Source organism: Quercus robur, chromosome 4 (assembly GCF_932294415.1).
Source record: "Quercus robur chromosome 4, dhQueRobu3.1, whole genome shotgun sequence".
NCBI lineage: Eukaryota > Viridiplantae > Streptophyta > Magnoliopsida > Fagales > Fagaceae > Quercus > Quercus robur.
Genome location: NC_065537.1, coordinates 3,820,944 through 3,883,658, shown reverse-complemented (window position 1 = coordinate 3,883,658; position 62,715 = coordinate 3,820,944). Strand labels below are relative to the sequence as shown.

The 62,715-nt window shown below is 39.8% G+C and overlaps 2 protein-coding genes across 2 annotated transcripts; both read left to right on the top strand.

Annotated features, from left to right (window-relative positions):
* Positions 1-23,369: 23,369 nt before the first annotated feature.
* On the top strand, positions 23,370-24,498 carry LOC126720252 (uncharacterized). The gene is made up of 2 exons (XM_050422568.1): positions 23,370-23,945; positions 24,154-24,498. The coding sequence occupies exons 1-2, from the start codon at positions 23,370-23,372 to the stop codon at positions 24,496-24,498; spliced, it is 921 nt and encodes a 306-aa protein (XP_050278525.1).
* Positions 24,499-25,162: 664 nt separating this feature from the next.
* On the top strand, positions 25,163-47,541 carry LOC126720381 (metal tolerance protein 10-like). Its single transcript, XM_050422799.1, has 4 exons — positions 25,163-25,403; positions 46,235-46,315; positions 46,640-46,870; positions 47,182-47,541. The coding sequence occupies exons 1-4, from the start codon at positions 25,164-25,166 to the stop codon at positions 47,524-47,526; spliced, it is 897 nt and encodes a 298-aa protein (XP_050278756.1). The 5' UTR covers position 25,163; the 3' UTR covers positions 47,527-47,541.
* Positions 47,542-62,715: the final 15,174 nt, after the last annotated feature.

The window sequence follows — 62,715 nt, the reverse complement described above, 5'->3', positions numbered from 1 at the left end:
TTCAAAATTCAAATGGGTTGCTGATTTAGTTAACATGTGATGCAATATTTTTGTGATGACAAGTACAAAATTTACCATCTGATGGCTTAACTCCACTAATCATGAAGGATCCCTCTTATTTATTTAGTGGATGGAGATTCATTAAACAGTTGATTTTGTCCCTATTATGCAACCATTTTTCTTTCAATGCAAGATGATAAAATTTTGGATTGCATTAGTTTACTAGAAAGCACCGACGTGGCTAGGAGGGTGCTACACCAGAGTTCGACGCGGCCCAATGTGGGGTGCGGCAACCGACACCGTTGCCCACGTGTCGGTGCCGTGTCTGATTTTTTTTTTTGGGATTCACGCCGACTCAACTTCAATTCGCTCCAATTCAGGCTGATTTGCGCCGAACCGGGCTGATTCGACCAAAATCGAGTCGTATCAACCGAATCAAATTATATCGACCGGCGATCGAAACGACTGAAAAAGGCTGAAATCGGCTTTGAATGAGGCCCAAACATTCTAAATCTGTCCTTCCTCAATTTTATTCTGAATATTTGTTGCTTCTTTTGTGTTTTGCTTTTTGTTTTGTATTTCTTGCCTTCTTCTTTCTTTGTTTTGTGAACCAAGGCCATAGTGATGTGTTTTTTAAGAATATTTTAATAGTAAAAATATATAGAAAATATAAATAAAAATATTTTTAATAATTTTTTAATCGCCGCACCTGCACTCTACTTTTTCAAAAATTGCCGAGTCCCGCCCCTATACCCGCACCGAATTCGGAAATGCACCCGTGCTTCATAGTTAGTTTACCCTTCAGGACAAACTTCATTCTAGTCATGCTAATGCAGAAAGCCTTCATTTATTTTTCTTGTCAATTTAATTATGAAAGTTATGGTAGCAATAACCTCCAGCTTTACTTGAGGCATTTTCTTTACTATGGTGTCACTATTGATTCCCCACTTATGGCTGCCAACAGTGTTTGTTCTGCCATGACTTAAAATGAATAGTCTAGACTACCTATCTTTCAATTCTCTCCAATCTTCTTCCAATTTATTAGTCTAACATCCATTTAGGCTGCCAGATTCATAAGTTCAAAGATATTAACTCTTATCTTTTTCGCAATTGTTAATCCCTTGTTCTATTTCATACAAAAAATTTAGTGAAACTACAATGCAGATAACTTCACATACAATTAGTATTTGATGAAATGCAGTGATAGAGCATGTCTAGTTTATGGTATTCTCACATGCACATACCATTGAGGACTGAGCAAAGACATGAAAAATCACATGTTTTATACGCACACACAACACACATTTTAAGTGGGAGAGAGTGATTCAAACCATTGATGTCTTTGTTAAAAACACCAAAAAATGTTATTTGACATTGGCAGAAGCTAGATATTACACCTGGAAATATAGTCTTTTTTGGCATGAAGTATATGAAGCATTGTATGATTTGGTAGCAGGTATGTCCATGTTAACAGTGAAACAAAAGTCGTGCAGCAAAAACAAACAGATTATGAGATTAGGACAAAATTTTGTTTTTTTTTTTTTTAATATCTTTTCTACAAATTTCATCTTTTCTGGGGTATCAATATCAATTGTGTTAGGTTATACATGTGAGTGAAGTCCCACATTGAATAAAGATGAGAAGAATGAGTAGTTAATATTACATAATTGAGCACATACCCATTGGACTTAGGCTTTTTGGGTTAAAGTGTATCTCTATATGTTATATTAATCACTCAAGAAAGCTTCCCAAGATGTTTATCCCCCCAACAAATTGATGGTCTAAAAAGTGTGCTAGAGTTTATCCATTAATTGGAAGTGAGAGTTCATTACTCTTAATATTCACTCACAAAATATGAATGAATAGAGGGGATGTGTCCTTGCCCAACTCTCGTTCTCTATGGCTCTACATACTTGTGGATAACTTAATTGCATTTTGAATTCTACTACTGATCTAAATTGGTAAAATAACCAGCAAATTATTCACAATTATAAAAAGGAAAAATTACATTTGAAACCCTACATACGAGGGATGTAACAAATCAAATCTTATTGTTCTATAAATATTCAAGTAAATGCTATTCTTTTTTTCCTTTTCTTTTCTTTTTTTCTTTTAATGTTAAGATTTTAATAATTGAGCTGATTGGAACTCACGATTGCATAAGTCAAATTATGTCCCTTTACTACCTACATTTCTTTGTTCCTACATATGTAGGTGCATAAGTCAAATTATATATGTTTCTTTACTACCTACAGTTCTTTGTTCCTACATATGTAGGTGTTGTGTATGATGATGAGTACTAGTGGTTGAACCTTTATATCTTGAATTATTTCGTCTTAGAATTATTATAGAATTATTCTTTAGTCCCTTAACTTTCACGTCAATTGTCAAATTAATCCTTAATGTTTGATTTTTGTTAATTTAGTCCTTCACTTTGTTAAATTAAGCAAGTATGGTTCTTCTATCCAAATCATTTAGCAAATACAATTGTTTCAACTTTTTTTTTTAATAGAAATAATATTCATCGAACAACAAGATTTCCACAGAAGAACCAGATTGACTTCATTTTGATTGAGTGAGGCTAAATTGATAAAAACTAAAATTTTGAAAACAATTTGAGAATTAAAGTAAAACTCAAGGGAGTGAATCAAATTTTAACCAAAAACTAAACAAAAGACTTGTTGTAGTTGCAAATATTACATAACAGGTCGAATACAAACTCTGAAATATCAAAATCTTAAAAAGTTCTTAACTGTGTATTGGAGGAGTGCTATGAACAACAAAAGACAAGCCTTATGAGTAACCAAGTTTTGCTAGGAAATCAGTTGTTTGATTTCCTTCATGGTAGGAATGAAGTAGCTCTAGATAATATAACAATAGAAGCAAAATCATGAGTAGACAAGATTGCTTTTCCATTTCACTTGAAATGGAAATAGTCTTTTTTTCTTTTTTTTTAATGGTTAAAAACCGTACCGAATGTTACGTCATTTAAAATTTTAAATGATGTGACACTGGATACACCATCTTATTTATAATAGTTAATTTGAACCATGAAATAGATCCATTTTAAACGGAGAGGATCCTAATAGACTGGTATAGTCAAAAAGTGTATAACAATTTTAGCATAAGTTCAACTAACAAATGGGCGAGAAAGCTAATTGAAGATCATCTACAACTGCTCATAAGTCTATAATGCATCTAAAACACTGATTGCCCGAGTAATTAGGTCTGGAGAACCTACTACCAACGTCCATCGTGATCATGAATTAAGCTCCTCACTACTTGCTGACTCTGGAATCTGGATTTCTTCAGGAAGAACCATCAATAATTAAATATATAAGCATTTAACTAAGTTAACTTGGACGTGACTTTAATTCATTTTAAAAAAATTAACCTCCAAATATAAGGTTTGCAATAAATTAACCATTCTATTAGATTTAAAAAAAAAAAAAAAAAGGTTTAATAGATATAATCACATGATATATATATATATATATATATATATATATATATATTATTGATATTTTTTAAAGGACAAAGTTAAGTTACAAAATGTAGGGATCGACCCAGAATAATAGGTTGGCTGGGCCCTGGGCCCGTCCGAGGACCAGTCTGTTTAAGGAGACGTCGTGGCCCAGAATCCTTACTCAGGCCCACTGGAGCAAAGAGAACACGTCCGAGGAGTAATTCCTCCTCGGACGTTCCGAAATCCAGGTCAAAGGTGCGTCCCAACTACTGTAGTCCTCCCTCCAAGCACGTAAAAAGAAAGGAAACCCAAAATATCCCAGCAAAGGCTGCCACCATCACATTAAATGCACCACAACTACTCTCCTGGCCGCTTTAATGAAGAGAAGACCCCTGAACAGTGCTACCTTGGTCATTGTAACTCACAAAGAACTGATAAGGGTGTCTGATGAGACAGGTGCTCAAGTAGGGGTTTGGATGATCAACAAGTGTAAGGGACCATTAATCAAGTTAGAGACCATATCATCTAAGAAGGATCTCTTTTCACTGTTACCTCTTTTTGTCCTTGCTTCTATGTCTCTTGAGCCCATGCAACAAACCGTTTAAGCCAACTGGAATCAAGTTCTTTAGCCCACACTCTACAAAAATTCATTGTGTGGGACTTTTTGGGCCAAGACTTGACCACCCAGGATCAGGTCAACTAAAATCGTGTCCCTACAATTGGCGTTGTCTGTGGGAAGAACTAAAGTATCAGTAAGCACAACGGTTGAGCATGGCAGAACTAGGTCCACACCAGGAGAATCCTCACCAGGCTAACCCTCAACAGACAGAACCCATTGAGTCCCAGTGGCAAAATAGTCCTGCCAACCTAGGCGGCAGAAGGAATTGTGAGGGAAGCGTACATACTACCCAGACGAGCCAAAGTCATACCCAGATAGATAGTCACGTATCCCAGAAGCGAAATAGTCATCAGGCCATGCAGCGAGAGATAGATGACCTGAAGAGAAAGTTGCGACGTGCACAGCGAAAGCGATCTCCCTCCAGCTCAGGTGCGTCCTCTAACGAGGAAGGCATGAGTTATCGACGGAGGTCGAGAACGCCCCCAAGTGAAACCTTAGGAAACGACACTATGAATAGGGCATTAGACCAGATTTCAAGGTCACCCTTTATGTACATAATTGAAGGGGCTAAGTTGCCTCGACGCTTTAATCAACCAACATTCACCATCTACAACGGCTGGGCAGACCCGGTGGAGCACGTGAGTCAGTTTAACCAAAAAATGGCTATTTACTCGCAAAATGAAGCTCTAATGTGCAAAGTCTTCCCATCCAACTTGGGACCAATGGCGATGAGATGGTTCAACAGCCTAAAGAAGAACTACATAAGCTCATATAAGCAGCTCACTCAGGCTTTCTGCTCTCGCTTTATTACAAACAGCAGAGTCCCTCGACTCCTAAGTTCGTTGTTGTCCTTATCCATGCACGAGGGAGAGACCCTGAAGGCGTATTCGGATAGATATTGGGAGATGTATAACGATTTGGATGAGAACCATGATGATGTCGCTATCAGCACATTCAAAAGCGGTCTTCCCACCGAGCATGGCTTAAGGAAATCTCTCACTGGTAAGCCAGTTGCCAACGTTCATCAGTTGATGGATAGGATTGACAAGTATAAAAGGGTGAAAGAAGATCAGCTGCAGGGAAAGGGAAAGGAGAAGATCATTCCCCCCAAAGCGAATGATTTCAGGTCGGAACGATATAACCACAACCAGCCGATGAGAGATTTTTCGAGGCAGGTTAGACAAAGTAACGTGCAAACGGTGAATGCCGTGTTTAGAGAGCCAGTGCAACAAGTGCTAGAGAAAGTGAGGAACGAACCCTTCTTCAGATGGCCGGGAAAGATGGTGGGAGACCCTTCAAAACGTAACCAGAACCTGTATTGCCACTATCATCAGAACCATGGACATAATACTGAGGATTGCAGGAATCTATGGAATCACCTAGATCAGTTGGTCCGAGAAGGAAAGTTACGTCACCTTTTACACCCCTCGAGCGGTCATCTGGGCTAGGCAATGCAAGAGCCTTGAAAAGATGTATCCTTAAGACCCCCCCACAGGCACGATCCATGTCATCCTCGCCGCTCCAGGAAGAACCGGGTCATTTCCTTCCAGGGTGCTGTCTGTGGCTCGGCTCTCTGCCGAGGACGGGGGAAGAGAATTTAAAAGGCCTAAAAAGGGAAGCTCATTAATATTAGGATTCTCGGATGAGGATAAATGGGGAACTATCCAACCTCACGACGATGCCTTAGTGGTTACGCTGAGAATCGGAGGTTTCGATGTGAAAAGGGTGCTGGTAGACCCGGGTAGCGCAGTGGAGGTAATGTACCCCGATCTATATAAGGGGCTGAACTTGAGGCCAGAGGATTTGACGACTTATGACTCTCCCCTTATCAGCTTCGAAGGGAAGACTGTTTCGCCAAAAGGGCAGATCAGACTACCCGTACAGACTGGGTCAGAGGTGGTGGAGGTGAACTTTATCGTGGTCGATGCCTACTCGCCCTATACAGCGATAGTAGCCAGGCCATGGATCCATGCTCTAGAAGTTGTATCCTCCACACTCCACCAAAAAGTAAAATACCCGTCAAGAGGCCAAGTAGAAGAGATTCGTGGAGATTAGGCCATGGCCAGGCAATGTATGGTGGCCACCATCTCACGTCGGTCCCATGCCAAGTCCTCGGTCTCTGAGAACTTATAGCAACTAGCCACCTCGGCGGGGCAAGCCAATGAGCCAGCTGAGGAGATAAGGTGTGAAAGTTTAGAGAAGTTTGTCGTTGACAATGACTTGGAGAGATTTTTCCAGGTCAGCTCCGAGTTGCCTTCTCAAGAAAAAGAAGAACTGGTCGGATTTCTGAGAAGAAATGTCGATGTATTTGCATGGGATGCTTACGATGCCCCGGGGGTTAATCCTAGCCTCATTTGTCACCACTTGAATGTTAACCCATCTTCCATTCCAAAGAAGTAACCACCCCGACGTCCCTCAAAGGAACATGCCAGTGCCGTTAGAGACAAAGTGGCAAAACTGAAAAGGGCAGGGGCTATTAAAGAGGTCTTTTACCCCGAATGGCTGGCAAATACGGTGGTGGTAAGAAAGAAAACGAGGAAGTGGCGAGTCTGCGTAGACTTCACAGACTTGAACAAGGCATGCCCGAAAGACCCGTTCCCCTTACCTCGAATAGACCGACTGGTAGACGCGACTGTGGGCCACCCTCGAATGAGCTTCTTGGATGCCTTTCAAGGCTATCATCAGATACCTCTGGCATTAGAGGATCAGGAGAAAACGGCGTTCATGACACCCATCGGAAACTACCACTATAAGGTGATGCCCTTCGGACTAAAAAACGCAGGGTCAACGTACCAAAGGATGATGACCAGAATGTTTGAACCGCAACTAGGCAAAGTTATTGAAGTCTACATAGATGATATGGTGGTAAAAAGTAAGATGGTGTCCGAGCACGTGAAAGACCTAGAGATCATTTTTGGCATCTTAAGGGAGCACAAGTTGTGGCTCAATGCTTCCAAGTGCTCATTCGGGGTTGGGTCTGGGAAATTCCTGGGCTATATGGTCACCCACAGAGGGATAGAGGTGAGCCCAGATCAAATCAAAGCGATTAATAGCCTACAGGCTCCTCGGAATCCGAAAGAAGTGCAGAAACTCACTAGCATGATCGCAGCATTAAACCGGTTCATATCCCGATCTGCAGACCGATGTCGACCTTTCTACCTCTTGATAAATAAGTGGAAAGGGTTTGAGTGGTCAGAAGATTGTGTCTGGGCCTTCCAGCAACTTAAGGAATACTTGTCGTGATCACCCATCATGTCTAGCCCTGAGGCAGACGAGGTACTATTTGCCTACATAGCCGTAGCTTCCCATGCTGTAAGCCTGGTACTAATACGGGATACAGGATGACAATGGGGTACAGCGACCAGTTTACTATGTAAGTAAATCATTACATGAGGCCGAAGTGCGATACTTACCATTGGAAAAAGCAATTCTAGCGATAGTGCACGCCATACGATAGCTCCCTAACTACTTTCAGGCACATACGGTCATCGTTCTAACCCAACTTCCCCTTCGAGCGGTGCTTTGAAGCGCCGACTACACAGGAAGGATCACCATGTGGAGTGCACTTTTGGGAGCCTTTGATATTAAATATATGCCTAGATCCTCTGTTAAGGGTCAAGTCCTCGCGGACTTAGTCGCGGAATTCGCTGAACCCTCTGTAGAAACAATAACCGAGAAGAAAGACATGGATGGAAAATCGGTTGGCACAATTTCAGCAGGGGAGACCTTGTGCTGGAGGGTCAACGTGGATGGCGCGGCCAACCAAAGAGGATCTGGAGTTGGGCTAGTTTTAATATCGCCCAACGGTATTGCCATTGAGAAATCACTGAGACTCGGGTTCTCAGTTACGAACAACGAGGCCGAGTACGAAGCCTTACTTTAAGGGATGACGATGGTTCAAAAATTGGACGGAAGGGTAATGGAAGCATTCTTGGACTCCAAATTGGTGGTTGGCCAAGTGATGGGTGAGTTAGAAGCTAGAGATGCTAGAATGCAAGAGTATCTCGGACGAGTCAAACGCTTGCAATCGGGTTTTGAATCCTTCAATCTGACACATGTTTCAAGAAGTGCGAACACCCATGCAGATTCGCTGGCCACTCTTGCCACGTCCTCGACGCATAATCTACCACAAATAATCCTTGTTGAGGATCTAGTCCAAGCGAGTTCCATTAGAAGAGACCCAGCTCAGATCCATCAGGTTAGAAAGAGTTCCAGCTGGATGGATCCTATAAAGAACTTCCTCAAAGACGACACACTACCAGAGGGAAAACTGGAGGCCGAGAAGATACGGAGGAATGCTCCTCGGTTCTGGTTATCCAAGGACCACAAACTATATTGACGCTCCTATTCTGGGCCGTACCTACTATGTATACACCAAGAAGAATCTGAGTCCTTGCTTGAAGAATTATATGAGGGGATTTGTGGAAGTCACACCGGAGGGAGGTCGCTGGCGCACAGGGCGCTCACCCAAGGATACTGGTGGCCGAACATGCAAAGAGAGGCTCAAGAATATGCAAAGAAGTGTGATCAGTGCCAGAGATTCGCCCCAAATATCCACCAACCCGGAGGAGTCCTTAACCCCCTCTTCAACCCCTGGCCGTTTACTTAGTGGGGTCTTGATATTGTCGGTCATTTCCCCAAAGCTACAGGGAATAAGCGATACATAATAGTTGGAACTGATTACTTCACTAAATGGGTGGAAGCTGAACCTTTGGCCAACATCAGGGACATGGATGCCCAGAAATTCATTTGGAAAAACATCATTACCCGCTTCGGAACTCCACACACACTCATCTCAGACAACGGTCTTCAATTTGATAGCAAGAACTTCAGGGAGTATTGCTGCGAGTTTGGGATCACTAACCGATATTCCACTCCCGCCTACCCCCAAGGAAATGGACAAGCCGAGGCCGTGAACAAGGTCATAGTGAGTGGACTGAAAAAGAGGTTGGATGAGGCAAAGGGGAGATGGGTGGAAGAGCTCCCACACGTCTTATGGACCTATCGGACGACGCCGCGACGGTCAACGGGTGAAACCCCCTTTTCAATGACTTATGGAGCTAAGGCCATGCTCCCAATCGAGAACAGCTTCCCCACACTGAAGTCTAATGCCTTTACCCCAAACAGCAATGACGAGTTATTGGGGAGAAGTCTAGACTTAGCCGAGGAAAGAAGGGAAAAAGCAATGATCCATATGGTCTATTATCATCAGAAGCTAAGACAAGGATATGATGCTAATGTAAAACTGCGACCTTTAGGTCCAGGAGATCTAGTGATGAGAAAGATTCTCGGCAGCGCCAAAAACCCCTCTTGTGGCAAGCTGGGGCCCAATTGGGAAGGACCGTATAGCATCACATCTGTGGCCGGAATAGGTGCTTATTATCTAGAAGACTTGGATGAAAAAACTGTATCTCGCCCGTGGAATGTAAATAACCTAAGAAGGTATTATTATTAATGAAAACGGCTCCGCCTGTGTTTTATTCCATGATCATCGTGTACCCACTGATCCATTTCCATCTATCCAAGTTTTAAACAGAATCTAAGTCCTGCATGGCTCCTCGGACCACAGACTTAGGGGAAATTAATAACTTGAGGCATCTATCCAAGTTTTAAGCAGAACCTAAGTCCTGCATGGCTCCTCGGACCACAGACTTAGGGGAAATTAATAACTTGAGGCATCTATCCAAGTTTTAAACAGAACCTAAGTCTTGCATGGCTCCTCGGACCACAGACTTAGGGGAAATTATTACTTATGACATCTATACAAGTTTTAAACAGAACCTAAGTCCTGCATGGTTCTTCGGACCACAGACTTAGGGGAAATTATTACTTATGACATCTATACAAGTTTTAAACAGAACATAAGTTCAAGGCCGGAACGTTCACGTGGCTCAGCTTGGGAGCAACCAGAGCTCTATCTGCAATACAGCCGAGAAGGAGATTAGAGTCAAACTATAAAATTTATGACTTAAGCAAAAAAGAGAGTAAATCTGAAGAGCTAAGCCCCCTCCCTAAAGGATTGGCCCTAAAGGTGCCACACCTGGAATTCCTGCCCGAGTTGGACAATGAAAACCATCTCTCCATTCTCCTGAGGCAATGAGGAAGTCATCCTTCATAGTCTTATTGGATATGGGGAGACAGGAGATTAGCCTAACCACCTCGGATCGGGATTTAAGGTAATACCCTCCCTTCTCGACGTAGTGGCACTCATACATGTAAACCACATCGTGCCAGGTTAGGCCCAGACCCATTCGCTCGTTCAAGACATCTATGCAGCCTAATACCCTGAACATGTTTGGAGCGCATTGGTGTGGTGTCAACCTATGGTGAAACAAGTAGTCCCGGGTAATCCTACGCATGGGAAGTGTCATTCCTCCTTGTATAAAGGCAATCATAGGAATGACCACTTCACCCACGTCTCTATCTAACAGTACTCCTTCTGAGGGACAGTACCGTAGAACCACCCCCTGCGGGATGTGGTATTTTGCCCTAAAGGCCTCCATGGCCACCGGAGTGTCTACTAGGTCTTTGAATCTACCCATCTAAGCTGAACTGGAGGGATGGAAATAAAAACCGAGGAGAAAAGTGAAATCCGAGGAGAAATTCGAAGCGACGAAACGAACGGAACTTACGGGTATCTTCACAAACGACCGGTGAGATGCTTAAAAATCTCTTCTAGGAAGGACGCTTCACGGAAACGATTATGGAAATTTGAAGAACGGAAGTGCTCGTAGATTTCTGGGCGCTGGAGTTCTCTAGACTTCTGATATGCAGGTAAAAAAAAAAAAAGAAACGATGAGCCTCTAGCGCTTTATATAGCAAGAGAGAGAGAGAGAGAGAGAACCACTCCCGCTCAAGAATTCGAGGAAAAATGTTGGTCGTCAGATCCACGCCTTGCTGTTGGATGGAGGGGACATAAAGCTACCTGGAGTAAATGGCCACGCCTCGTAAATTGTAGCGCGTTAAAAGTAACTGCCCGCACGCACGAACCAAGATCTCATTAGTTCCATCCTTTGTAAATATCAAAACCCCGCTTTTCTCCTCAGAATGAGATCAAAAACCGGAGTTTTGAGGGGCTATTGTGGGGACCAGCCCAGAATAATAGGTTGGCTGGGCCCTGGGCCCGTCCGAGGACCAGTCTGTCCAAGGAGACGTCGTGGCCCAAAATCCTTACTCAGGCCCACTGGAGCAAAGAGAACACGTCCGAGGAGTAATTCCTCCTCGGACGTTCCGAAATCCAGGTCAAAGGTGCATCCCAACTACTGTAGTCCTCCCTCCAAGCATGTAAAAAGAAAGGAAACCCAAAATATCCCAGCAAAGGCTGCCACCACCACATTAAATGCACCACAGCTACTCTCCTGGCCGCATTAATGAAGAGAAGACCCCTGAACAGTGCTACCTTGGTCACTGCAACTTACAAAGAACTGATAAGGGTGTCTGATGGGACAAGTGTTCAAGTAGGAGTTTGGATGATCAACAAGTGTAAGGCCCAGATGATAGAAGGGGGTCTATATAATATGTAAAAGTCCCCCAAGAGAGGAGGACGAAAAAACAAAGAAAAAGGGAGAAGAGAACATTGTAGAGATTTGATTTGCATAAGTCTATGCCCATTAATCAAGTTAGAAACCATATCATCTGAGAAGGATCTCTTTTCACTGTTACCTCTTTTTGTCTTTGCTTCTATATCTCTTGAGCCCATGCAACAAACCATTTAAGCCAACTGGAACCAAGTTCTTTAGCCACACTCTACAAAAATTCATTGTGTGGGACTTTTTGGGCCAAGACTTGACCACCCAGGATCGGGTCAACTAAAATCGTGTCCCTACACAAAATTAGTTACAATTATCATTTGTGGCTAATTGTGAGCAGTGGAGAAAAAATGGTGAGTAAATGTAAAAGTGACAGACAGCTAGTCATAATTTACTACAAAATCATTGTGGAAAAGAGTCCAATAAAAATTGTAATTATAGAATAACTCTATCAAATTCTTACAAGGCCAGAAATTGTCGTATGAATTAGAAATCATTAGGGAAATGCTTGCCTTCTTTTAAAAACAGTGAGTTATAGGAAAGTGTTTAGTAAACCACAAAATCAAGCTAGCTAACAATAAAATACATATTGTCGCAACAAACTACATCCCTTCCAAGATTTTTTTTTTTTTTTTTTAATATTAGTATTCTCATATGCATGTTATCACAACAAACTAGTTTTAATTTGACATTTGCATAAATTACATGTTAACTAAAAATAAGTTCTGAAGTTAGATAAACCACATAAAATTTTACTACATAACCTCTATAAACTTATACACACACATATATATATACATATCAAATTTACTTATTTAGTTATTGACATGATATTCACTCCAACAATTAGAGCTGTAAAAGTTGTTCAATATGTTGTTTTTACCGAGCTCGATCTAGCGAGTGGGTTAGGCCAATTTGGGCATAGAGTCAGTTACTTTTTGAGTGAAAAGGCCTAGTTAACTTTTCACTCATTTTTTTAGAAAAAAATTTATATTGTAAATATATAAAATAAATCGTAAAATAATCGACCTCTTTGTTTGGTATATATTGGCATTTAAAAAAGGATTTTATTAATGTATGCCATGGAAAATATGTTAGTAAAAAATTTTAAGAAATCTATTATGAAAAAAGAAAAAATAACTTTTTTAATAACTTTTTCAGTTTTTCATTAACAATTTATTAAAATAGACTATTAATGTATGCCTACGTTAACTGAACTCTTAAAAAAAATGCATTGATGCCTTTTGAGGGTTATTTATTTATTTGTTTATGTTTTAAGGAGGGAATTGATGCCTTTTGAGTTCGTCTTTAACAAACGACATCAACGGTGAACCACGTTATGAGTTAGTATCTACTGTCGGTCAGTTAGGCTTGACGAGGTCGGTTGCGGTTGGTTCCCCTGCAAAGCCCAACAATTGTCTTATATATATATATACACAATTGTCATATAAAACTTAAAATTAAATTAACTTTTACTAATAAAATAAAATTGATTGTACATTTAGGATTCTCTCGTCCCCACATCATATCAATTTGTAAACTTAGAATTAAAAAAATAAAAATAAAAATCTTGTGCCAACATCAACATGTAAAGACAAAGCCACTATGAGACACCCCCACCAATTGTTTTTCTTAATAATACATATACTAGCAAAGTTTTTTTTTTTTTTTAATTAATTAATTATTTTTATTATTTTAAAATAGAAACTGAAATAATTATTTCATCGGATTTGACGAGATTTCACAAGATTAAGGGAAACATCTACTGGATCTAAAGGTATTTTTAGTTGTTTCTTCGTTATTGATGGTTTCGACCAGTCCGATTTGATTCTCTCACCGGCTGATGGCGGATTTGAAGTTTCTTCACCCCTATTTGGTCAGGTTGGTTGCGGGTTGGGCACAAACCTAACCTGTGGACACCCTTAGTGTAAAGCATCACAAGAAGTATAGTCAACTCATTCTTAAACCACTATACCTCAAGATCCTTAATGTTATCGATAATATTGATTCCTCCTCCCCTCTCTCTTTTTGAAATTAATTTCTTAAAAGAATGAAGAATATTTTTTGGATCAACCTTAATAATATTTTTGTTTTCATGATTTTATTGAAAACTTAAACTAAAGGATTTAAAAAATAGACTAATCATGTTTATACATTATGGGTGTTGATAGAACATATTATGTTTTGTAAATCATCTTCTTCTTTTTTTTTTGTTTTTTTCGTATGCCTTTCTTTCTCAAAACTATTTCCTTTTTTATTTCTAAAAAAAAAAAAAAAATTGGTATATCATACGTATGAAATTATCGAAGTACATTAAAAAGTATGTGAGAAAATTTGTTGAAAAATAAAATACACGTTTTGGTTGATTCAGCTCTCCCGCTATGCTTCGTACAAACTTCCCTCACCTCTAAGGATCCGGTTTTCTTCGCCCCAAGGAAGCTATGATAGCAGTATCAATATGTATACGAGTCAAGATATGAACTCTTGACCTACCGAAAGAAAAAACTTTATTATGTACCCAAACCTTTATACGTGGAAGTTGCTTTCAGCTTTGCATTAATTGTTCTAGGTGTTAACGTGTATTATGTTATGGGCTTTAGGCCCAATTAGGTTACTTGTATAGCACACTTGTACTTGTACTACACTCTACTTGTACTGCACACATATGCCTCCTATATAAAGGCAGTGATGTATATTCTTTCATTGATGAAATACAATATAATTATTCTGTATTTCTAACATGGTATCAGAGCCACTGCTCTGACCTTTTCTTAGCAGTCTTGTCTTCATTAGTGTGACTTCCTTTCTTTTACTAACGCTTCCGCCATCACAACTGCCGCCGCAGCCTCTCACCGTTGAACCTCCGACGTCATCCAGCTGTCGTACTTGGGTTCCGGACCTGCAGCCGCCATTGTTAAGGAGTTTCACACTGCACAGACCACTGCCCTTTGCATCACCGCTGCGAATATTGCTCCGATTTCCTTTTTGAAGGTACCACTGAGATCGTCCTGCGCCGATCTACACATTCGTGGAAGCCTCGCCGCCATCGGAGACCGTACGTGCCCCCACACGCCGCTCAAAGCTGTTGCGACGCTGATCACGCGCCACCATGCGCCGCAGTTTCCTTGCACGCACCGCCACGCGCCGTCCACACGCCTCCACGAGCTGCCACGCGCTCTCACGCGCCGGAACCTGGTCTGCTGACATCATCCCCTCTGCCACGTCAGCCCTAGCTGCGTCAGCATCCACTGTTCTGCTGACGTCATCGACACGTCATCCTGTGACATCATCTGCTGGACGTTGACCGTTGACTGACCGTTGACCGTTGACCATTGACTTTGATTGTTGACTTTTCCAGGGTTGACTTTTTTCTGTCCAGGTTCTCCTTACCCAGTTTTTCGCGTAGATTTCATTTGTGCAGTCTATTTTTGCATATTTTGCTTCAAAATGAAGAATAAGGACAAGTCTTCTTCCTCTTGCAACAATCGTCGCCGACAATCCAACAAACGTTTTTGCAATTTTTGCAAACGTTTTGGGCATAATATTGAGACTTGCTATCAACGCAACAAATCAGCTGTTTCCATTTCTGTTGCTACTGTTGCTAACACTGAGAGTGTCCAACCTATGGCTCCCGTCTCTGCAAAGTCTCAGTCTTCTGGATCCACTTTCACCATTTCAAGAGATGACCTTATAAATATCATCGCCAATGTCATTCGTACGGTTGGTAATGCATCTTATTCCTCTTCTCTCTCAGTTTTATCTGGTATGTCTCCTACCTCTTGGCTTATGGATTCTGCTTGTTGCAATCACATGACACCTCACTCGTCCTTATTTTCTGACCTTAAACCTGCACCGCACCCTCTTAATATTCGCACAGCAAATGGTTCCACAATGTCTGGTCATAATATAGGTTCCGTTGCGACCTCCAATCTCTCGGTTCCTGGAGTCTTTAATGTTCCTGACCTTTCTTATAATTTATTTTCTGTTGGACAATTAGCTGAGTTGGGTTATCGCATTATCTTTGATTATTCTGGGTGTATTGTGCAGGATCCGAGGACGGGACAGGAGCTTGGGACTGGTCCCAGAGTTGGGCGTATGTTTCCCGTGGACAACCTTCGTCTTCCACTTGTTGCTCCTGTTTCTGTTGCTGCAGCTGCTACAGCTTCTTCAATTCCTTCCCTTGCACTTTGGCATGCTCGACTTGGTCATGCATCTTCCTCTCGGGTACAACAATTAGCTTCTAGAGGTTTGTTAGGTTTAGTGTCTACAAAAAATTTTGATTGTGTTTCATGCCAATTAGGAAAACAACCAGCTTTGCCTTTCAATACTAGTGAATCAATATCCACTGATATCTTTGACCTTATTCATTCTGATGTTTGGGGCCCTTCTTCTGTCTCTAGTATTGGTGGGTCTCGATATTTTGTTGTCTTTGTTGATGATTACTCTCGCTATAGCTAGATTTTTAATATGAAACATCGTTCTGAATTATTGCAAGTATATTCTAATTTTGCAAAAATGGTTGAAACTCAGTTTTCCAAACGCATCAAAATTTTTCGATCTGATAATGCTCTTGAATATACTCAATATGCTTTCCAAGCTGTTTTGCATTCCTATGGCACTGTTCATCAACTAACTTGTCCAGGTACCTCTCAGCAAAATGGTAGAGCCGAACGGAAACTTCGTCATATTCTTGACACTGTTCGTGCTCTTCTTCTCTCTGCCAAAGTTCCTGCTCCTTTTTGGGGCGAAGTTGCTCTTCATGCTGTTCATACTATTAATCGCATTCCGAGTCCGGTTATCCAAAATCAAACTCCATATAAGCGCCTTTTTGGGTCATGTCTAGACTATCACCACCTTCGCTCCTTTGGTTCTGCTTGTTTCGTTCTTCTTCAGCCACATGAGCAAAACAAACTTGAGCCTCGGTCAAGGCTTTGTTGTTTTCTTGGCTATGGCGAAACTCAAAAGGGGTATCGGTGTTATGACCCTGTCTCTCATCGTCTTCGTGTTTCCCGCAATGTTGTATTTTGGGAACATCGCCTCTTTGTCAAGCTCTCTCACTTTCGTGCCTCCCTATCTTCCTCCTCTGTTTTAGATCCTTTTCGAGATGAGGCACATATTCCTTCTGTAGCTGCTCCTGATCCTCCTGTAGTTGCTCCTGATTCTCTTGTAGACTTCTCTGTCCAACCACCAGATATCACTGATCCCTTTCCTAGTTCACCCTTTAATGAACAGGTGGAAGATGAACAGGTTGAAGACGAGCTACCCAACCCCAACCCTAAGCTTGGGTCCCCTGCTCCTGCTCCGCCTGAAGATCTTGCACAAGACATTCCACCTCGTCACTCAACTCGAGTAAGATCTATTCCTACACATTTACTTGACTATCATTGTTACACTGCTCTTGCTACATTACATGAGCCTCACACCTATCGTGAGGCTTCCACTAACCCTTTATGGCAGATTGCAATGAAAGAGGAACTTGATGCATTATCTAAAAACCATACTTGGGATTTGGTGACACTCCCTCCCGGGAAATCTGTGGTTGGTTGTAAGTGGATCTACAAGATTAAGACTCGCTCTGATGGGTCCATTGAGCGCTACAAAGCTCGTCTTGTTGCAAAAGGTTTTACACAGGAGTATGGGATTGATTATGAAGAGACCTTTGCTCCGGTTGCTCGTATCTCATTTGTCCGTGCCCTCTTAGCTGTTGCTGCTGCCCGTAAATGGGATCTTTTTCAGATGGATGTCAAAAATGCATTCCTTAATGGGGATTTACATGAAGAAGTTTATATGCAACCTCCTCCTGGTCTCTCTGTTGACTCAAACAAGGTTTGTTACCTTCGACGTGCACTTTATGGCCTTAAACAAGCTCCACGAGCTTGGTTTGCCAAATTCAGCTCTACCATCTCTCATTTGGGTTACATGGCCAGTCATTATGATTCTGCCTTATTTCTTCGTCGCATTGACAAAGGCACTATTTTATTTCTCCTGTATGTGGATGATATGATCATAACTGGTGATGACCTCAGTGGCATTCAAGAACTCAAGGATTTTCTCAGTCAGCAATTTGAGATGAAAGATCTTGGACATCTCAGCTACTTCTTGGGTCTTGAAATCACTCATTCTACTGATGGATTTTATCTTACTCAAGCTAAGTATGCTTCTGAACTCTTGTCTCGAGCTGGACTCACTGATAGCAAGACTGTTGACACTCCAGTTGAGCTTAATGCGCATCTGACTCCCTCAGGGGGGAAACCATTGTCTAATCCCTCTCTTTACAGACGATTGGTTGGCAGCCTAGTTTATCTCATAGTTACTCGTCCAGACATCTCCTATGCTGTTCATCAGGTGAGCCAGTATCTGTTTGCTCCACGATTAACTCACTATGTTGCTGTTCTGCGCATTCTTCGATACTTGAAGGGCACCCTCTTTCATGGCCTTTTCTACTCAGCTCAGTCTCCTCTTGTACTCCGTGCATTCTCTGATGCTGATTGGGCAGGAGATCCTACTGATCGCAGGTCTACTACAGGTTACTGTTTTCTCCTTGGTTCTTCTTTGATTTCTTGGCGAAGCAAGAAACAAACTTTTATGGCCCGCTCCAGTACTGAAGCAGAATATCGTGCTCTTGCTGATACCACATATGAGCTCCTTTGGCTACGATGGCTCCTTAAGGATTTGGGTGTGTCCACCTCCTCTGCTACTCCCCTTTATTGTGACAACCAGAGTGCCATTCATATTGCTCATAATGATGTCTTTCATGAACGGACTAAACACATCGAGATTAATTGTCATTTTATCCGTTATCATCTTGTCCATGGTGCTCTTAAGCTTTTCTCCGTCTCCTCCAAAGATCAACTTGCAGATATCTTCACCAAGTCACTTCCTAAGGGACGCACTTGTGATTTGGTTGACAACCTCAAGTTGGTCTCACATCCACCTTGAGTTTGAGGGGGGCTGTTAACGTTATGGGCTTTAGGCCCAATTAGGTTACTTGTATAGCACACTTGTACTTGTACTACACTCTACTTGTACTGCACACATATGCCTCCTATATAAAGGCAGTGATGTATATTCTTTCATTGATGAAATACAATATAATTATTCTGTATTTCTAACACTAGGAAATTTCTTTGCAAGTTCGAAGATGTCAACAAACAACTGTGATAACTTTAACTTATTCCTTTCTCTTTTAAGCTATTCTATTCTTTTATTATGATCCATCCAGTCCATTTCTTTAGAAATTCTCAGTCTTTGCAGTGAAGACTTATTAGTGGTACAGAAAAGTACTAGACTTGTTATACATAATATATTATTTATCTAAGATTTAGCCATGTTTATGTTTTCAACTTTTCATTAGCAAAAGCTCAAGCTCAACATAGAAGGCCACACAGTCTTGTTTGAGAGAGAGAGAGAGAGAGAGAGAGAGAGAGCTCATCATGGAAGTGACCCATGAGAGCAGAAGAGAGAATTTGGTGCCACAAGATGTTGAATCAGCATCGAGAAGTGAAATGTCATCTGGGTCTTGGAGGCTGAGTGTGCAAGAGTTTCCAGCACTTGGTGAAAGTAGTGGTGGTGATCATCAGCATGGTTTCTTCACTCTCAGCAGCTTTCTTCATGCCCCAAGAAGTATTCTTTCATGAACATACATATATTGCATATACACAATTCTTTACTCATATAATTTACCTCAATCTTGTGGTTGTTTTGAGCCATTAGCCATATAATTGAATTTAATTGCACTTGAAAAAAGGAAAAAAGATAAAGATAAAACCTTATCTATCAATATATATGTATGTACGGATGTTAGCATGAATTATATTATATAATATGATATTATGTTAAAGTTATGATGCACCAACAGTGTAATAATGACCAGGACATGCCAATACTAGAATGACAGTTTTTTTTTTTTTTCAAATTTCATAAATCTTTCTTTTCTTAGCAAGATTCAAGAACTATTTACCATAAATAAATAAAAAGGACACAGATGTTCATTGTTAATGTAAAATATGTAATCTGATTTTGCGCTTCATATCTGAGTTGACTCAGTCAGCCGAGTCACTACTCACTGGTTTCTTTGTTCAGTGTAAATTTGATTGTTGGCTTGATAACTGAGTTGACTCAGACGAGTTACTAATTTCTTTGTACAAAGTACAAACTTCAAAGGTGTGCTTTTATATTTTCGGTGTATAATTTGATTTTTAGCTTGGTAACTGAGTTGACTCGCCAAGTTACTGATTTCTTTCTACAAATTTCTAAGCTTTTTTTTATTATTTTTATTTTTTCAAGCTTATAATCTGATTTTGGGCTTAACAACTAAATTGACTCAACCGAGTTATTGATCCAATTGTTTGTTACTTTGTTTTGTGAAAAAAAAAAAGGGGGCAATTGGGTTTATTGATCCGATGGTAAGTTTTGCATCCCTTCTAGAGAGTGATCAGGATTCAATGATCATATTGGGAGGGGATCTTTTAGGTGAACAATCTATGGACTTTTACAATAGGCGAAGTGGGGCATGATTGCCATCAAATCCAAAACTTTCACTAGGAAAATTTTCAGAAATTATTGATGCATACGAATTGATTGTTGAATTTTGACATCCCAATTTTGTTACCACGACAACCACACAAGAAAATAAATAGATGGAGAAAAAATAGAACCTATTGATCTTTTGGCCTTGAATTTTGAAGAGAATTTATTCTAGTTAGATGCTTTTTGGGAACTTTCATTTACCAGCAGGGGACATTCTATAATTCTTGCACTTAAAATTTGTGAATGATGGGAGTCATAAGGCTTTAGGGAATAACTCCTTTCACATTCTTTGGAGATAATACATAAAGAGAGTAACTATAGACTTCACATATGGCCTTTCATGTTATGCTTGGAGTTCTAATAGCATAATTATCCAATGGATTGTTACTCTTTAACATACTTGAATGATGTTAGGTTCTTTTGGAAAATGAAACATCAATTATTTGATGACTTTGAATGCTTTCAATTGCCACCTTATTTATTAGTAGTGATGAACATAATGCGAAACTTGGTACTTTTGACTGTAGAGAAACGAAGCAAGGTTTCTGATTATTATAAGAAACTAGAAAGACTCCTTGAAGGGTTTACTGAGATGGAGACCATGGTTGAAAATGGTGGTATGCCGGGAAGTCTAACAGAGGTTGGTTGTGTTCAATGGACGGACCCACGTTGAGGCCAAAGGGGGCCTGGGCCCCCCCTGGGCCCAAAAAAAAATTTTTTGAGCAGGTAAAATTTTCAGAAAACAAAAAAAAAGGGCTTGGGCCCCCCTCCCAAAAATCATGAACCCCCCCCCCCAACCCATCATCCGGCCAGTCCAGCAGCACCCAGGTAAATCTATTTAAAAAAAAAAAAAAAAAAAAAAAAAAACAAAACAAAACTCAGCTCTAAAAAAAAAAGGGCTTGGGCCCCCTCCCAAAAATCATGAACCCCCCAGCCCATCATCCGGCCAGTCCAGCAACCCATGACCCAGGTAAATCTATTTAAAAAAAAAACAAAAACAAAAACAAAAAAAACAAAAAAACAAACAAACAAAACTCAGCTCTCAGTTGTCCAACACCGAACGGAGAAAGCAAAAAAAAACCAAGGAAAAAAAAGAAAAGAAAGGAAAGTAAGAGTGAGAGGTGAGATAGAGGATAGAGAGGCGAGACAGAGAGTGAGAGAGACCTACTCACCCACGCCGACGACGCCGCCGCCCACGCCCACATCGTGTCACCGTGAGTCCGTGACGCCGTGACGCTTGCGAGCCCATCTTGTGATCTTGATCTTGCTAGTTGCTACCTAGTACCCACGCTGGCAAGAGTGCAAGACCCACTTGCCGCCACCGCCGCCATCGGTTGCTCGATCTGCCCAGCCCAGCTTCATTGCTCAATCTATCGCCACCGTCGGTATTTACTCTTATCTTTTCCTTCAAAACCTAATAAAATGTTTGTGACTTTGTGATCTGAGAATCTGAGATTCATAGAAAGTAGAAATTGTGCTTGTGTTGTGCCTTGTGGCTGTGGACTTGTGTTGTGCCTTGTGAATTGACTGAGAATTTGACTCTGTGCTGTTGCCTGTGGTTTTTTTTTTTTTTTTTGGTTTGGCTTTTTGGCTTTGTGACTCTGTCACTCTGTGTTTGTTTATATAGATAAGAGAGATAGAGAGAGACAGAGAGTAGAGTTTGTAGAGATTAGTTTTTTCTTTGTTGACTGGTAGTTGGGCATAATAGGGACAAGTGGAGTTGGGCAACGGGCAAGTGACAGAAAAAACAAAGGGTAAAGTTAAAAGAAAAGTTTTTGTTAGTAGTGCAGGGAATAAATTTATAGTGTCGGTAGTGGGATTCATTAGATTAGTGGGTTAGTGTCAAAAAGATGAGACAATCCAAAGACATAAATAAAGGCAAACCAAACGCAAAGACATAAATAAAGGCAGAGCAAACACAAAAAGAAAAAAAACAAATCATATATTATAGAAAATTGTCACACAAATTTAAGAAAATAACAGTGATTCTTATTTTATTTGTAGATCATGAAAAAATCAACTACAATGCTTGATTTTTTCAAAAGAAAATGTTCAAATTCTTCCGAAGTCAATGTAGGATTGCCAACAACTAATGTTGCTATTCCAATTCCAGAAAATGTGGATGCTGCAATTCTAGAAAATGTGGATGCTCCAATTCTAGAAAATGTGGAGGATGCTCCAATTCTAGAAAATGTGCATCTCCCAATTTCAGAAAATGTTGATGTTCCAATTTCTCAAACACAATTTCAAAGAGTCGATCTTGATTCTTTGGATTATGATCCCGGAACATGCAAACAAATATGGGAATATCATGTTAATCAACGTGATGAAATTCAACGGGCTTACATTAAAAAAGGTTTGCACCAACTTCCTCTAAAGACATACAAAAAAAGTGGAAAGCGCAATCGTAGCTTTCAAGCTTCTTGGTATGGATATCATTCAACATGGCTTGAATATTCTCCTACGACAGATGCAGCTTATTGTCTACCCTGCTTTGTCTTTAATAATCCTGGGGTTGTGGGACAAAATACATTCACTGTTGGTGGATTTAGAAATTGGAAAAAGGTTGGGGGCAAAGATTGTTGTTTTCAAAGTCATATAGGAAAAGATCCTAACTCAGCTCATAGAGTTGTCGAGCAAAAGTGTAAGGATTTGATGAACCAATAGCAGCATTTACAAAGGGTAGTTAATCATTTCACTATTGAACAAATTGCAAATAATCGGTTGCAATTGAAGGCCATAGTTTTTATTGTTCGATATCTTGCCTTTCAAGCTATAGCTTTTAGAGGTCGAGATGAAAGTTGTAGTTCATTAAATCGTGGAAACTTTTTTGAATCATTGGGTATTGTGACTTTTTTGGAATGAGAAGGTTGCTGAAATAATAGAAAAAGCTCCCAAAAATGCAACCTACACATCACCAAGGATTCAAAAGAAAATTCTACATGTTTTCTCAGCCAAAGTGAAGAAGGCCATTCGGGAAGAAATTGGTGATGCAAAGTTTTGCATAATGGTTGATGAAACTTGTGATGAGTCCATGAAAGAGCAAATGGCTGTGGTTTTTAGATATGTTGATGGAGAAGGCTTTGTCAAAGAAAGTTTTTTTGGGCTTATTCATGTTGCTGACACTGAGGCTTTGACTCTAAAGAAGGAGATATATTCTTTGTTATCTCAACATTGCTTAGATATATAAAATATTCGAGGGTAAGGATATGATGGAGCAAGCAACATGCGAGGTATGTGGAATGGATTACAAGCTTTGATTTTGAATGATTGCCCATATGCTTACTACATCCACTGTTTTGCACATCGCTTACAATTGGCATTAGTAAAAGCATCAAAACAAGTTAATGCCATTAGTCATTTTTTTCTTGCATTGCTTTTTCTGATCAAAACTGTTAATGCTTCATGCAAGCGCAATAATCAATTGAAAGTTGTCAATGCTAATGAAATAACACGTTTGATTGATCTTGAAGAGCTTGAGACTGGAAGTGGACTTAATCAAATTGGCACTTTACAACGACCTGTAGAAACATGTTGGAGTTCATATTTTAGATCAGTTTCTAGCTTATTAAGGATGTTTACTTCAACTGTTGAAGTTTTACAAAATATAATTGATGATGTAGTTGATGGAGAACATCGGGTAGAAGCAGAGTCAGCTTATGAGGGTTTAACTTCATTTGAATTTGTCTTCATCTTGCATCTTGAGAAGGAAACTATGGAGATCACTGATAAACTTTGTCAAGCTTTGCAAAGCCAATCTCAAGACATTTTAAATACCATGCATTTAATTTCATCTATTAAAGTACTTACCCAAAAATTTAGAGATGATGGATGGGATGGCTTACTCACCATTGTGATCATTTTGTGAGAAGCATTGCATTGATGTCCTGGATATGAATGCTCGTTATGTTCTGAGGCGAGGCTGAGCTCATAATCAGCAAGATAATGTTACAATTGAGCATCATTATTGAGTAAATATTTTTTATGCTACAATAGATTCTCAACTACAGGAACTAAATTATCGGTTTAATGAAGATGCAATGGAGTTACTTAGGCTTAGCTCCGCTTTAGAACCTCGAGAGGCATTAAAATCTTTCAGAAGTAGTGATCTTTGTTTGTTGGTAGAGAATTTCTATCTACAAAATTTCACAGATTATGACAAACAAGTGTTGAAGAAGGAGTTTTATCATTTTGAGCATAATGTAGTCCAGGATCCAGAGTTCAAAGAATTGAAAAGTTTATCTGAGTTGTCTCAATGGTTAGTGAGAACTAGAAATTCAGAACACTACAAACCTTTTTATAGAATGGTGAGACTTGTGCTTATTCTTCCAGTTTCTACTGCTACTACAGAGTGAGCATTTTCAGTTATGAAAGTTGTCAAAACTAACCTTCGAAACAAAATGGAAAATGATTTTTTGACGGACTCTTTGATGTTATACATTGAAAAGGATATAGTTTCGACATTTAATTTGGATTCAATCGTAGATGATTTTGAAGACTTGAAAGAGCGTCGAGTTCCCTTTTCATAGATGATTGTATAAAGAAACAATAGTGTTTCGTGTCTTTTGTTTTTGTTAGTAGATGATTGTATCTTAATATATTAAGAAACAATGATTTTTGGGTATTTGTCTTGGTTGATAGTTTATCAATACTATATGGATACGTATTTGAAATTTTTTTTTCGCTTATCTCCGCCCTCCCCCCCCCCCCCCAACTTAAAATCCTGGGTTCGTCCCTGGTTCAACTTGATGATTTTGAATGACAACTTGTGGAACAAAGTAGGAGAATAATTTCTCATTTTTGACCATATGAAACAGTTAATGAAAAGTTCAATCTTCCATTATATACCACCTAGTGAACAACCCCCCCCCCCCCTCTCCCCAACATACACACAAACCAAAAAGAAAAAGAAAACCCATACTATCTCATCTCAGTTTAAAATCTTTCTTGTTTCCTAGAAACCAAAAACCAATATTTTTTCATTGTTAATCGTTTTGAAAATTATTATTCTCAGGATAAGATGCAGCAGCTTGCGAAGAGTGAGAGGATGGCTATCTATCTGTCAAACATAGCTAACATTGTGCTCTTTGCAGCAAAACTCTATGTTTCTATTCAGGGCAGATCATTGGTGGTTATTGCCTCAACATTGGATTCACTCTTAGATCTCTTGTCAGGGTTTATATTGTGGTTCATGGCCCATGCCATGAGAAACCCAAACCAGTATCGTTATCCAATTGGAAAAAATCGGATGCAGCCAGTGGTAAGTCATTCAATCAAATAATTCTTTGAAAACTCAGATTCTGATGGATTGAAGTTGTTGAAGTTGATAATCAGCATTCATGTGTACTTGGTTTGTATTGCATCTGTGGATCATTTGGTTGCTCAGAAGTTGGTGGAGTGAAAATTATTCATCTTATACTAATTAAAAAAGTCAACCCTGAATGTTCAAATAGTGTATAAAACACCTATGAACGTTTAAACCTCCAATTTAAAAATTACCAACACAAGCTTAGAATCAAACAATGTATATGCAGAATATAATAATAAGCTAAAACGGAATTGGTAAAACAATCTAAACCATAATTAATCACAACCACAATAGTAATTAAAAGGCAAAGATTAAGGGAAGAGAGATGTAAACACAAAGACAACACAGCGATGTGTTATCGAAGAGGAAATCGAAGTCCTCGGCGTAAAACCTCTCTGCCGCCCTCCAACCGGTTAATAATCCACTAGAGAATAAAGTTGGGATACATGAATAGCAAAAAACCCTCCAAGCCTAATCTACCCAGTGCACCTAAGCCCTCCAAGCTTCTTGCTCTAACAAGATTACGTCGAACCTTGTCTTCTCTAGCTTACCGGATCTTGCAATAGCCCATTGCGCATTAACCAAAATGAATTGGTCCCTTCTGAACTGCTTCTCGAGCACCAAAATACTTTCTCACAGATATGGGTACGGTGAGATAAGGATTTGGCTAATGTACCTCTCAAGGATGTATCAATGGAGAGGGTGAGAGTAGAGAAATTTGGATAATCAAAGGATGAAGATTGTGGATGAGTTAATCTTGTTTTTCTGTAGGGTTTCTCTTTCAAAATTCTCTCTAGAAGCTCTCTAAATTTCGTAGGTATAAGGGTATTTATAGTAGAGTGTGTATGGAATGCGAAGAGTCAATTACAACTAAACAGGGTATTCTGACGACTCGAGCTCACGACTGGAACAGGTTGCAAGTTTGAGTCGCAAGCTAACTGCCTTGCCAAAATGGAGGTTTTGCCCTATAGTGCAACAATTGGTGTGGCCCTTCATCTCCCCCCGCATGCTTCACACGTGTGCCATTCTAGCGACTTGCCAGTCGCAAAATCCAATTGCGAAACTCTTCTTAATTGCACACTCTTGAGCTTTTCTTCACACACTACTCTTACATGATTCACACCTAAATATAGGTGTCTAAATGCTGAATTACAAGCAAATTTGGCACAGAATAAAGTGAACAAAATGATTGAATAAATTCAACCTTACAATCTTTCTCTTTGGCTATTCCGTGACAAAATCCTAATACAAACTCTAGACTTAACATATGAGTTTAGAACAGTTGAACAAAACTCACTCACATCTAACTCTAAAATCTATGAAGCTCTTGAACCATATGAATAAGTATTTCCTGAAAACAACAACATAATACAATCATTGTAAGTAGAAAACTCAAAATGCATATGGAGCAAACACAATGCAATCGAGCAAAAGAGTTTAAAGTAATAAAGCATGGCTTAACCAAAAACGAACAATCACTATAAATAGTGACCACAATGATCATTCACACAAGGATTGAACATCCGGACATGCAAGTTAATAAGCTCAATGCAAAGTATCATTTGCATTTCCAATACTCAATTGATACAACAACACAAGAAAATTGCATCGATGATATAAAATCCAACAAGGGCACAAGAGTGATGTACTAAAAGAAATGCATAACATTAACAACAAGTATTAAGCTACAAAGCATGGGTACAAAACAAAATATTTTAAATAGCTAAGCATAATCATGAACTATGAGTAGAGCAAAAACATAGTTAATATAACACAAAGCTCTTTCTTTCTTTCTCCCCCTATTATTTCACTCCCCCTATCATGAATCATAGGAGCTGTGATGAACTTAGAACATATATACCTGTAACCTGAAACACTTGCACAAAACATATTAGACCCTCAAGGTAAAGTAAGTAATAAAATGACAAGTATAATGTAATAAGTAAATTGCGATCAAATAAACATGATGTGAAATATATGAGCAACTTGATCATACACCAAAATAGTCATATAAAAATGGCTACAATGATCATATAGCAAAGCAAATGATCATCCGAACATGCATTCAATGAAGCACAATAGCATAAGGATGAATGCATGTCCAACACACAAACATGATGTAATGAGAATAACAAAGCATAGATGCTAAACATAACTCAAAGCACCGTAAAGTCAACAAGAAAACAAACATAAAGAAACACAAATAAAACAAAGTTTTCTTATTGTTGAGGTCTAAAAAAATCACAGTAAAATAAGCCCAAGAAAGAATAAGCTAAGCCCAAGAACGGGTAAGTTAAGCCCAAAAAAAAAGAGACCAAGTCCAAAGGGATTATACAAAAGACCCTGAGGATCCCGAAGCCCAGAAAGGAAAAGCAACCAAAGAAGAAAAAAGGGAGAACATCACAGCAAAAATACAAGGCGCAAGGATCCTCGGGCACCATCAATAAGCGCGAAAAAAAAAAGAAGACCAGGACAGATCGATAGAAAGAAAAACAAGAAAAAAACAAAAGGACGCAAGCGACCCTTCATGGCACAGACAGAAAAGGCGTCGGGGAACTAAAACAAGGAAGAAGAATGTTAACAAAAGCGATTTCAAAAGAGCAGAACAGGATTCCGCCCAAACAGGAAAGAAACGGAAAAAGTAAAAGACACCAGAAGTGAGGATGCCGAGAAGGGCATACCTCAGCACGCCCCAAAGAGGATGGCCAACCAGGAAGCTTTCAAAGGAACCAGAATCAAGAGAAGGAAAGAATGAGTAAAAACGGAAAAGGGGATTTACCGAGATGATGAAGACAGAACGAACTCTGTTTGCAAAAGACCGAAACAGGGGAACCAACGGTTCCCCAAGACGCCCAGAAAACTCCACTATAAAAGGGGAGGATGGGTTGTGAAGAAGGTAGCAAGAAAAAAGGAAAAAGAAACACAATAGAAAGAAGAGATTCTCTAGGAAATTATCAGAAAGTTTAAGCAGAAAGAAAATATCAAGGGAAAACAAATACTGCTTCCCGATATCCTGTAAAAAGCAGCTATGGCACATACTCGGATCCAACGAGAGTCAAACTTCGCAAGCTTTGAAGGCTGAAATAGCCATTCAAGGCTGCAATTTTTGAGCTTGATTGGACCTTGTATCACGTCCTAGTAAGCTTGTTGTGATCGAATAGATAATGCTTTAATTAAATATTGTTCCCGGGATCCCCACAGTACTTCTCTTTTATTGTCTTGCTAACCCTGCTTTTTCTTTCTTCTGAGCTTACGTTGTTAATTTCTGGCACTCCTCGATATCCCTGTTTGTCATCTTTTTTGTCAGGAGCATTTCTCTGTATTCACTTGATTCTTAAACAGCCATTTAGCTGCGGTGAGTCAAGGCCCAGTCCACCAAATCCCCTCTTTCTTTTTCATTCAGGCTTGGGATCCTTGGGCCTGAGTATCCCGAAAAAGACAACTCTCACATTTTGGCGACTCCGCTGGGGACTGGGCAAAGAAGAAGGAAGAAACAATCCCTTCACAGAGAATGCCTCCAAGACAAAGAAACAGCAAAGGAACCAATGTGCCACCTACGGCCTCTGAACCTGTAGGAGAAAACGAGGAAGTCTCCAGGCAAGGAGGTGGGATACCCTTGGTGGAACAGGAGGTTGTGTCGGAACAAAGACACGCAAGACAGGAACCAGACCTAATGGCCAGGATGACAGCAATGTTAAAGGATTTGGAGCAAGAAGTTCGTCTTCTCAAAGAAGGCAGGACACAGGAAGTCAGAGATAACATTCCCCCTACTGGCCACCAAGATGGGACCCAGCCAGAAGGAGGGTCAGCAGTAGGAGGAATAGCCAACCCTCAGTATTTGACACTGGCAGACGTCAATGCCCTCTTGGAGCAAGAAAGGGAAAAACTCTCAGGGATCCCCAAGCAATTCTCTCGGGATCCCCCGTTCCCTCCGGAACTCCTTGGCAAACCATATCCTAAGGGATACGAACCCCCAAAGTTCCATCCTTTTGATGGGAGGAATGGAAGTGCCGTGGAACATGTGAGCAGGTTTGTCCACACTATGGGCCCTTATGCAGGAGATAAAGAATTATGTCTAAGGGAATTTGTCAAATCTTTGGTAGACAGGGCATACACCTGGTACACCACGCTGAGACCCGGGTCCATCAAGACCTGGGATGAGATGATGGAAAAATTCTGCGCCAAATATTACCCTAGTGAAGACAAAATCACTTTCCAGAACCTGCAGATGGTGAGGCAGAGACCTGGAGAAGATCCTGTTCAGTTTATTAAAAGATTCGAAGATGTGTCTCTAGACTGCTACGGAGACCATGAAGAAAAGGAGCTCGTGGAAACCTGCGTAGCCAACATGCTTTTTGACTACAGGCTCAACCTTGAAAATTTATGTATCACACAGTTTGCTGATCTGCTGCAAAGAACCAGAAGGACGGCGCAAACCATGAGAACCAAAAGGCTGCCCGCATCCCAAGCTATGACAGCATCAGCAGGAGAAAAAAGGAAAAGACCAGACGGAAAGGTGTTTGAAGAACCACCAGTGATCCCATGCACAGCTGAGGAATTAAGCCATGTCCTAGACAAATGGATTGGAGATGGGGTTGTTAGGCCATTCACTGTGTCCAGGCCGCCAACCGAAGAAGAAAGGAAGAATCCTTTATTTTGCAGAATCCATAACTATGTGAAGCACTCCACTAAGGACTGCTGGACCCTTCGCAGATTATTCCACAAAAAGTTGAGAGAAGGAACCCTGGAACTCACCCAGAAGGAACCGGAAGTGCAGAGGAACCCCTTACCTAACCACAAAGGAAAAGGGGTGGTAGCAGTAGTAATACATGGGAACCCAGCAGAGGCAGGAGAATCTGAAGGATCCTTCCACCCGAGTACAGTCAAGACCCTCCAAAAGAATCCTAAGTTCAGGTCACTATTCAATCAATTAGGATTCGGACCAGAAGCAAGAAGAGTGGCCACAGAGTCTCTCATGAGTATAGCAGCAGATTCAGGGATGGAATGTTTTACAGCTGAGTCACATGCTAGTCGAGCTTTCCTGGAGACAACCAATGCAATAACTTTCACTGATGAGGACATGGAGATTGAGCACCCAGACCACCGTAGACCCCTTTATTTAATGGCGACCATAAACGGCGTTCAAGTCAGGAGAGCACTGGTGGATACAGGGGCATCACTCAACCTCATAGCCTTGAGTACCTTGGAAGCCGTTGGCTTAGCTGACAGAAGGATCCTGGGGACCCCCATGGAGATAACAGGATTTGGAGGATCGGTGGAAGCAACAGAAGGATACGTACAGCTAGCCTTAAGGGTAGGGCCAATAGTAGCTTTGACAAGGTTTCATGTGATTAATGCAGAAGTTTCTTATCACGTACTGCTGGGACGCCCGTGGCTTCACAAACATCGTCTTATTCCATCCACGTTCCATCAATGCATTAAAGGGAGACTGAATGGGAGGCCCATAAGGATCCCTGCCAATCATAATCCTTTCAGCCAGGGAGAAGTGAACTTTGCAGAAACAATGTTTTATGATGAGTTGGAGCCAGATGATGAGAACCCCACCCCAGGGACCCCGGGGGCACCTATCCTAGAAGAAGAAGAAGGAGGAAGGAGCACCCGTGACCTGAGAAACCTTTTAGAAAGAAAAAGACAAAAGAGGGAGCCCAGCTCTTCAGGATCCCGAGAATGTGTGGTGGTGCGGGAACCTGGGGGAAGGCTAATTTATCGTTTGTGAAGGTGCGCGGGGCCCGAATGCATTGTGCAGGAAGGTCCCGGACCACCAAGTTGCATGATGGCCCAAAAAGAAATCCCAGAAGAACCAGTTAAGGAGACCCAGATTTAGCCCGAGGAAGAACTGAAGGAAGTAGACCTGGGAACAGAACCAGGATCCCGGAAACCCGTTTTCATTAGCAGTCAATTGGTGGCTCAAGAAAGAGAACAACTGGTAGCCTTACTTCAAAAATACAGAGATGTGTTTGCATGGACTTATGATGAGATGCCTGGTCTAGACCCGGAGTTAGTAGTCCATTCTCTTAATGTGGAACCAGGGGTGAGGCCAGTAGTCCAACCAGCCAGGGTCTTCCACACTGAGGTAGAAGCTCAAATAGTCCAAGAAGTCAAGAAATTACTAACAGCTGGTTTTATCAAACCCATCCAACACCCAAAATGGCTTTCCAACATTGTACCTGTGAAGAAGAAGAATGGTCAAATCCGCTGCTGTGTAGACTTCCGCAACTTGAACAAGGCATGTCCTAAAGATGAGTTCCCCTTGCCCAATATCGATCTCCTTGTAGATTCAGCTGCAGGAAACTCAATGTTTTCGTTTATGGACGGGTACAGTGGATACAATCAAATTCGCATGGCAGCCAAAGATGCAGAGAAGACGGCATTCAGAACTCCGATTGGGAACTTTTACTACACTGTAATGCCCTTTGGCCTCAAGAATGCGGGGGCTACGTATCAACGGACCATGACAGCCATTTTCCATGACATGATGCATGAGGAGATGGAGGATTATGTAGATGATATTGTGGTCAAGTCAAAAACCAGAACAGGACATTTCCAAGTACTTGAGCAAGTTTTCGAAAGATGCAGGAAATACAAGTTACGTATGAACCCCATGAAGTGCGCCTTTGGAGTGTCTGCTGGAAAGTTCCTTGGGTTCCTGGTACATCACAAAGGCATAAGCGTGGATCCAGCCAAGGCCACAGCTATTGCCACGATGAGAAGCCCAATTATTGTTAGAGAACTTAAAAGCTTCCTGGGAAGGGTCTCCTATATCAGGAGGTTTGTGCCTGGTTTAGCCTCAGCTACGGCAGGCTTGTCAAAATTACTGAAAAAGGGAAATGAATTCACCTGGGGAACAGAACAGCAGGAAGCTTTTCAAAGAATTCAGAGCATTATGAACCATCTGCCCACCCTCCAGGCACCAGTACGTGGGCGACCTCTGTTACTATACTTAGCATCGAACTCTCAGGCAATAGGAGCCTTGCTGGCACAAGAAGATGACCAAGGAAATGAGCAGCCCATATACTATGTAAGTAGAACACTCAAGGATACCGAAACCAGGTACCCCAGAATAGAGAAAGCCTGCCTAGTAATCGTTTATGCATCCCAAAGATTGAAGAGGTACTTCTCAGCTCACCAAATCCTCTTGGTAACCAAGTCACACCCCATAAAAGCACTACTGCACCAGCCCCTCCTCACGGGAAGGATGGCACAATGGCTAGTATTGCTCTCACAATATGATATAGGCACAAGAACTCCCAAGGCTGTAAAAAGCCAGGCCATAGCAGATTTGCTAGCTCAATTCCCAGGGAAGGAAGAAGGCCCACTGAGCGAAGAAATCCCTGGTGAGGTAGCAGTGATGGAGATCCCAGGAAAGAAATGGACCATGAGGTTCGACGGATCGGCTACAGCAACTTCAAATGGGGTAGGAGTTGTGCTAAGCTGTGAAAATGGGGATGTCATGCCCCTGTCTTTCAAGCTTGGTTTCTCATGCTCTAATAATGCAGCTGAGTATGAGGCATACTTGACTGGGTTGGCTATAGCACTCAGCATAGGAGTAAAACACATGAGAGTGCTGGGGGATTCTAATCTTGTAGTCTCCCAAGTGAAAGGTGACTTTGCATTACGGGAACAAAGCTTAGCAGCCTACAGAACTTGGGCACAAAGACTGGAAATGGAGTTTCAAACCTTCAGCATAGAATACACTCAAAGAAGCGAAAACAAGTTCGCAGATGCTCTCGCCACCCTGGGATCCCAAATACCATTTGATGGGAGAGATACACTGATAAAAATAGGAAGGCAGGAACATTCTATTGTGAGGATCCTCCAAGGAATGTACCCAGGGGAATCCAAACAGCGGGACTGGAGGGACGAAGTCAAAGAAAGGATGAAAGAAGTAAATCCTAGAGGGAACATCAAAGAGCTAATGGATTACACTCAGATAGAAGGAGAATTGTACAGAAGACTGCCAGGAGGGATACTGTCCAGATGTATCACCGAGAAGGAAGGAAAGTTGAAATTAGAAGAATTACACGCCCAAACATGTGGAGTTGCAGAAAAAATCAGCCTATACAGGAGGATGCAACGCATGGGGTACCACTGGCCAGACATGGACAAGGAAGCAGCAGTCATACAGGGGAAATGTAAAGAATGTCGCTTGGCAATCGATAAAGAAGAAAGCTACGCTGTGTTTGTCATAGAAGATTGGCGGGTTCCTTTCATAGGATACCTGGCTCAGGGGATCCTGCCAACCGACAAGGAGCTGGCCCATAAGCTCAAGAAACTGGCGTGCAGGTATTTCTTGCAGAATGATATTTTGTTCAAAAAAGGATACCACGGGGATCCCCTCAGGTGCCTGGGACCAAAGGAAGCCAGAGAAGTGGTCAGAGAAGTGCACTCTGGAGATTGCGGAAGTCACCCAGGAAAGAGAAGGCTGCACAAGCAGTTACTGTTGTTGGGGTATTACTGGCCAACGATGAAAAGAGACTCTGAGGAGCTGGTCAGAACATGTCATGCTTGCCAAGTCCTAGGAGATGCGATTCACACTCACCCAAATGTCCTACAGGATATGACGACACCATGGCCTTTCCATACTTGGGGGCTCGATCTCATAGGGCCCATAAATCCTCCATCCAATGGTTACATATGGATCTTGGCAGCCACGGAGTACTTTACAAAATGGGTAGAGGCCATCCCTTTGAAAAAAGCTACTGGAGCAGCTGTAGCAAATTTCATTCGAGACCACATCATTACAAGATTCGGGATCCCCAGAAGATTGATCAGCGACAATGGAACCCCATTCATAAACAAAGATGTGAAGGGATTAACTGAAGCATACCACATCAAGCAGGGAAGATCTACCCCATACTACCCACAAGGAAACGGCCAAGCTGAAGCTACTAACAGGGTAATATTAAAAATCCTTAAGAAAATGAAGCATGAGTATGGAGGAAAATGGAGTGACCATTTGGCAGATGTGCTTTGGGCATGTAGGAGCTCTGTAAAGACAGCCACAGGATTCTCCCCATTCTCCCTGGTTTATGGAACAGAGGCCATCAGCCCTGTGGAGTTAATCATTCCTACACCAAGGGTAGTTCTTGAGGAAAATCAGGGAGAAAGTGAAGACGCAAGCAATGAAAAGAGATTAGTAGATCTGGAAGGAGTAGAAGAAGAAAGGGAACTGGCCAAGAAAAGGAGCCAAAGATACCAGCAAAGAATGACCAGAGCATATGCACAAGCAGTACGCCCAAGAGTGTTCACCAAAGGGCAACTAGTGCTAAGGATGGCGGAGCACGTGAGGAGGAACCTGCCAGGGCCTTCCAAGTTCACCCCAAAATGGGAAGGACCCTACATCATCAATACAGATCATGAAAGTGGATATTATTACCTCACCAAAGAAGATGGGACAGTCCTGACAGAACCCATAAACGGGAAGTGGCTGAAGCAATATTATGCATGAGGACAACGGGATCCCCAGTACCTCAGGGTCCTTTCACCAACTTCACTATCTGCTAAGTTCCTTTTATTTTGTCTTTTTATTTTTTTAGCCTTTATCAAAAATTCTAGCTTAAGATAATTTTGTTCAGGAACATGTGATAGATTGACACTTTGTGGTCAATGCTGCACCAAAAGACTTTTGCTTTGTTCCAAAAAAAAAATGATCATGTTTTAATGGAATTCCTTTTTCTGCAACATTTAAGTTTTTTTACTGCAAAGACCAAATATGGATAAATTCAAGGAAGGATACCTGAGTCAAAAAAAAAGGGGGGAGAATATGCAGTACCCCTTTTACATATGGCCCAGGATCCACCTCACAAATAATTTCGGATATCCCACAAACAGTCCCAAGTGCATAGGTCTAGGATCACAGAATAAAAGAAAATATCTAGGATACCTAGCCTAGCACTTGGCAAAAGGGGAACCTGTCAAAAGCTCATGAACTGGGACCGTATCTCAAAAAAAAATACACAGAGAAGGATACTAGTGTACCCAGTTCAGTACTTACACAATAAGTCACCAAGTACCTGGACCAGAACTTACAGTGAAACCTGTGAAAACCATGGTCCAGGACTCAGGAAAGAAAAGAATCACAAGAAAGTAAAGACAATATATATACATCCAAGGAAAAGGGCAGATTCACATACCAAGAAATAAGAAGCAGTTTTGATGCACAAAAGAGAAAGAGCAGAGCAATGTTTTAAAAAAAAAAATTATACAACCCCAAATTGTTCATATGAAAAAAAAAAAAGAGCTAAGGAATGAGGCCGGCCAACAGAGAAGCATCTGGAGAAATAGCAGGAACAGCCAAAGAAGAAAGGATCCTCTGCCGCTTGACTTTCAAATCTTGTAGAACTTTGTGAGCATGAGCCAAAGCTTCCTCAGCAACAGCTATCTCAGTGTCTATACTCTTGAATGATTGCCTTTGAAACAGCATATGAGCCAGCAGACGCAAGTGATCCAGCAGGAAAGACAAATTAAACTTGGCCTCTAGAAGGTCCTGCACCACACCTCTCCATTCCAGAAGCTTTTCTTCAGACAACGAATCAACAGAGGAATTCTTTAGAGAAATCAACACGGCACACAGCAACTCCATCAGAATATTGCCTAGAAAAATGCCTCCCCTGAAGCCACTGGTAAAATCCCCGTGACTCTTGAGCAGGCTCTCTAGCAGTGGTAAGCCCTCCACAGGAACAGAGAAGCGCAGGAAGCTGCCATAAGAAGACCCAAAGACATGAAAGTGGCTGGCAGGAAGACTATTGAATTCCAAAAGATCGAAGCGAGCCAGGAAAGAGGAAAGCTTCGAATCAAGATCTGATGCAGCCACCTTCGAGGCATCCCCCATCACCGTGTCACCACTTGCAGAAACCTGGGGACTTGCAGCCTTCTGCTCTGGATGAAGGTCAGCAACTCCAACAGGTCTCACGATTCCTTCAGGGATAACAGGCTCAGAACCTGCAAAGCCTGTATCAGTATTCAAAAAAGGGGGAGAAAGAAGAAAAAGAAAAAAAAAAAAAAGAACAAATCTAGAAGAACAAACCGGCTCCAGTTTCTTGGGGCAGAACCTCTTCTTCCTGATCTCCTGACTTCCCCGAAGATTCTGGGAAGGAACATAAGGCAAGTTGAAGAAAAGGTGAGGGACCAATGGCAAATTGGCTAAAGGAAGGGATAGATGCAGAGGGCTTCGCCATATATATAAAAAAAAAAAAAGAGGGGGAAAACACGATGGAATAGCCTGCACTCACCTTCTGAGCTCTCTGATTCTAAAGAAGAGGCAACACTATGAGCGGGTTTCTCACTGGTTTGACCTAAAAGGAAAAGAAGAAACTCAAGAGAAACTGGGAAAGAGAGTGAAACATAACGTTATTTCAAAAGAAACAAGCTTTACCTGTTTGTTTGGATAAAGGAGTGTCTCCCAAAGCATCTTTATCTGACGAGGACAGAGGAAACATAGTCTTGATAGGACTGGGAGTGCGCTCGAGATGGGGACTTTGAGATGATGGGATCCTAGAAGCTTTGGGATCCTGAGAATCCTGGGAACCTTGCATCGGCTGCCCAGTTTCCTCAGCAGGGTCATCAGTAGGGGGCTCCTCCCCCGTAACAGGAAAAATGATAGAAAGAGCTGTGATGGTTTCCTCCCCCAGAGCCTTGCCAGTCACAGGAGGGGATACCTCCGCCTAAAAGAAGAAGAAGCAGAGAAGGCAATACCATATAAATAAAAAAGGGAGAAGACAACAGGAATGCCAACAACACAATGGAAAGAATAGAAAAAAGGGGAACACACATACCACGTCGTCTCCAGAAGATTGGCCCTTACCCTTCTTATAATCAGACTTGCGCTTGGACTGCAAAGGAAATCACCACTCGTTAGCAAATAGAAAAAGAGTGCAAAAAAAAAAAAAGAGAGAAGAAGGAAAGAAGTCTTGCCCTTCTCTCTCTCTCTACAGATTCTCTGGAAGTCTTTTGCTTACTACGAGTACGCCCAGAGGGTCCTAAAGGAGGCTGGGATACCAAGCCAGGGGATCCTAAAGAACCATGGACCGAAGCAGTCACAGGAACCTGGGGAAAAGAAGACTCTACCTTGGTCTTCTTCCGGGTCCTTGAAACTAAAGGTTCCTTGACACCCTTGCCTTCGTGAGGTGCCAAGTGTGCTTGAGATTTCCCCGTTTTCCTTCTTTTTGCTTCAGAGCCTATCTCCACACCCCCTGCACTTTCGCCAACATCAGCAGCTTTCATTTTCTTCAACTTAACATCCTTACCTTTAGCAGTAGCAGCACTAATTGTCTCTGTTGCACCCTTTTTGATGGGCACCCCAGAGGAGGTACCAATGATAAGACTATCACCCAGCCAGGCCTCAGGAAGATCCTGTCCATAAGTCACCCAACCTCCCCTGGAGGAATGCCACTCTGCGAACCCAGTCTTGCTGCTTGCAGCAGCAGAAACGATCCCAGCAGTAGGAAGAGATAAACGTCTATTAGCTGTCGGAGCAGAAACAATGCTAGAATTCGGGACTTCCCGAATTGTACCAGTGCCAACATAGTCAACAAAAGATTTCTGTACTCTTCTCCAATAACCAGTATAGCCACTGGAAGCAAAGACTCCTCTCTGGGAGTTAGGCACCACGAACTGGGGGCTCCTCCGAAACCAATAAGAAAAGGCCTGCAGCCTCAAGAAAGGATCCAAGGAAGGAAGGGATGGCACCACATCCTTGAAAACTGGCGGGATATCTTGATCAAAACCAAACTGTCGAAGCACCCGGTGTGCTGAATAATGAGTGTACTTTGGGCCACTTGAAGAAGGCACGGGAAGCCAGGAAGGGCTAATGCAGGCAAGATAAGCCAGACTGCCCTCATCACCACGGCGCAAGTCGAAGGTATTACCTGTTGAAGATAAAAAAGAAGACAACGCAGAATCACACGCGAAGCCAGGACCAAACTCACGAGGGGATCTCCAACATAAGCTCCCTGCTTGGTCAAACAACTCCACAAGGTTGAGGCCACCACCTTTTAAGCTAATCCAACGGAAAATAATGGGAAAGGCATCAGTAGAATTGCCACAAAGACCCTTCACTATGTCAGGGGATCCTTGGAACTTGTCCTTCACAAACTTCAAATTTCTACACTTAGCCAAGGTAGCTGCAGAACGATCCCACATAAAAATCTGAAGAATGGCACAGTGAAGGGATGAAGTAATCACATAGCAAGAGTCACCCTCAGCCTCATCTCCGTGAAGATGGTCCAGTTGAGAATAAACGTGACCCAAAAACAGAGGGGCCAAAGGATATTGGGTACCTCGAGCCAATTTGATTGCCAACGGAAAAAGTGAAGACTTGACTCCGTACCCAGGGAATTCACTAAACAAAAATTTACTAAGCCAGAAGGCCAGGAAACCGGCCCATCTCACTTCTTTATCCTTTTCACGAGAGAGGGTCATCACCCATCTCCCCATCCTAGCCGGCTTACCACCAGGAGAGGCGGAGCGACCACCAAAATGACCAAATAATTTCTCTTCTACCACAAGATCCTCACTAGAAAGATCAATATCAAAGGGATTCTCTTCACCAAACACCGGGAGGAGGAAGTTATTAACCACGTCCTCCAAGGTGATTGTCAATTCACCAGTAGAAAAGAAAAAAGTATGAAGGGAAGGACACCAACGACGTACCAGATGCCTGAGCCCTTTGGCGTCTCTGAAACCCTCAAGGTTTCTGGAAATAGCCACTGCCTTTAGGATACCGGCGCGCTCCAAACGACCCACAAACTCAGCATCAGACAGTTCCTTGTCTACCCATATGGGCCAACCCTGAATCTTCCCCGCCACAAAATCGAAGAAAATAGGAACCGCCTCTCGGATCCCTTGTCTGATCTGGAGATCAAAAATCTCTCTAGGGTCAGGAACCTGGGCGGAACCGGCGAAACCCGCTTAGCCAGAAAATAGCCAAACGTGAGGGGATGGAGGAGCCTCACCATGAGAAATATGAGGAAAAAATAAACTGGGAGCATACCAAGGATCCCGTAGAGGAAAGGCTGGACGCTCAACAACCTCATGAGAATCGCTCGGAGCAGAACCAGAAGAACCTTCACCCTCAGAAGGACTGGGAGTACGCTCTCTCCTTTTCCGAGAAGAAGAAGAAGCCATGGAAACACACACCGTGAGAAGGAAAGAAATTGAAGGTGCAAAAAGGGAAGACCAGAGTAACGGAGAAGAAGAGAAAAGAAAGAGAAACACAAAGAGCGAAATAACCCAAAGAAGCAAAGTGATAAGATGAAACGGCTACAATAAAGGCGCGAATAGCAGTTAGGGAAAACAGTTTATGAAAAGACGCGCCAGTTGCCAAAGAATTTAATTTGAAGTAGGAATTACAGCAGTTATTAATGAGAAGTAACGGGAAACGAGGAAAGTGGGTAGAGGAGTTTCACCTCAAATACCCAACTGCCACGTCCCGTGTAAAGAGGAAGCTGCGAAAGAATAAGGGAATACAACACGCGAAAAAAAAAGAAAAAGAAAGAGAGGTGACTAGAAGCAGCAGAAAAGAGCCGGGATCCCAAGTAAATAGGAAGGGAACCCAGTAGAAGTTGAAAAGGGGGATACCACGAAAACCTAAGGAAACCTAAATCACTCACGCGTGGGCTTCAGGCAACCCACGAGCTCGGGGGGCTAAATGTTGAGGTCTAAAAAAATCACAGTAAAATAAGCCCAAGAAAGAATAAGCTAAGCCCAAGAACGGGTAAGTTAAGCCCAAAAAAAAAGAGACCAAGTCCAAAGGGATTATACAAAAGACCCTGAGGATCCCGAAGCCCAGAAAGGAAAAGCAACCAAAGAAGAAAAAAGGGAGAACATCACAGCAAAAATACAAGGCGCAAGGATCCTCGGGCACCATCAATAAGCGCGAAAAAAAAAGAAGACCAGGACAGATCGATAGAAAGAAAAACAAGAAAAAAACAAAAGGACGCAAGCGACCCTTCATGGCACAGACAGAAAAGGCGTCGGGGAACTAAAACAAGGAAGAAGAATGTTAACAAAAGCGATTTCAAAAGAGCAGAACAGGATTCCGCCCAAACAGGAAAGAAACGGAAAAAGTAAAAGACACCAGAAGTGAGGATGCCGAGAAGGGCATACCTCAGCACGCCCCAAAGAGGATGGCCAACCAGGAAGCTTTCAAAGGAACCAGAATCAAGAGAAGGAAAGAATGAGTAAAAACGGAAAAGGGGATTTACCGAGATGATGAAGACAGAACGAACTCTGTTTGCAAAAGACCGAAACAGGGGAACCAACGGTTCCCCAAGACGCCCAGAAAACTCCACTATAAAAGGGGAGGATGGGTTGTGAAGAAGGTAGCAAGAAAAAAGGAAAAAGAAACACAATAGAAAGAAGAGATTCTCTAGGAAATTATCAGAAAGTTTAAGCAGAAAGAAAATATCAAGGGAAAACAAATACTGCTTCCCGATATCCTGTAAAAAGTAGCTATGGCACATACTCGGATCCAACGAGAGTCAAACTTCGCAAGCTTTGAAGGCTGAAATAGCCATTCAAGGCTGCAATTTTTGAGCTTGATTGGACCTTGTATCACGTCCTAGTAAGCTTGTTGTGATCGAATAGATAATGCTTTAATTAAATATTGTTCCCGGGATCCCCACAGTACTTCTCTTTTATTGTCTTGCTAACCCTGCTTTTTCTTTCTTCTGAGCTTACGTTGTTAATTTCTGGCACTCCTCGATATCCCTGTTTGTCATCTTTTTTGTCAGGAGCATTTCTCTGTATTCACTTGATTCTTAAACAGCCATTTAGCTGCGATGAGTCAAGGCCCAGTCCACCAAATCCCCTCTTTCTTTTTCATTCAGGCTTGGGATCCTTGGGCCTGAGTATCCCGAAAAAGACAACTCTCACACTTATTAACACAATGTCTTCTCCTCCTTGGTATATGCATCTCCCTTATGGAATATCTCTCTCCTACAAATGTGCACAAGAGTCATATAGAAATGACAAAACTCTCCGGCATACTACTCTAGAGTATAGTCTCCCCCTTTTTGACACGAATAGACAAAGGGATCAAGGAGAAAAGAGGGCAAGAGATGAAGGTATGAACAAGGAGAATGATGCATGAAGGGTGCAAAACGAATGAGAAATGAAGCTCAAACAAAAGATAAAACAAAATGCTACAAAGTATAAGTTAAATATGACATGCTAGGATGAAGAAACAAGGTATAGACCAAAGCATGACAAGGGTAACAAAAGTGTGTGCAAAATGTGGCTATGTGCAATGCATGACCAAAGCATTGAAAGTGCACGTGTGGGATAAGGTGTGTTAAATACACAACCAATAAACCAAATATTATCCTAGTGAGGAAACATGAGAAACCCCAAAGTTTGATACTCATCGGAGTCCAAACAAGTGAGAAAATGCATAAGAGGCATTTTATTAAACACCTAACGTGCATACTATGAATAATAATGTGAAATAATGCATGAACATCATGAAATCCACCCTTAATACATGTTCTTTTTGCCACAAGGGGCCAACATCCAAAGCAAATCATCAAAAGAAATCAACCCCATACAAAAATTTGACACAAAAATAAGTTTTTCCAACCCCTATAATGAAAATCTCAACCAATAGCACAAAACTCTCCAAAAAATAATCAAAGGATCCAAATCAATGAAAAGAGTTTAAAAATTACCTTAGAGATGTTAATGGAATGAAAAAACATTCAAATTGATTGGGTTTTGATGTAAAAATATTGAAAGAAGGGTTTTAGAGAGGATGGAAGAGGTTTAAAACAGGCTTCCCACGAAAAGCTTTTTAAAAAGCTATTTATGGGCGTTTCGCGACTGGTCAAGTCGCAAGTGAGTCGCAAAAGCTTCTAGATGAACTCGCGACTAGTGAGTTGCGAAAATTTCGCGAGTCACGTGAGTCGCAAAAAACTCTGACACCTGTTTTTCAAAACAGAACATGTTTAAACAATGAAAAACAAAGTAATCACTAAACATGAACATAAAGAGTGATAAAAATCACTTCCAAATACATATAAAATGATTAAAATTTTTTTTCAATTGATCCATAAATAATTGACCACACACACATCACATTTAAACAAGTAGAATCAATTAAATGAATAAGGCATTCATTGAACATTAGGCATGTGTGTTATGTGTGTATCAAATGTGGAATAGTCTTTACTCTAGAGTGAAGTTTCAATGATCAATTCAATCAAGTCATACACAACTAGTACTAAGTCAAGTAGTTTATCTCAATTATAGAAGTGAACATATATGACCCCCCACAAGAAAATGATTACATATCTTTGAAACTTTTCATTTGGCTTCTTTACAATTCATAACATTTGATCATTTTGAATAAATACATCTCATTTTAAGATCGATGCGTGAAATTTTGATATTTCAATTTGATGAACAAGCCTTTGGTTTTTGGGCATCATACATTTTCAATACAAGTCGCTTTCCCTTTTTCCTACTTGAATACTAATATGTGCACGACTTTTGCAGCTCATTATCTCTTTTCGAGATTTAACATTGGTTGAGCTCTTTTAAGCAAAAAAAGATAAAAGAGTGAGAAGATATATAACCACAAGTCTACGCATGTATCAAAACCAATATGACTATTTACTAATAATTCATGACAAGCTTAAAGATCAATTTACAACAATCACACATAGATGTCAAGATTTTTCCCACAAAGATAGATGTGCATACGAAACAAGCTAAACTCATAAATACACTAAGCCATTTGTACGAAGGTACTAGACTAAACTCACATGTGATATGTGCTCAAACATATACAATCAAACTTTTTGAATTTTTCACCTTTTATGTGGTTTTGGATTTTTACTTATAAAAAACTAAAATATAAAAGTAAGATCAAAACAGAAACAATGCATAAAAAGAAATGCAAGATGCACAAAATGCATGAAGATATGACATTCAATGCATGAAAGGTCCTACAAAAATCGAAAGAATTAGATCAAGGACCAAAAGAGCAAAAACTCAACCATAGGAACCCTTCCTTATCCAAACGGAATGATTGTTTGGAATGAGTGTCTCATGAAAAGTGAGACAAGGGTTGGAAGAATGAGAATCGGAGATGCACATAAACAAGGAGTTAAAAGTATTAAACACTTTCTTTAACAACATGCTATTTTCACTCAAATCTGGTTTATCCTTTTTAGTACAACTTCCATGAAGCTCAAGTTTTTCTTTTCTTTTGATTTTTTTAAGCGCATGAAACTTAGAGCAATGAGATCTTAGATAACCAAAAGCACCACAATGGTGACACATAATGTGTTTAGGTCCACTAGGCTTTTTGGGAAAGGATCTAGCAACATGGTTTTGTTCCCTCTTCAACTTATGACATTGAGATCTTATATGACCAATCACACCACAGTAGTAGCAAGTTAGAATAAATTTAGATCCATCCAAAGCCTTAGGTTGAGACCTAAATGGAGGCCTTGACTTAAGAGCATTTCTCTCCATCTTTTGATTTCTTTTGTATGAAGGAATGTATACCTATTTGCCCTTAGAAGTAGAACATACATTAGGCACAAAATCGAGTACCACAACATGATTGCAACATATATTATCATCCTTTTTAGCAATAGATTTAGCAATCAAACACTTGGCATGCATTTTCAGAGATTCATTCTCACATTTTAGCTCATCAACAAGTTTGTGAGATAAAACAAGTTTAGCATCCAAGTCCACATTCAAACACTCAAGCTCCTTCAGCTTTTCAAGAGAGTTTTCAGGAAGTTTTTTATATTTCTCAACCAATTTGTTAGATTCATTGAATTTAGCAATCAAATCATCATTTTCACAAAATAACTTACTCAAATTCTTTTGAAATTTTTTAGCATTTTTCTTGAAGAGTTTAATGTTAGGAATATTAACAACATCCAAGGATTCATGTAACATAGTATCACAATCATGAGAATTATCACTCGTAGAGGCATTTTCACAAACATGTGGCATATTACATTTATCAACATTCCAAAGATGCATAAAGGCAAACAAAGCACTATCCATGGCAAATAAACACAAGGGGTCAAGGATCACACATAGGTATTTAAACCACAACAAGTGTACCTGCTCTGATACCAATTGAATGTTCAAATAATGTATAAAACACCTATGAAAGTTTAGACTCCCAATTTACAAATTACCAACACAAGCTTATAATCAAATAATGTATGTGCAGAATATGATAATAAGATAAAACAGAATTGGTAAAACAATATAAATCATAATTAATCACAACCACGCAATAATTAGAAGGCAAAGATTAAGGGAAGAGAGATGCAAACACAAAAACAATACATTAATGTGTTATCGAAAAGGAAATCGAAGTCCCCGGCATAAAACCTCTTTGCCACCCTCCAAGCAGTCAATAATCTACTAGAGAATAAAGTTGGGATACATGAATAGCAGAAGACCCTCCAAGCCTAATCTACCCAGTGCATCTAAGCCCTCCAAGCTTATTTCTCCAACAAGGTTATGTCGAGTTTTGTCTTCTTTAGCTTACCAGATCCCACAATAGCCCATTACATCAACCAAAATGAATTGGTCCCTTTTGAATTGTTTCCCAAGCACTAAAATATTTTCTCACAAATATAGGTATAATGAGATAAGGATTTGGCTAATGTACCTCTAAAGGATGTATCAATGGAGAGGGTGAAAGTAGAGGAATTTGGAGAATCAAAGGATGAAAATTGTGGATGAGTCAATCTTGTTTTCCTCTAGAGTTTCTCTCTCAAATTCTCTATGGAAACTCTCTACATTTCACGGGTATAAGGGTATTTATAGTAGGGTGTGTATAGAATGTGAAGAGTCAATTACAACAAAACAGGGTGTTCTGGCGACTTGAGCTTACAACTGGAACGAGTCGCAAGTTTGAGTCGCGAGCTAACTGCCTTGCCAGACTGGAGGTTTTGTCCTGTAGTGCAACAGCTGGTATGACCCTTTAGCTCCCCCTACATGCTTCACACGTGTACCATTCTGGCAACTTGCCAGTTGCGAGATCCAGTCACGAGGCTCTTCTTGATTGCACACTTTTGAGCTTTTCTTCACACTTCTCACACACTACCCTTATATGATTCCCACCTAAATACAGGGTTTCTAAATGCTGAATTACAAGCAAATTTGGCATGGAATAAAGCCAACAAAATGATTGAATAAATTCAACCTTACAAACCCCAAAGAAGTCAAGATTTTATGTTTTTATTTCTCCATTTCAGGATTTCATCATCCTTTCTGCAATCAATGATAGAAATAAGTTGAAATGCTATTCATCATTGCTACTATTGGCTCAGCTATGTCTTATTCCATAAATGCTAGAGGCAAATGCAATAGATAGACATTTCATGATGTCATGCCACAGTCTATTCTATTACAAAGTTTGAGATTAATGCAATACAAGACTAAATATTTCATCAGGTCCATGCTTTAGGCTCTCATTTTGTTATTGAAATGTTGAGCTTAGGGTCTACTGAGTTTATAAACAAATAGCATTGGTTTTGGGAAAATTTGTTTAATTAGAAACTGCATTGAATAGACACAATCTAGTCTTAGGAATAAAAAACTCCAGGGATCAAATGGAAAAATAGTCAAACAATCTACTCTTGGGGATAAATAGTATTGGTTTTGACTCTTGAACATAGAATTTTGAGTGTAGTTTCAAGAGTGATTATGACTTACATGGATGTGGACCCAACTTTTGCTTTAATGGATTTTTCTTTTTTTTTTACTAATTTAGCTTGAGATTGCAGGGAATCATTGTTTTTGCTTCAGTTATGGCAACTCCTGGATTACAAATTCTGCTTGAGTCTGGTCGACAATTCATGGCAAAGGTATGAAACTTTTATTTCACATGCTCCAATCTAAGTTAAGGATGTAGATGGCAGTGAGCATGGCTAGACACAAACATGTTTTAATCAAAGTTGGCTTTGAGAAGGATTTGAAATTAGCTCCTTTCGTTAATGTTTGAGGTTCAGTGTGATCTTGGTACTTCATGAAAAGCTACTACCTAAATGTATGAGATCCTTGTTTGATCACATTCTGAGTTGGTGGATACAAAATTTGAATATGATTGTTCTAAATTTTCATTTTCTGTAGTCATTTACTGTATCAATGAGTCCTTTAATATTGTTTTTCATTTTTTGTGCCGATTACAGACCCAGCCTGAAAAGGATCCTGAGAAGGAGAAATGGATGATTGGGATAATGGTCTCTATAACCATAGTGAAGTTTATGCTTGTGGTCTATTGTCAAAGGTTTAAAAATGATATCATTAGAGCCTATGCTCAAGATCATTTTTTTGACGTTATTACTAATTCAATAGGTTTGGCAGTAGCCATCTTGGCCATTCGATATTATTGGTGGATTGATCCTACTGGAGCTGTTATGGTGAGTTCATATGCAGCTCTTTTTTCTTCTTCTTCTTGTTTACTATACTTTTGATAATTGGGTTCATTTGTTGTTTTTATTCATCCAAAAGTAATAATGATAATTGAATTCAATTTTTTTTGCAAGTCATTAGTTTCCTTTCTTTTCCTAAAATTATCAAAATAACTAGCAGCCATGTTTTGCGTGTCCAAATTTTGGCATTCACTCTATTTCTCTCATGTTTTAAGTGAAATGCCCACTATTTGTGATTGGCTTCTTGAAGTTGATCTTAATCTATCTTTTCATAATGATTTGTTGAACCTGTGATGTAGATAGCACTATATACAATGAATACATGGACGAAGATAGTCATTGAGATTGTCTGGGCACTGATTGGAAGGACAGCACCGCCTGAATTTTTGGCAAAGCTAACATATCTGATATGGAACCACCATGAAGATATCAAGCACATTGACACAGTAAGAGCATACACTTTTGGTTCAAATTATTTTGTGGAGGTTGACATAGTTTTGCCACGAGACATGCTTTTGAACAAAGCTCATGATATTGGTGAGTTGCTGCAAGAAAAACTTGAGCAACTCCCTGAAGTTGAGCGAGCTTTTGTGCATACAGATTTTGAGTATTCTCATAGGCCTGAACACAATATTGGGGTTTGATGACAATGATGATGATGACAGTGGTAATGATCAGAGCTAAGCCTTTCCAGACTAAAAGGGTGACTTGTTGATTTAGTTAATATGTGATGTGATTCTATTGTAACCAGTTGCAAACCTGCGCAATGTGCAAGCAACTTATATAATAGATTTTAACAAATTTTACCGGTTGTGTTAGTGAAACTCTCCTGTATTAAAACAAAAACAAAAAGTAATCTTATTACTCTCAAGTTTTACAAATGAGACACTTCATCAAATACATGTTCAATAGTGATGTCACAAGCACATTCAACAAATAAGTGAATATTTCCCAAAATTCACTTCCAAAAACACTCCTTGTTGTTTTTAGATGAAACATGCCTACAAGTATCATTATTGGCTTCTTCTCTCTAAAAGAAATTTCAAGAATCGGTAGATACATAACTTCCAATAGTAGCACGCAACTAATTATTCTATCCTATTCTTGTTAAGTATCATTTGAGTGGATGCTCTTCTTACTATATGCAATCGGTTTAAATCCAATATCTAATGGGTATTTGTGACCTGAAAAAGCATCAAAGTATGTTCAAGGTCACAATGCTGACATTATATTCAGCATATCAACAGACTAAAACTTGATGATGCAATAGATAAAGAAACTTCAAGTTTCGAAACATTTTTTTATTTTTTATTTATAGGTAACTTCAAGTTCGAAACATTGAGATTCAAATCATTATTATCTTCTTTTTCCAGAGAATCCAGAACATATCCTTGAGCATCAAGAACAAATCCTCAAGGTTGAGAATTCAATATATATATATATATATATATATATATATATCAATTCAATTCAAGGTTGATGGAAGTAGCGGGAAAGCATGAGGCTTCTGAAGCAGATGTAAGAATTGATCTCCTCAAACTGTGCCGAGGATGATTTTATTTAGAATAAACCGGTCTATCTTCATTTTTTTGTCATCTGAATCCACTTTGCTAGTTATCTAATTCATTAAAGTCCAGTTTTCCAACCCACTCTCTACAAATTCATTGTATTGGGCTTTTTGGGCCTGAGTTCATTTATCTTTTGGGCCAGGGACCCAAATTGTGTCCTTACAATTATTGATAACTAAATTATACCATATAATAAAATGTAAAAAGTTAATAATATTGATTTTATTGTTTGTTTAAATTGAATGATATGTAAAATTATATACCACTAAACTTTGTCAATATTTTTCTGTATTAAATTATAGTTCAACAATTTTTTAAATATATAATTAAATAATATTTCTATATTTGATGACCTTCATATGACAGATTTTGTCAATACTTCTAAAATTCTTGAGTCTGCAAAAAGAGCCCATAAAAATTAGAGAGCAACTCTAAAATACTTTGTGAGAGTGCTTTTTTCTTTAGCACACAGGCCCAAGGATCCTGGGCCAAATAGTTGTATTTTGATGGACTGGGCTTGGTTCACCGCAGCTAAATGGGGGCTGATTACGAACCAAGTTGTGCGCAAGTCACATAAATCTCCTCAAGGCAAAAATGCGATTCCTCCTAAGTAATAAAATACCATTATAAGTGTTTTAGTATCATAAAATGACCCTTTACTCTTACAAAATAAGTAAAATAGATGTTCATAATATTCACAATGAGAAATAGATTGAAATAGAATATTTAAGGCTTATCTTTTATCGTATAAACATTTTAAAGAATTCCTTCACTTGGTACCCCGGGCATACTATCGTGGGATCCCGGGACGTACTGTCGTGGGATTCCGGGACGTATTAGGCCTGTAAGAACCCAGAATCTCTGGTTCTCTGCACTATACAATCTTTCTCCATGCTTGTTATGCAATGGAGTTTTGTCCTTTCCTTTTACTTCTATAGGTCCTACACAAGAACAACTATACAATGCACATATCTTCAAATAATTGTTAGTTTCTTAGATTAGGATATATATATATATATATATATATATTAATACACATACATATATGTAAATGAATTTCATGAAAATGATTCAGCCACGAGGATCCTGGCCCCAATTCTCACAGACTTAGTGCTTTTGCACAAGACTTGTGGGATTTGGAACTCAAGTCTGAGTGGCTTTGCTTGGGCAAGGACTCAGCTTTACAAGCAAGAATATATGTATTGAGCAGCAAGAAGCAGTAAAGGAAGATAATATAATAAAGAAATATGCAAAGTAATTGTTAGAAATCCTCAAATCAATATGAGATATTTCATTATTTTTCTTGATTGTGAATTACAAATGTGCTCACTAAGACGTGATACAAGGTTCAAATAAGCTCAAAAATTACAGACTTCGATGGCTATCCAAGCCTCTAAGACTTGCAAAGTTTGAATCCTTTTGAATCCAAGTATGTGCTATAGTGGTTGTTTCTGGGATACCGGGAGACATTCCTCTGTTTTTCTTAAATTTTACAGAGTTCTAATAGCTCTGTTATGATATTCTTCCTACTGAAAAATCCTCCCCCTTCAACATGGGTTTTCTCTTCCTTTTATAGTGTGTTTTCTAGGGCTCCATGGTACTAGTGATTTATCTCTTTTGCCCCTCAGAGCTCGTGCTGTGACAGTTGCCCAAGGGCTGGTCTCTTCCCTTTTTTCTCATAGTTTTCATCTTTTATTACCGTTTCTCTAAAAGTCACTTGCTGACTTTCCATTCCGGGGCGTCCTTGGCAATTAGCCTTCAATCTCTCTTCTTTCAAGGTTTCTCATTTTTCAGACTTAGCTGTCGGTGTTATTTCCTTGCTGTCATTATTCCCAAATAGCTGGAATCTTTTATTGCTGGGTTGAAAGTTCCCCTCCAGTCACTTCTACTTATGATTTTCTCATTCTTGGTTCCTTGTGGTACAGCTCCTTTGTTCATGAATGTTTGCTTTATACTTTCTGATTCTTTGCTACACCACTGGGTACTTGAGAAGGACATCTCTGTTCTTCATTTCTTGTATTTCGTGGTACCTTTCTTGAGTTGTCTCAATCCCACAGTAGCTGTGCTGCATTACCTGAGGATCCCGGGCCTCTGGCAGCCTCTAGGTATCCCGGCCCAGTTCTTTCACTGGATTTTGCTGGACTTTTTAATGACCTTTTTGCTGGAAATCTAAACGTAAATAGGGCCTTAATGTTGATTCTTCTTGCTGCTTGAATTGGGCCTTCTTTACTTTTCATGGAATGGACTTTCTTGTGAAATTTTAGCCTTCAACATTAGCCCCCCGAGCTCGTGGGTCACCTGTAACCCACGCGCAAGAAAATAAATTGTTTTTGGACACTTTTCTGGTTTGTAGAACCAATGTGTAGATCAAATAATTCTTGAGGGAAACTCCAAAGGAATTGCTACACTTCCTTCGTGGGATGAACTAACATGTTGCAAAAGATTAAAATTCACCTTCATATTAGTATTAGGCTGTAGATTGGTATTCAATAAATCAACTTTGTCAAACTAACAATAATATATGCAGATATATATGTATAACCAAATTATATTGGTATCGCATTTGATGCTAAGAGTATTTTTCTAGCACTAACGTTTTTTTTTTTTTGCTAGCAATTCTAGGATATGCTTTTTTGAAAGTAGCATACAAAAACCGTGTTGAATGCATATTAAATCTTTATATAAGATAGCATAGCTTTGTCAACAAGATTTTGTTTGTTTTACAAAATAGGTTGAATGAGGGGAGCCTCCATGAACTTTACCAAAGATATTCTATGAATTGTAGTACATGCTTGCTATGGCTAAGGTGAATAACACCAAGATGTTTGCCCCATGGGATTTTTAGTCCATGAATAGTGACTTACCAATGGGACCATGATATCATAAATCATTGAATCATAAAAACATACTGATTTAGAGTCTAATCAAGGTTAGCTATTCTTCTCAAAATGTATTAAGAGATAGAAACTTCCCTGAGGACATGACTTAGAAGGTTTAGGAACATCTCCACGCCTTGCTTTAGCTAAAGACCTTGCTCTTCTGGTGGATGCTCTTGATCTTTGCCTCATTCTTTTTCCAAATTGTGAGAGATTATATAATATTTCAGATTGCAGCAGATTATTCACATACCATACCACCAATTATATTGTTGTTTGAATTGCTATATTCTGTATAGTTCATAAGCCAAAGAAAATAACAGTGGCTGAACTTATGTATAGTAAAGTTTGCACTAGACTTCTTAATTTTCATCAAGTGAAAGATATATCTAAGGAAAATTTTTAATCTTGTCTTAGCCCCCAGTGCATGCACTGGAAAAGCCAATTGCCAAATAAGATATGGCAATAAAATTACTTCATGTATATGAAACCATGTGAGGATCTCAACCACACAAGAATTCCAAATTTGATTTTTGATAATTGGTCAAGTAAGAAGACCAAAATTTTTAGAATTTTCGTTTTAATCTATATGAATAAAATATTAGTGCATGGGTGATACCTCTTGCACAACATTTTGCAGTGTTTTGATATATTCAAACATGGTATTAATGAGTGGGCTTACCGAAAGGGTACCTTTCTTTTGTTGAGTCGAAATACCTCCAAGCCTTTGGTGAGTTTGCACCTTGTTGGAGGGGGAAATGTCGCTAGCTGGTTTGCAATGTCATTGACTAATCTCTTTGTATAGAGACTTGCAAAAGTATCCATGCTTGTGCGGCTTCGAGTGATGTACTCTTAGAATTTTTTTTTTTTTTTTTTTTTTTAAGTTACGCCTTCCTTGCTTCTTTAGGCTCCTTTGAACCAATTCCTTTCAAGGAGGTCAATCTTGTGCACTTTACACACCCACTTTTGGGTTTTCATACCCATTCAAGGCTCTTTCTCTTTGTACCCCTCGTTGGGCTTTGCTTACAATTTGCATCCTTTGCTAGGACATGCTACGGCTTGTACCTATTGCTGGTACGTACTATAGTCTGTACTCAGTGCTAGTACGTGCTACAAGTTGTAGCCATGACTGGGATATGCTTACAATCTGCACTTTTACCTATTACTGGTATGTGCTACAGCTTGTACCCATAAACTTTTGCTTTTGACCATTTTCTTGGTCGTACTTGGAAACTTTTGCTCTTGGCCAATTTCTGGGCCATGTATTTAGAAAAATTGTTCTAGGCCAAGTCTTGGACTAGGTACATGGAAAGTTTGCTCTTACCAAGTCCTAGGCCATGTCACTTGGGAAAATCTATTTTGGTCAAGTCCTGGGCTAGGTACATGGAAAGTTTGCTCTTACCAAGTCCTAGGCCATGCCACTCGAAAAAAATTCTATTCTGATTAAGTCCTGGGCTAGGTACATGGAAAATTTGCCCTTTCCCAAGTCCTAGGCCATGTCACTTGGGAAAATCTATTTTGGTCAAGTCTTGGGCTAGGTACATGGAAAGTTTGCTCTTACCAAGTCCTAGGCCATGTCACTTGGGAAAATCTATTTTGGTCAAGTCCTAGGCTAGGTACATGGAAATTCTGCTCTTTCCCAAGTCCTAGGCCATGCCACTTGGAAAAAATTCTGTTCTGCTCAAGTTCTGGGCTAGGTACATGGAAAATTTGCCTTTTCCCAAGTCCTAGGCCATGCCACTTGGAAAATCTATTTTGGTCAAGTCCTGGGCTAGGTACATGGAAAGTTTGCTCTTACCAAGTCCTAGGCCATGTCACTTGGAAAATTTCTTTTTTTGATCAAGTCCTGGGCTAGGTACATGGAAAATTTGCCCTTTCCCAAGTCCTAGGCCATGTCACTTGGAAAATTTCTGTTTTGCTCAAGTCCTGGGCTAGGTACATGGAAAATTTGCCCTTTCCCAAGTCCTAGGCCATGCCACTTGGAAAATTTGTTCATGACCATTGAATTTTTCAATCTTCAGAAAAAGTTCCTTCGTAGCCCCTCATTTTCAAGTGGGCTTACTGAACTGATTTCTTTTCTTTTCTTTAAAGGGTTAAGGATTTGTTTTCTTCTCCGAGGATCTTCTAAAATATCCTCTCTTAGCTATGAACAAATCCTTTATGGAAATAATCTTCTTTTATGAGTCATCTAAGGTTGCTCTCACTGATGGACTTATGGCCAGGAGCTCCACCAAGATGATTATGTCATAGTGTTTTCTTCAAGTGGGGGATCTTCTTACGGGGATCCTGGAAGAGGATGGCTTCCTCTAGGCATGCTCGTTGAAGGCTGTATTCACAAACCTCATAGTCTGTTTCTTTACAAGGATCTCTACCGCTACTACTTTTTTAGAGATCTTCTCACTTAATAGGAATTTCTCTTCTTCGGGGAACTGGGTCAGTGAGTTTGTTACAGCTTAGCTCTTGATAGCTCTGGGGATCCTTCAGACCTATGTTGTATTGGGAAATTAATATTAACCACCGGGCTACTCTTCAAGATTGCAAGGGCTGATTGAGGAGAGCTTTTATTGGATGAAAGCTTGTCACCAATAGGATTTGGTGGGATGAAAAGTAATGATTCAGTTGTTGAGATGCATAACTGCCATACAAGCCCTTTCTATGTTGGGATACCTCATTTCAGTGTCCTTCAATGCTTTGTATGCTTGAGATCAAGATCCCAGGTACAACAATATTGATTTTTCCATGGACTAGTACCCATATGGTAGGTAAATGACTCATGATCTGTTGAAATTTTATGAAAGACATTTGGTTGCTCAACTCCCCATATGAAAACATTCCCCTTTTTCAACAATTTGGATAGTCCACTAATGACCAAGGTTGGTCTTGGTGTGAACTTCCTAATGTAAGAAACTCTTTCTAAGAAGCTCTTGAGTACCCTGATCGTGGTATGCCTCTTCATGGTTGATATTGTTGTTACCTTAGTTGGATCTATGAGGAGATCGATGTTAGGCGAAGGAAATTTATCCTTTGGATGCGCCTTCTTTAGTTTGAAGGAGTTCACGCCAATAAATCTTCATATTTTTTTTTTAATAGCTCCACCAGTTGCTCTTCTTTTTTTTCTTTTTTTTTTCTTTTTTTTTTTTTTTGTACTAATAACTGACTGCTAATTAGGATGGGCCCCGGATTCCTTGGGTCAGCCCCCAAGTTCACCTCTTCTAGTTTTTCCTTTGGTAGGATTTATGCCTTCCTTTCCATATCCGTAAGGTTCTCCAAGACCTTCATAAGCAGTATATTAACCTTCCTCCTTCTGTCTTTTTCTGTCCAAGGGATCCCTCAAACCATGAGTATTGCTTCTTTCTTCTGGGATGGGAGCCCCCCGGGATCCTAGAGATGGGAGCCTCTCGAGATCCTAACAATGGGATATTCTCCAGTTGGAGCTGATTCACCATAAAGTATATTTTCCACAAAGTTTACTTTGTACTGGATGAAAGGACTAAGATTGGCAGCGACTTTTGTGGGCTTCCCATTCAATCCATCTTTCACGTACTAGTGGTACATTGAGAGGATTAGGCAGTAGTTGTGATGTCATGGTTGGCCTTTAGAGCTAGTTGTAGGTGTCCTCCAGTGGTCTCTGTATCTCCTCCAAATCTTGTTATTTCCATAGGTGAGCCCAATTATTGAGCTGTAAGAAATAATAGATGCACTATATAGTTGTTGAGCTTTCAATAATGTTAATTTTGCTGCTGACTTGCAATATAATGTTTCTATTGATTTTCTTCAAAATATATTTAAGGTCCACTGCATAATAGGCTTTAGCCCCCAAGACATAAGGCGGTTGTTGAATCATGCTTGATCCACCTTCTCTTTATGATATTATGGAACTTCTATCCATTTTCCGGATGCCTCCATTTTTTCTTACAACCATTTTACTTTGCTGGATTAGTGGAAATACTTCACCTTTGCTAGAGCCAACGATCTTTTAGGCTTTGCTAAAATTGAGGGTGTACTTAGCCTTGCTGAAATTAAGGATCTCCTCAGCTTTGTTGGAATCAAGGGTCTCCCAGGCTTTACTTTCCTGGAGTCAAGGATCTCTTAGACTTTGTTGGAATTAAGGATGTACTCAGCCTTGCTGGAATAAAGGATCTCCTCAGCTTTGTTGGGATCAAGGATCTTCTCAGCTTTGTTGGGATCAAGGATCTCCCAGGCTTTGTTTTCCTGGAGTCAAGGATCTCCTAGACTTTGCTGGAATTAAGGATGTACTCAGCCTTGCTGGAATAAAGGATCTCCTCAGCTTTGTTGGGATTAAGGATCTCTTCAGGTTTGTTGGGATCAAGGATCTCCCAGGCTTTGCTTTTCCTGGAGTCAAGGATCTCCTAGACTTTGCTGGAATTAAGGATGTACTAAGCCTTGCTGGAATAAAGGATCTCCTCAGCTTTGTTGGGATCAAGGATCTCCCAGGCTTTGCTTTCTTGGAGTCAAGGATCTCCTAGACTTTGCTGGAATTAAGGATGTACTTAGCCTTGCTGGAATAAAGGATCTCCTCAGATTTGTTGGGACCAAGGATTTCTTAGGCTTTGCTGGGATCAAGGGTCTCCAAGGCTTTGCTGGGATCATGGAACTACTCCATTTTGCTAAACCCGTGGGTGGAGCCAAGGAACTTGTCCATTTTGTTAACCTGTGCCATATGATATTATTATCAAGTTGCTACAAAATTATTTAGCCCCACAACGTGAGGAAATTGCTTTGCTATGTAATTTACATTTCATCAAATCTCTTTGATTCACTTACTTCTCTTTCTTCTTTTTCTTTTTAAACAAATGAAACAATATCATGAATTTTTTTTTTAAAAGAAAAAAATACATTAGCCCCCAAATGTGGGGCCATTTCTCTATTATGTAGCTCATACAATCTTCATTTCATCAATCTCTATATTTTTTTTTTTTTGGCACACTTCTCCATTTTTTTTTAAATAATGAGACAATGTTTTGATTGTTAAAATATTATTACATGACCCCTCTTACCCCCTTTTTGGAAAGAGTAGAATCCTCATGAGGAAAAGATTTTACTTCTTCTAGCTGAGTTCAATATTTATTTTTCAACATTTTGGTTGTACTCTATAGGTTGGCTGTACACTCAAAACACCTTTAGTATTAGTTAAGTTTTTATGAAACCAGTGAGTTGCCTTTGGAGACCAATGGTAAAAGGTAGTTTCACACCACCAATACCTCATTTAACAAGCATCTTCAATTTTTGGACTTCAAAGTTTAGGACTAAACTAACTGCATAAATGCTAATCAAACTGACCAGCTTTCTTCTCATCACTCCCTCCTACCCTTTCTATTGCTCAGGGTGTGGAGTCATCAACAGCCAATCCCATGCCATGTTCAAAACATTGTGATCTTTTGATCAAAGTCAAAATCATTTAGCAACATGGTCTCAACCACCAATAAGCTGAAATAAAACAATATTGCAGTACCCCACCTCCAACATCAGGTTGAAGAAGAAGTTGAGCTGAGTTAAGGGCTTGGCTACTAGAGATTCCAAGTCCTTGTGGAGCAAAGGAATTATCCAAGCCAAAATAATTTTTAAAACATGAAAAATTATTTATTTATTATTTTTCAAAACCAATTAATACAGCTGGGCAGTTATCTTCTATGAATATCTTTAAATGAGGCCCATTTAGTTGGAGGATGAGTATGACAAACAAACTTATCTATGATTCTATATTGTGTAGAACAAGTGTCTACTAAACAATACAATGCTTTTGCTTTCATGCAACATAGTGAAAGCTATCCATTTGAAAACCATAGATTTCAGTCCATTATGTTCAAAATATAAAATGGAGAAAATAATGATACGTAAAACTTATCTTGTGTTGGGAAATTCCCCAAAATTCCATATAGAGTCCCTCGGTAGAACGTTCGTTGGAGGAACCCGCACTTTTGGGATCTTGATGTTGAATGCACTAAGAGGAACTTTCCTTTCTCTAGGTGTTTCCTAACTTTGGAGCCATGCTTGCGAAGGGACTGCTTTTTCCCTCTCCTTTTTCCCAGTCCCCAGCGGAGTCGCCAAAATGTGAGAGTGCTTTTTTCTTTAGCACACAGGCCCAAGGATCCTGGGCCAAATAGTTGTATTTTGGTGGACTGGGCTTGGTTCACCGCAGCTAAATGGGGGCTAATTACGAACCAAGTTGTGCGCAAGTCACATAAATCTCCTCAAGGCAAAAATGCGATTCCTCCTAAGCAATAAAATACCATTATAAGTGTTTTAGTATCATAAAATGACCCTTTACTCTTACAAAATAAGTAAAATAGATGTTCATAATATTCACAATGAGAAAGAGATTGAAATAGAATATTTAAGGCTTATCTTTTATCGTATAAACATTTTAAAGAATTCCTTCACTTGGTACCCCGGGCATACTGTCGTGGGATCCCGAGACGTACTGTCGTGGGATCCCGGATCCCAGGGCGTATTAGGCCTGTAAGAACCCAGAATCTCTCGTTCTCTGCACTATACAATCTTTCTCCATGCTTGTTATGCAATGGAGTTTTGTCCTTTCCTTTTACCTCTATAGGTCCTACACAAGAACAACTATACAATGCACATATCTTCAAATAATTGTTAGTTTCTTAGATTAGGATATATATATATATATATATATATATATATATTAATACATATACATATATGTAAATGAATTTCATGAGAATGATTCAGCCACGAGGATCCTGGCCCCAATTCTCACAGACTTAGTGCTTTTGCACAAGACTTGTGGGATTTGGAACTCAAGTCTGAGTGGCTTTGCTTGGGCAAGGACTCAACTTTACAAGCAAGAATATATGTATTGAGCAGCAAGAAGTAGTAAAGGAAGATAATATAATAAAGAAATATGCAAAGTAATTGTTAGAAATCCTCAAATCAATATGAGATATTTCATTATTTTTCTTGATTGTGGATTACAAATGTGCTCACTAAGACGTGATACAAGGTTCAAATAAGCTCAAAAATTACAGACTTCGATGGCTATCCAAGCCTCTAAGACTTGCAAAGTTTGAATCCTTTTGAATCCAAGTATGTGCTATAGTGGCTGTTTCTGGGATACCGGGAGACATTCCTCTGTTTTTCTTAAATTTTACAGAGTTCTAATAGCTCTGTTATGATATTCTTCCTACTGAAAAATCCTCCCCCTTCAACATGGGTTTTCTCTTCCTTTTATAGTGTGTTTTCTAGGGCTCCATGGTACTAGTGATTTATCTCTTTTGCCCCTCAGAGCTCGTGCTGTGACAGTTGCCCAAGGGCTGGTCTCTTCCCTTTTTTCTCATAGTTTTCATCTTTTATTACCGTTGCTCTAAAAGTCACTTGCTGACTTTCCATTCCGGGGCGTCCTTGGCAATTAGCCTTCAATCTCTCTTCTTTCAAGGTTTCTCATTTTTCAGACTTAGCTGTCGGTGTTATTTCCTTGCTGTCATTATTCCCAAATAGCTGGAATCTTTTATTGCTGGGTTGAAAGTTCCCCTCCAGTCACTTCTACTTATGATTTTCTCATTCTTGGTTCCTTGTGGTACAGCTCCTTTGTTCATGAATGTTTGCTTTGTACTTTCTGATTCTTTGCTGCACCACTGGGTACTTGAGAAGGACATCTCTGTTCTTCATTTCTTGTATTCTGTGGTACCTTTCTTGAGTTGTCTCAATCCCACAGTAGCTGTGCTGCATTACCTGAGGATCCCGGGCCTCTAGCAGCCTCTGGGTATCCCAGCCCAGTTCTTTCACTGGATTTTGCTGGACTTTTTAATGACCTTTTTGCTGGAAATCTAAACGTAAATAGGGCCTTAATGTTGATTCTTCTTGCTGCTTGAATTAGGCCTTCTTTACTTTTCATGAAATGGACTTTCTTGTGAAATTTTAGCCTTCAACATACTTCTAATTTTCTTTCGCATAATATCTAAAATTGAACAATAGGAAATTACATTCCAATTCAATATCTTAATCTATCAAATGTACATTAGAAAATATTAGACCATTCATTTACATATACCTTCAACAAATTACCAATCCATGAAAAGGGAAGAACCATCTTATATTAAGTGACCTCCCATATTACTATGAATAAAAATATTAATGTTGGCAGATTTTACCTGATCTCGTTGTGTATAAAAGATTAGTTGGCAGATTATTGTACCTCACAATCACTAGACCTGATATAGCTTATTTAGTCCATAAGCTCAGCCAATATATGGATAAGCCAATGAAACCTCATCTAGGTGCAGCTCACAAAGTTCTGCAGTACATAAAAGGCAGTCCAGGTCAAGGTGTTTTCCTATCTTTTAAGTCAGATCTTCATCTAAATGCTTACACAAACTCAGATTGGGCAGCTTGTGTGGACACTAGAAGGTCCACTACATGTTCCTGCATTTTCTTGGGAGATTCATTGATCTCATGGAAGTCTAAGAAGCAATCCATTGTATCAAGGTCATCTGTAGAGGCAGAATATAGAGCTATGGTAACGACTGTGTGTGATGTGGTTTGGTTCCTAGCTATGCTCAAAGATTTAGAGGTTTCTCATTCTAGACCAGTGTTGTTTTCTTTAGTAATCAAGCAGCAATGCACATAGGTGAAAATCTTATGTTTCATGAGAGAACTAAGCATATATATGTAGATTGTCATGTGGTTCAAGATAGAGTACAAGACAATACCATCAAACTATTCTACACATCAACACATTCACAACTAGCAGACTTGTTCACTAAGGCTCTTAGCTTTCACCAATTTTCTTCTTTACTTTCTGTTGAGGTCTAAAAAGGATCATAGTGAAATAAGCCCAAAAAGAATAAGTCAAGCCCAAAAGAAAAAATCAAGCTAAGCCCAAAGTAGTAGATACAGGAGACCCATGAAGGAATAAAAGAAATGCCCAGAGGATCCTGAAGCCCAGACAAAGAAGTATCCAAAAAAAAAAGAACCACGGCAAGGGATAAGAAGCAAGGATCCTCAGGAACCACCAAGAGGCGCAGATCCCTTCAAGCACAAAGACAAAGGAAGACTAGGACAGCTCGATAGAAAAAGACAGAAGAAGAAAACAAGAAACAAAAGCAAAAAAGAACGCGAGCGACCTCTCATGGCACAGACAGAAAAAAAGCCTCGGGGAACCAGGACAGGGAAGAAAAATGATAACAAACGACTTTCAAAAATGGCAGAACAGGATTCCGCCCAGATGGGAAAGAAAAGGGAAAAGTGGAAGACGCCAGAAATGGGGATGCCGAGAAGGGCATACCTCAGCACATCCCAAAGAAGATGGCCAACCAGGAACTTTCAAAAGAATCAGAGCTGAAAGAAGGAAAGAATGAGAAAAAATGGAAACGGGACTTACCGAGACGATGGGAACAGGACGTGCTCTGTTTGCAAAAGAGCAAAACAGGGGAACCAACGGTTCCCCGGGAAGACCAAAAAACTCCATTATAAAAGAAGGGGATGGGTTGTGAAGAAAAAGCAGCAGAAAAAAGAGAGAAACACAAGAAAGAAGAAATTCTCTAGAAAAACTATCAGAAGAATCTGTGGAGAAGAGAAAATATTAAGGGAAAAACAAATATTGCTTCCCAGTATCCTGTAAAAGCCACTATTGCACATACTTGGATTCAACGAGAATCAAACTTTGCAAGTTTTGAAGGCTGAAATAGCCATTCAAGACTGTAATTTTTGAGCTTGATTGAACCTTGTATCACGTCCTAGTGAGCTTTCTGTAATCCAACAGATAATGTATTAATGAAACATGCTTCATATTTCCCAGGATCCCCTCAACATTAATTTCTTATCGCTTTGCTAAATCTGTTTCTTTCCTTTTGAATTTACCTTGTTAATCTTTGGCACTCTTCGATATCCTTGCTTGTCATTTTTTTTATATTGTCAGGAGTATCCTCTGCATCCCACTTGATTCTTAAACAGCTCGTTAGCTGCGGTGAGTCAAGGCCCGGTTCACCAAATCCTCCTTTTCATTTAGGCCCGGGATCCTTGGGCCTGAGTGTCATGAAAAAGGCACTCTCACACTTTCCAAGATGAGTGTTATTAACATACGCAGATCTGGTCCTCATCTTGAGGGGGGTATCAAAGCTCTAAACATCAAATAAGAGAAGAGAAGAAGATCAGAAACAAGAACTAACGTTGAAGACTGTATCAAAGCCTAAATGACACACGCGGCAACTAAACGACAGGGGTAGTGCAGCAGCTAATGTAAACTACAAGTAGCTTAGCGCTCGAGTATTTCACACATGTACATACAAGTGGAATGAGTTCACACGTGTTATAACTAATTGGTTTAAGTTAGTTAGTTAGCTTTGTATAAATACTGTTAGTGTTAATGTATACGTAATCAATTCAATACACAAGATTCAGATATTTACTCCAATCAATTTCCCTCTCTTGGTTTCTTTCATTCTGTTACAATTATGTTACATAAAGTTGAAGTGAGAATATTACTCTTAATTGATAAAATAACCAGCAAATTATTCTCAATTATAAAAAGGAAGAATTACATTTGAAACCGTACAGATGAGGGATGTAACAAAGCAAATCCTATTGTTCTATAAATATTCAAGTAAACACAATTCTTTTTTTTTTCTTTTTCATTCTTTTTTCCTTTTAATGTTAAGATTTTAATAATTGAGCTGATTGGAACTCACGATTGTATAAGTCAAATTATGTTCCTTCACTACCTACATTTCTTTGTTCCTACATATGTAGGTTCTGTGTATGATGAGTATTAGTGGTTGAACCTTTATATCTAGAATTATTTCTTCTTAGAATTATTCTCAAGTCCCTTAACTTTCACGTCAATTGTCAAATTAATCCTTAAGACCAAAAGCCTTGTAGCTGAATTGACACCTCTCCATGCACAAAGTGCTTAGGGGGGGGGAAAGGGTTCGAACTGCGGGGTTAGCAACATGTTGTAATTATTTCTCAAAAAAAAAAATCCTTAATGGTTGATTTTTGTTAATTTAGTCCTTCACTTTGTTAAATTAAGTAGGTATGGTTCTTCTATCCAAATCATTTGGCAAATACAATTAATGTTTCAACTTTTTTTTTTAATAGAAATAATATTCATCACAGAGGAACCAAATTGACTTCATTTTGACTGAGGCTAAATTGATAAAAATTAAAATTTTGAAACTAATTTGAGAATTAAAGTAAAATTCAAGGGAGTGAATCAAATTTTAACCAAAAACTAAACAAAAGACTTGTTGTAGCTAGTTACAACTATTACGTTCTTATCTGGGTACAGGGGCGGCTTGATGCATTTGGAGGCCTAAGGCGAAAATTGATCATCTTATTTTAGATGCAAAATTACTACTAATTAACATGAACTACATAGAATTTTTTCTTTTTTTAGAAATTTTATAAA

What these genes read in the sequence shown, in the direction of transcription:
- LOC126720381 (XM_050422799.1), top strand. Translation starts at nt 25,164, where the DNA reads ATGCAGCAGCTTGCGAAGAGTGAGAGGATGGCTATCTATCTGTCAAAC. An exon ending in AAAATCGGATGCAGCCAGTG is followed by an intron (nt 25,404 to 46,234) that starts GTAAGTCATTCA and finishes TTGAGATTGCAG; the next exon opens with GGAATCATTGTTTTTGCTTC. An exon ending in ATCCTACTGGAGCTGTTATG is followed by an intron (nt 46,871 to 47,181) that starts GTGAGTTCATAT and finishes CCTGTGATGTAG; the next exon opens with ATAGCACTATATACAATGAA.
- LOC126720252 (XM_050422568.1), top strand. Translation starts at nt 23,370, where the DNA reads ATGCGAGGTATGTGGAATGGATTACAAGCTTTGATTTTGAATGATTGC. An exon ending in ATTTAATTTCATCTATTAAA is followed by an intron (nt 23,946 to 24,153) that starts GTACTTACCCAA and finishes TCTCAACTACAG; the next exon opens with GAACTAAATTATCGGTTTAA.